Raw genomic sequence first — 72,089 nt, forward strand, 5'->3', positions numbered from 1 at the left:
CGCCGAGAGCCCCCAACCACAACAACAGCAACAACAACACCAACACCGCACCAAGGACCGGGAGCAATGCAATCCCCGTCGCGAACAAGCAGGACAAGACCACCATCACTTGCTATGAGTGTGGTGTAGTGGGGCATTACTCCAATGAGTGTCCCAAGAGGCTCGCCAAGCTCGCAGGCAACCCCGCACCACCAGCTCAGCAGCAACGCCGTGTCTCCACCGGCAAGAAGTTCGCCCCCAACAACCCGAACAACCGCGGAGGTCGCCTCTACCACATGAATGCCGAGGAAGCCCAGGAAGCACCTGACGTGGTGCTGGGTATGTTCTCTGTTAACTCAATACCAGCAAGAGTGCTGTTTGATTCTGGAGCATCGCATTCGTTTGTTACAGAAGATTTTCTGTGCACTAGTAAGATTCAACCAATCAGCTTGAAACATGTCATGATAGTTCAAATACCTGGATCAACAACTAAAGCTAGAAAATTTTGCAAAGATGTACCCATCAGAATCCATGAAATAGACTTTTATGCAAACTTGATTGTTCTGGGAACAAAAGGCTTGGAAGTAGTCCTGGGTATGGATTGGATGGCAAAACATCATGGATTGATAGACTGCGCCAAGAAGGCCATCACCATGACTAGTAGCACCAGAATAATAATAGAACACTTGTCTGAAAAGCTACCCAGAAATTTTGCCTGCAACCAAAGTGTAGCCAAGCCAACTCTGGATCAAATCAGGGTCGTTTGTCGATACCCTGATGTGTTTCCGGATGATCTAGCCGGTATTCCCCCGGATCGGGATATCGAGTTTATCATCGAGTTAATCCCTGGAACAGGACCTATAGCCCAGAGAGCCTATAGCATGAACCCCGCAGAGTTAGTGGAACTGAAGAAGCAACTGGATGATATGCTGTACAAAGGTCTGATTCGACCAAGTGCGTCGCCTTGGAGATCACCAGTTTTGTTTGTGGATAAAAAGGACGGTGCCACTCGTTTGGTTACGGATTATCGTAAGCTTAACGATGTCACCATCAAGAACAAATATCCCTTGCCGAAGATAGAAGATCTGTTTGACCAGCTAACCGGTGCCCAAGTATTCTCGAAGATTGATCTGAGGACAGGTTACCATCAACTGAAGATCCGAGCAACAGATATTCCCAAGACTGCCTTTACCACCAGATATGGATCAGATGAGTACAATGTCATGTCCTTTGGACTGACCAATGCCCCCGCTTACTTCATGAATCTCATGAATAAGATCTTTATGGAATTCCTGGATAAGTTTGTCGTTGTCTTCATCGACGACATTCTTATCTACTCCAAATCAGAAGAAGAACATGAGCAACATTTGGAAGTGGTCCTAGAAACCTTGAGGCAGCACAAGTTGTACGCCAAGTTTAGCAAATGTGAGTTTTGGTTGAAAGAAGTAGGATTCCTGGGACACATCTTGTCTGCAGGAGGAATTGTTGTAGATCCCGCAAAAATCAAAACCGTTGAGGAATGGAAAGCCCCAACCACCCAGACTGAAGTCCGAGCATTTCTGGGATTAGCGGGATATTACCGCCGATTCGTTGAAGGATTTTCAAGCATAGCAAGACCAATGACTCAACTGCTGAAGAAGGACCGGAAATTTGACTGGAATGACAAATGTGAAGAAAGCTTCCAGCTACTCAAACTCAGATTAACCACAGCCCCAATATTGATCATGCCCGATGTCACCAAGCCATTCGATGTCTATTGTGATGCATCCAAGACTGGTCTTGGATGTGTGTTGATGCAAGGAGGCAAAGTGATATCTTACCTATCAAGGCAACTGAAGCAACATGAACAGAACTATCCAACTCATGACTTGGAGTTAGCAGCCGTAGTGTTAGCCCTGAAGGTTTGGCGTCATTACCTCATGGGTAATCGATGCGAGATATATTCAGATCACAAGAGCCTGAAGTACATTTTCACCCAGAAGGAGCTGAACATGAGGCAGCGCAGATGGATTGAATTAATCAAAGATTACGACATGGAAATTCACTACCACCCCGGCAAGGCCAATGTGGTAGCGGATGCTTTGAGCAGACTGCCGTGTCAGTTGAACTCCATGATCGCAATAGAGCAACCAAGCCTGTACCAAGAGTTTGAACAATTCAGACTAGAGCTAGTGAGCGAAGGATTCCTCGCCAGCATTGAGCTCCAACCCACTTTGATGAGCCAGATAAAGGAAGCCCAGAAGGGAAATGCCAGCATTGACGGAATCAAGAACCAGATAGCTGCAGGAAAGGCACCAGGATTCACCGTAGATGAAGAAGGAGTTCTTTGGTACAATGAACGCCTGTGTGTACCGTCAGATTCAGAGTTGAAGCAAGTCATTTTGAAGGAAGCTCATGATACACTGTATTCCATTCATCCCGGAGGAACCAATATGTACCAAGACCTGAAGGAACAATTCTGGTGGCACGGAATGAAGCGAGAGATAGGAAGCTACATCGCCAAGTGTGATATCTGTCAACGAGTCAAGGCAGAACATCAACGCCCCGCAGGACTGTTGCAACCCTTACAGATTCCTGAGTGGAAATGGTATTCGATCGGTATGGACTTTATCACAGGATTGCCCAAATCTAGCCGAGGAAATGACTCCATTTGGGTAGTCATCGATAGGTTGACCAAAGTGGCACATTTCATCCCCGTCAAGACCACATACCAAGGCCCAAAGCTCGCGGAGTTACACATATCCAGAATAGTCAGCCTGCACGGAACCCCGAAGTCAATTGTGTCAGATAGAGGATCACAATTCACCTCAAGATTCTGGCAGAAAGTGCATGAAGGACTAGGAACCCGTCTGAATTTCAGCACAGCTTACCACCTGGCTGCATGACGGACAGACCGAGAGAGTCAACCAGATACTAGAGGATATGTTGAGAGCCTGTGTGCTAGAGTACGGATCCAAATGGGAAGACTGCCTACCATATGCAAAATTCTCCTACAACAACAGCTACCAAGCCAGCTTACAGATGGCCCCCTTTGAAGCCCTGTACGAAAGGAAATGCCGTACCCCTCTGAACTGGTCGGAAGTCGGAGATAGTCAAGTCTTCGGCCCCGATGTTCTCCGCGAAGCGGAAGAGAAGGTGCACAAGATCCGCGAGTACCTCAAGACCGCCCAGTCAAGACAGAAGAGCTACGCCGACAATAGACGCCGAGAGATGACATTCGAGATCGGAGATTTTGTGTATCTCAAAGTCTCACCCCTCAAAGGAATGCAGAGATTCCAACTCAAAGGAAAGCTCGCCCCCAGATATGTCGGACCATTCAAAATTCTGAGTCGCCGAGGAGAAGTCTCATATCAGCTGGAACTGCCGGAAGAGATGTCCGCCGTACACAATGTGTTTCACATCTCACTGCTTCGGAAGTGCCTAGAAGTGCCGGAGAAGACCGAAGTATTCAAGAACATCGACCACAGAGCCATTGATATCAACAAGGATCTAACCTACCGCGAAGTGCCGATTCGCATCCTTGAAGAAGCATTCAGACCACCCGCACTGAAGTATCAAGTTCCTGAAGATACAATGGAGTAATCACACCGAAGAAGAAGCAACTTGGGAACGCGAGGAAGACATGAAGAAGGAATACCCAGATCTCTTTAGTACCTAGTTTTCTCTAGATCTCGGGACGAGATCTTTTGTAAGGGGGAAGGGTTTGTAACATCCCAAGTTTCAATAAAAGGAAACAAGAGAGAGAATTCAAGAATCCCAAAAATCAGAGCCAACAAAAACTTTTTTCATCATATAGGACTACGCATATAGCTCACCTTGTTAATTTAATTTGAGTGTGCTTTTGCCATGATGCTTGTTTATGTGTTACTCTCACTCTAAAACCCTAGCCATGATCATTTGATCATCCCAAGTCAAATAAAATTAAAATAGAAAAGAAATTCTAAAAATCAACTTCACACTCACATATGGCCTATGCCATTTTTACAAATCTTGGATCTAGGTCACTTTGGTTTGCACCATTAGTTGTAAATGGATGCTAAACACTTATTAACACTTTTGGAATCAATCAAACTCAATTCAAATCAAATTTGTGATCACATGTGATTATGGTCATATGTGACAATTTCAGCACGATACCCACTTTGAGCCCCTGGTTTTCAACTTTCTATTTCTACACTTGGCCAACTCTTTGCACCTCTTCCAAGATCTCATCAAGGACTACAACTTTGCTCAAGGGACCCACCTCTAACTCTGTCTCAAATTCAAATGGCAAGCAAGCAAAGTCAGGACTTTGAAACATATGTAAGATCATGTGCCAAATGTGATTTTGCATCTCAACACCATTTTGACCACCACCACCTCCATTCTACTTCTCTAATTATATGTTTACACTCCACCAAAAATCTTTTCAAATTTCAAAAATCTTTTTCTTGCGGGCATTACAACAAACACCTTGCAGGCAGGATCAAATTTGGAGCCCATACTGATTTTCACCTTGGACTTGGTCCAACTCTGGCCACCTCTGCACTTCTGGAGCCTCCACTCACCTCACTGCATCCTCTCACTCACCTGCCCAGCACTGGAGAGGCTCAACTTGACCAGACCATGCCATGCCGTGGCATGGCATGCCACCATCGTGCCATCTCCCTCACCTCTCACCTCCAACTTGCTCCACCATGTCCTGGACGTTCTCTGTACTCTCCTGAGCCAGCCCGTGCCTTCCTTTGCTCACCACGACGCATGCACACGCGGGCATCGACGTGCCCAGACACGCCCAGGCATGCCCATGCACGCGCCAGAGCGCGCATGGCGCCAGAGCGTGACGACGCCCACCGCCTCGCGTCACCTCCGCCTTCGCTCTCAGCGCCAGTCGACGCGCGACACCACCCTGACGCTCCTGGACACGGTCACCTGCCCGCGGGAACGCCACAGGTGACGAGCGCATCCACGACCGACCGCCATGACCTGCGCGCTCCCGTCAAGCTCACCGCCGCTGTAGACCCTCGTCTTCACCGCCATCACGCGCGTCAGCCTCGCCAGGACACCAGCAGCCCGTAGCGCCCATGCCTTGCCCCTTCGCGACATTGGAACGACGACGACGACGACCTAGCTCCGCCCTTCGGCACTGCCTCGCCACTATAAAAGGAGAGCTCCTCCCGCTGATCTGAGCATGCCAACTCCTTCCCCTCCTCACCACAGCACTCCTCGCCACTCCAATTGCATCGATTAGCCCCTCCATCGCCCCAATCGCAAGCTCGCCACCGCCGCCGCCAGTACACGGAGCACCCCGGAGCAGGAGGCCACCCCAGGACGAGCTGCTGCTACCAGGGAGATCCTCGTCATCGACAACGTCCCTGCGCACATCTCCGACGACCGCCGGAGCTCCGACGCGCCCTCCGACCCCCTACTGCCGCCGCCCGTAAGTGACCATCCCGCCGGAGACGACGACCTCTCTGGGCCGTCGATCTGCTGCCTAATCGCACGGCCAGCTTTCCTCGTACCGTTTCGCTGGCCGAAACCCGCTGACAGGTGGCCCCCACCTTGTCAGCTAGCCCGCTGCAAAGCTGGGCCGGCCCAACTCCCTCTCTCTCTGCCTAGCCCGTTAAGATCTCCCGCCAGCCCAAGTTTTGAATTCAAACTTGAAAAATGGAGAAATACCTCAATCTGATGCAATCTTTGAAATTTAATAGGGAAAAATCCACTAGGCCAAAATTTGCAAACTTTATATTTTTGGAAACCTTAGGAAATTATCTACACAATGCCACTGGTTAGAACCCTAGATCTATTGTAGAATTAAAGTGACAAAATAAACAATGCAGGGACTTTTCTGCATTATAATAATTCTTAAAAATCAACCATAAATGCTTTTCAGTTAATTCCACCTCCAATAATTCACATTTCACTTATACTAATTTTTTCTACAAAAATATGCCATGCTTACTTTGAATGATCATGGCTTAGTTGATTTAAATGACTTTATGGCTATTTCTAGTCAAAGATATTGTCCAAAACTATTAAGAAATCTTATGAGAGAGTTTCTCTCATTTAAATCTTGTCACCACCAATTCCAAATGAAGTAGAGACTCTGGTCAATTAGGTCTCATAGGAATTGTTGGTGATATTAAATCTTTGCTATGCTAGAATTAAATTGTATGAGGTGCTCACCTCATTTAAATCATTTTCTCAAAATGATAAGTGTGAAGAGGTTGACTTGGGTCAACCTAGGTCACATATTATGCATAAGAGAAATTAAATCTTAATAAGATAATGAGAGGAAATTATTTCTCTGAATAATTCAAAGTAACATTTAAGATTAGTATGAGAGGAAATTATTTTTCTTAAATGATAAGAAGAACACACCCACCAACTCAATATTAATGTATGATGCTAGTTTAAAGTGTGTAGCTCATGAGTGTGCCTAGTTTAGTAATTTAGTTTGGTATGATGATTGTGTACCCCGTACTCGTATTTTAGACGCTAGTACCGAGGAGTACCAGGAGGAGGAGGAGGTCTACTTCCAAGGAGAAGAAGACCACTTTGACCAATTCCCCAACCAAGGCAAGATAATACTCTTGCAAAGTGCAAAGCTCACCATGAGCAAGGCATTACCCCATTTACTTTATGCTTATGATCCTATTTCCCAGTTTTACTTTACAAGCTTTATTTACTTTTGTTTTATCAAAGTACTTTTGATTTATGATTCACTTGATTAGTATTGGATTAGTACAAGAGTATCAAGGTTAGCCTAGAAGCAAAGCAAAGTACTTAGCACCCCTCATACCTAGATGCTAGTGCTAAATTAAAAATGACTACTCTAGATGGGAACATGTGTTTATGAAATGATGATGTTGAAAACCTTGTAATGATGAATCTTTTCCATTGAAAGATTTTGAAGGTGAACATGACATGAACTTGACTTGGGAGAAATGACTAAAACTGATGATTGAGTTGGATGTGATACCTTACCAATATTAAGTACCCCCACAACACCTGATTATGGGTAAGGCTTAGCTGGAAATTTATGTGTCTTAGTATGGGTTCCCTCTGAACACACGTCATAGGGGTTACGCTTGAGGCTGCCTCCGTTGTTGAGAAATGATGTGAATTGAGGTGAATTGTACGGCCAAGCCCTGTGCAGTTCCCGGGTTAACAGTTGGTTTTCACCGGGAGGCCAAGCTCATGGGGAGAGGTGCCTATACTAGGGTGCGTAAGTGAAAGGTTAACGGTTGATGATCCGCGTACTGAGCTACGATTATTCGGGGTTTTATCCCTGACGGATGTAATCAAATGTTGTGGCACAAGTGTGCAACCTCTGCAGAGTGTAGAACTATTCGAATAGCCGCGTCCGCGGATATGGACAATTGGAAAGGCCATACTGTTTCCGTCATCAGAATTTATATCCTTGTGACCGGTGTTTTTGAACTTGAACTTGAACAGTGACTTTGAAATTGCATCACAACAGAGTTGTGGGAATGACACTAATGTTCCCACGTGAGTTAGTTAGCACATGAGGAGTTGTTTACGAAAAGGTTTATCAACTAAAATTGGCTTTATGCAAATAAACTTAGAGCTTAGAACACTCTCAATAGTAATGTTAGTACTTACTTTAGTATTAGATTGCGAGTACTTAAAGTACTCACGGCTTTGTCCCTGGCTATTCAAATGGCCAGAATATGAAGCCGAGCAGCAGTACGAGGATGACGATCAGCAGGACGTCTACCACAACTAGGAGCTTCTAACGTCAAGCGTTGGCCTGTGGACTAGAGAGTCCTTGTATCTTACGCTTCCGCTATGAACTTGTGTTTGTTCGTTGATCATTAGATCAACTATTTGTGTAATATGGATCATGTGATTCCAATTTGTAAGACATTATGGTTTGTAATGAATGATGACTGTGATACTTAACTATTATGCCTCGCAACAACAATTTCCTGGGATTGCGATGTATGACATAATAGGCATCCGGACTTAAAAATCCGGGTGTTGACAGAGGGATTCGTGTTGTACAAGTTACAGAGTCCGGGAAGGTTTCTAACTCATCCCGCAAGATTACAAATAACACTTCCTATTACAACTCTAACTTTCCTTAATAATATCTTGGGCTTCCGAATCTTCTTATTCTTCGGGTAGTGGGCTTTCAGTAAACCCCGGGTACCATCTTCGGCAGGCCCATTTGGGATGCCTATGTCAGTAGCCCCCGAGATTTTGCTTGAATCGTAGAGTCGGGGAAAATCTCCACTGTTTATTTTTATTCGACAACTTTAACTTTTCTATATTTCTTCACGTAAACTTCTATAATGTACAGGGATAATGGTAGTTGGGGCTAGTTCATCTGACGGATCAGGTACTAGTTAACTGCTCTAGTGGCAATCCGCAAAAACCTACTTCAAGATCACGTCCCTGGACATGATCTCGGGATACTGGTGTAAACTTCAACAGGTGCCGCTTAAGGTCTTACCATTCTGTCGAGTCCCAGTCAAATTTATCGGGTACCTAACGCGTCCGTTAGGATTTTTCTTCGTATCTGTTGATACGGATAAAAGTAGCAAACCGACGTCAGAGACGGCGCCACGCCTCACAGAACGGATCTGGGGTCTTACCTTCGCAAAGTTTTGCGGCATTCAGAAATTGATCGCAACTTTGGCGTTCTGAGAATATATTGTCGAGTGCTTATTCGGCTGTTGGAATGGCACATTTTATTGAGTCAAAGATGACTTATATTGCTCTCCCGATGGGAGTATATGCAGAGTTATTTATAACTCGAAATATACTCTTTTGCTCTGCTATCTTTCTTTTTCTCTTTCTTTCTTTTCTTTTTTATGATTTCATCGGGCACGCGAGCAGTGTTCCCGATGGGAGTAGCCCCCGAGGCTACAGCCAAGGACTTGTACTTGGTTGTAGGCTCCACGCCTCATGCCGCTATATTTTCTTTTATCTCCCGAAGTTTTATAATTTCTCGGGTGCGCGAACAGCGCTCCCGATGGGAGTAGCCCCCGAGACTATGAACAAATATTTGTATTTGATCATAGGCTCACGCCATTTCTATTTTGTCTTTCTTGATCTTTTCATTTTTTCAAAGTAGCCCCCGAGCATTTGATCAAAAACTTGTATTTGATCAAAGGCTCACCAATATTTTTCCATGTCGCCTTTTATGAAGCTAGTGAGGCGAATTTTTCTTCTGCTAAAATGACGTTTTTGCTGACGATAGCCACGATTGCGAGTCTGAAAACCGCGAGAAGTTTTCTCCCGCTGCCATGCGGTCCCAATTTATCCACTATTTTGACACGTCGTGCAAGTGGGGGACACACGTCCTCCGCTTTTTCTGGCGCACGTACCGTAACTTCTCCGATGTTAAAATACTCTTTTACCCTTGTTTCCACGTGGCTATCATCTGCTGCACACTTTTCTTATCCAACGGTCCGCCGCTTCGCCGCACCTCTATATAAGTTCTCCTTCTTCCTCCTCGAGCACTTCCGCTCACGCCGCACCTCTGCTCTCCTCTGCAAAACCTCCTCCTGCGCTCCTCAATCCCCTAAGCTCATCTTCTCGAAGCTGCATTCCTGCGCCATTGTTGATGCCACCGCGTCGTTTGACCAGGCACAGCACGCCGGAATCATCAATGGCCTCCATGGATCTGGGAACCGCGGAGTGGGAAATGTCCAAGATTTCCACCCAGGACATCAATCTGCTGAAGAAGCTGGGGATCAGCAAGAAGCCCAAAGCGCTGAGCTTCCCTAGTGAGGAAAGCTACCCAACCCCTCCAATGGGGTATCGGGTAAGTTTTGTCGACCACCTCATCCGCGGTCTTTCCGCCCCCATTCATCCTTTTCTCCGCGGACTGCTCTTTATTTACGGTCTGCAACTTCACCACCTCACGCCCAATTCCATCCTCCATATTTCCATTTTCATCACTCTCTGCGAAGCCTTCCTTGGTGTCCAGCCTAACTGGGCACTATGGAAGCGCATTTTCTTCTGTCGCCGCAATGGCTCTCCAATTGTCGCCTATAATATAGGCGGCGTTGTAATTTCCGTTCGCCCCACCGTCGATTACTTCGATGTCAAACTCCCTGACTCAGTTCAAGGGTGGCGCAAGAAGTGGTTGTACCTTTAGGAGGAGAACCATGGATGTGCTGAAGACAACATCCCTCCTTTCGATGGCGCCGAAAAAATCCTTCGCCGCCGCTCCTGGGATGCAGAAGCTACCGAAGAAGAAAAGATATCGACAGAGGCCCTGATGACTCGCATCCATGAGTTGCAAAATACTCGCGGCAAGGAGCTGTCAGGTATTCAGATCACAGCATATTTTCTTAGAACTAGGGTGCAGCCTCTTCAAGCTCGCAAATACCCTCTCTGGAAGTATGCTGGTGACAAGGACGTAGATCGGTTGTCGGCGGATTTAGAGGTCAAGGACTTAGAGAAGCTTGTCCGAAAAATCTAGTCTCTCAGCAAAAAAGATCCTGTCCCGTCTTCTTGCCGCGTAAAACCATACAGCGCCGCCAATCCACTTCCCAAGGTAACCTTTGTCGATTGATTTGTTACTGCCTTGCTATTTTTTTGTAACTCCTTTTTTGACATCTTCCCCTGTTTTTTGTATAGAACCATCCAAATCTTGTCTCGCTTCCTCCCCTTCCTGAAGGTGGAGAAGTCGAGGAAAGGGCAGTTGTCACCGACGACAACCAAGATGCCCCCTCTTTTGTGAATGAACCCGTGGATTCTCTAAAATCTACGGGATCTTCTGAAAAGGAGGCTGCCTCCGAAGGCACTACATCGGCACAATCTCCTCCTCCTGCTGTTTCTCCAAGGAACAAGAGGAAGAGGAATGATGCCGAAGATTCCGGCACCTCCAAAGCAGAAGAAGTTGGTCCTTCACGTCAGAAGGCAACTTATGATCCATATATTGAATCCCTCATCAGCTCGTAAGTCTCCTTTATTTCCCTTTATTTTTGTACTCGAAGATTTTCGTCTATCTTGCTTTTCATGCTGTCGACTTTTAATCGTAGTGATGATGAGGAAGAAGTACCAACTCTTGATGTGGCTGCTCGAACGAGTACGTCACATACTTTAATTGTTTCGGAGACGCCTGTTGAAGGAGAGGAATCCTCGCCTCCTCAACAAAACGTTGGCGCTCCCACTCCTCCTTCAAGCCCTCTTGTCCCTTCACCAAAAAGACAAGGGTGGAAACGATCGTGGAGCCTACCCTCCAATTGGGTAGCTCCTCCAATCCTCTCTTGGATGATGTAAGTTCTTAATTTACTTGTCGCTATCTATATTTCCTCCGTTTGCTTCTTTATACCTTCATATATTTCCCATACCGACGTTTTCTTTCTTTGTCCTTCTTTGACAGCCTATGATCAAAGAGCTTGTTCGTATCGGTGCCCAATTCATTGGGTACCGTGAATATGCCAGCAAAGCTGAAGGTAATAACTTTTTTTGATGACCTTTGTTCACAACTTCTTGCTCCTGTTTTGTTGCAATTTTGACAATTCTTTACTATTTTGGCAGAGAAACTTGCAGAAGCTAACAAGCTTGTCGACACACTTGCTCAGAAACTAGAGCAAAGTGAAGCGGCTCGCAAGGCAGCTGAACTTGATGATAGCCAAGCTAAAGCAGAGGCTGAGAAGGCCAAGGCAAAAGCTGCTGGTGTCGAAGATCTGCAAAAAAGACTTGATGACGCCGAAACTGCTTTGAATGAGCACAAGGCCGCCCAGGCTACTCGTGAACAGGCGATCACCAAGCGCTTGAACACGCAGAATCGGCGCTTCGTTGGTAATTTTGTCGATCCCTTCTATCTTTCTTAGACTTGCTTTTCCTTGCCTGCTGTCGACCAACATATATTTTCTGTGGCAGGTAAAACAAACCAAGAATTTGAGCTTGAAGATCCCGACAATGATCCTCTCCTTGACGCACTATCTTTCCTGGAGTTTCATGGAACCGAAGTTCGCGAAGGCATGGAGCATGCTGACACAGGATTATCAAGGCTGTTCCCTTACTTCTTCCCGAAGAAAAAGGAGCCCAAGACTTTTCTAGCTCTTGCCAAGGACTTCAATCCACCAGAAGATCTTGGACTGAAGATGCGCCAGGAGAACATGAAGATTGCTGTCGAAAGCACTGTTGCCTTGGTCGCTGATAGCCAACAAACTATCGACTGGGCGAAAGTAGGCGACACGGACCAGATAGAGCAAACAAAATGGCGATCTTTGATCAAGGCAGCCAAGCCCAACACAAAGAAAATCTTGGCCTATCTCGGGATCAAGCCATCTGCAACTCCTAGCTCATCAAGGCCGGAGGTCTAGTTGAATGCCTCTTCTTTTTTATTTTTCTGTTTCTTTAGCTATTGTCGCCATATTAGCTTTGGCGACAATTACCTTAGTAGTCCTTTTGAAGAACTCCTTCTGTAATATCTATGTAAATTTCCTGAAGATCAATGGAATTCTATCTTGCGCGATCATTTGATATTGAAATTTTCTTTTCCAGTTGATTTTTGATAACTACTCTGCCAGTCCTCATGCTACCGATACTTCTCCTGCTTCCTCCTTCTTGAAGAAAACACTAGTCGATGATAATCTCATTGAAGGTTCTTCAAGCAAACATTTGTCGCAAGATTTGCAAGAACTTCGACAGCAACTTCAATCTATGAAAAAACAAACTCTGGCAATGATGGAACAATCTCGAAAAGCATCCGAGAGAGAGAAAATCGCTCTTCAACAAGCCAAAGAGGCCATAGCTGCCAAGGATGCTGCTGTGTCGGAAGCTGAGAAAGCCACTACTCGAGAAAATAGCATGCTCGAGCTAATGATTGAAGCTAGCGCAGATATGCTAGGTATGTTTTTCCAACTTCACACTGCTTCTTTCTTTTTGTCACTGTGCCTCCCCTTAGATTTCTTGTTTTGTCGCTTAATAGGCTCGGTTCTCGACGCTGCCGCTAAAGACGAAAGAGTGAATGTCAGGACGAATCTCCTCGTCAATCTTTCTCTTAACCATGGGTGTCTTTTCTGGGCCACTCCTAAGCAAACCCATCAAATTGTCAGGTTCCAAGATCGCGCTTGTCAGGTGCGCGAATTTCTCAATTTCTGCACGAGAACCTTGACCCTTGTTTACAAGACTTTATTTCCTCGAGATGAGGCTCCCGAAACTCTTCTTGGACTGATGGAGAAATTTAGAGATGCTCCTCGTATTCACAACTTTGTGCGAGCTCAACTGACTGCTGGCGCAAGGTTTGCCATGATTATGATACACATTTTCCATCCCAAGTTGGACCTGACGAAGATTGTTGCTGATTGCTTGGCCAAGAAATCGCGGCGGAAAAATAACATTGACTCAATCAATGAGATGGTTACTCCTGTGGCTGAGGCGATGATGGATGAACTTCTTCGGATGGATTCAGAATTCTTCATCAAGGGAACCTATGCTGAGCACAAGACAACCAGAGGTTTATCCATAGATAGTATACTAGGCCTGAACTGAACTGTACTATATTGCGAGAAATTATGTCTATATCTTGTCTATCTCTTTGGTTCCGAAGAATTTTTTTTATATTGTAAAGCAGCCTATATTGTTGGAGCCCCCGAGCCTCTGGCTAGAGTTTATACTATTTTGCTATCTCGAAAATTCTTCTTCTTGTTGCAAGAAGGTATATTTATTTTTCCATCGATGGGTTACAAGCCCCCGAGTGTTTTGGTGTCGAAGTTCTATATTTTTGTTGCGAGGTTTTCGGACCAAAGCAATAACATTTTGACGAGTATGCTATATTTATAGTTGTTAGCTTCCGATGTTCTATTTGGCGAGGTATTATTGTACCAAGGAGAAATATTTCGGTAAGTCTAGTTTATCTATATTGTATATATTTTGTAACTTGAAGGCGTTGAGCCCCCGAGCGTGTCGAAGAATAAGAAGTATATCTCCACTATCTTTATTATATTGCAGCACCGCGAGCCCGCCTCATTAAAAACCTTTCCGGCCCCACTCGGTGCCCCGAAAAGGAAAAGAGTGCGTCTGAAAACTCGCGGGCGTTTCAGTACATTGTATTTTTACAAAGGAGGACTATATTTCGACTCTAGGCATAGAACCGCCTGAACTGCGCCACGTTCCAGTGGTTTTTCTCGGGAGCCCCCGTCTTCTTGTCCTTGATCCTGTATGCTCCTCCGTCGATGACTTCCGTGACGACGTAAGGGCCTAGCCATGGTGATTCGAGCTTTTCAGTACTTTTTTGATTTAACCGTAAGACCAAATCTCCGACCTGGAAAGATCTTGGCCTTAACCGTCGACTGTGGTAGTTTTTGAGGTCCTGCTGGTATTTGGTGACTCATGAAAGTACTTCATCTCGAGCTTCATCGAGTGCGTCCATATCATCCTCTCGAGCTCTTCGTGATGTTTCCTCATCATACTCTGTTACTCTTGGAGAATCATGCTCTATCTCAATTGGTAGTTCTGCCTCAGCTCCGTGGACGAGGAAGAACGGAGTTTCTTGTGTCGCCGTATTTGGTGTTGTTCGGATGCTCCATAAAACACTTGGCAATTCCTCTGGCCAGGTATGTCGAGCTTTTTCAAGCGGTTCTAGCAGGCGCTTTTTGATGCCGTTGCAGATGATACCATTGGCTTTCTCGACTTGGCCATTGGTTTGCGGGTGCCCAACTGATGCAAAGTGCAATTTAATGCCTACTTCTGCGCAGTACTCCTTGAATTCCTTGTACGTAAAGTTTGTACCGTTATCTGTGACAATGCTATGAGGCACTCCAAACCGAAAAACGAGGCCTTTCACAAACTTTATTGCCGACGCTGCATCTGGTGAATTTATTGGCTTCGCTTCTACCCACTTGGTGAATTTGTCGACAGCAACCAGCAGGTACTCATATCCTCCAGGCGAAGCTTTGTGCAACTTGCCCACCATATCAAGTCCCCATTGGGCAAAGGGCCATGACAATGGTATTGGCATCAGTTCTGCCGCCGGAGAGTGAGGTTTTGCGGCAAATCTTTGGCACGCGTCGCAGGTTCATACTATTTCCTTGGCATCCTCAATAGCTGTCAACCAATAAAATCCTGCCCGAAAAACCTTGGCTGCAATAGCTCGACTACTCGCGTGGTGGCCACATATTCCTTCGTGTACATCCTTTAGGATTATTCTTCCTTCCTCGGGTGTGACGCACCTTTGCAAGACGCCTGAAATACTTCGCTTGTATAACTCCCCTTTGACCACTGTGAAAGCTTTGGATCGTCGAATAACTCGCCTTGCCTCAACTGGATCGTCGGGTATTTCTTTCCTGAGGATATACAATATGTACGCTTGCATCCAAGGAAATTCTACCATCATCACAAGCTCTTGGTCCTCTTCGTCCTTCATGGCTTCCTTGAGGGGCGCCGAAGTTTTTTCTTCTTTTGCTTTTTTCTGCACCTTTTTCGGCTTCGTGGATCTCTCCGCTATTTCTTCCCAAAATACACCTGGCGGGATTGGGAGGCACTGCGACCCGATGTTTGCGAGAACGTCAGCTTCATCATTGCTCAACCTACTGATGTGATTTACCTCGCATCCATCGAACAGCTTCTCAAGCTCATTGTACACCTCCTTGTATGCTATCATGCTTATCATTGACTGCATCACATTGGTTCATAACTTGCTGAGCTACCAATTGTGAGTCGCCAAAGATTTTTAGTCGAGTTGTGCCGCAAGCTTTCGCCATCTTCATCCCGTGTATGAGGGCTTCGTATTCTGCTTCATTGTTGGATGCGTTTGGGAACGTCATCCGTAGGACGTACTTTAACTTGTCGCCTTCAGGTGATATAAGTATTACTCCTACGCCAGCTCCTTCTACTCTCTTGGATCCATCAAAGTTCATAGTCCAAGTTCTCGACAAATCTGGAGGTCCCGTGTTTTGCAGTTCCATCCACTCTGCAATGAAATCTGGCAAAACTTGCGACTTGATTGCCTTTCTTTTTTCATACGTGATGTCCCGAGGGGAAAGTTCTATTCCCCAAAGGGAGACACGCCCTGTAGCTTCTGGATTGTTCAGTATATTTGAGAGAGGTGCTTCATTGACTACTATTATCGGGTGTGCCGAAAAATAGTGGCGCAACTTTCTTGCCGTTGTAATTACTCCATATGCTAGCTTCTGGTACTGCGGGTACCGCTGTTTGGAAGGCGATAAAACTTCACTGATGAAATATACCGGCCTTTGCACTCCATGGAGTTTCCCTTCTTCTTCTCTTTCGACAACTAGCACCGTGCTAACCACCTGGGGTGTGGCTGCAATGTACAGCAGGAGATGTTCCTTTTCCTTCGGCGCCACCAAGATTGGTGGTGTCGAGATTGTGCGTTTCAGATCCTCGAAAGCTCTATCGGCTTCTTCGTTCCACTGGAATTTCTCCCCCTGCTTTATCAAAGCGTAGAACGGTAACGCTTTTTCTCCCAGCCTGGCGACGAATCTGCTTAAAGCTGCGACTCGCCCAGTCAATTGTTGTATTTCTTTTAACTTTGTTGGCTTTCTCATTGTTACGATAGCTTGTATTTTTTCGAGGTTGTCGAAGGTTTCCTTGAGACCCTCGATCAGCGTCGTCCCCTTTTTTGATGTTATGACGACATCATCGATGTATACTTGCACATTTTTTCCAATCTGTGTCGCCAAACACTTCTGCATCATCCTCTGATATGTTGCTCCCGCGTTTTTCAGACCAAAGGGCATTGTTCTATAGTAAAACACGCCGTAAGGTGTGATGAACGCTGTTTTTACTTCATCTTCCTCTTTTAATCTGATCTGGTTGTAACCAGAATATGCGTCCAGGAAGGAAAGACGTTCACATCCTGCCGTGGAGTCGATAATTTGGTCGATCCTCGGGAGGGGAAAGTGATCCTTTGGACAATGTTTATTGAGACACGTAAAGTTGACGCACATGCGAAGGACCTTAGTGTTTTTCTTCGGCACCAACACTGGATTAGCTACCCATGTGGCCTCTGTATGCAGCTCCTTGATAAAACCAGCTTCTCTTAGTCGATCAATTTCTGACAGCATAGCCTTGCGGTTTGGTTCCGAAAAATGTCGCAAGGGTTGTTTGATTGGTCTCACTAGTGGATCCAAGTTTAGGTGGTGCTCGGCAAGTTCCCTGGGTACTCCTGGCATGTCAGCTGGACACCATGCGAAGATTTTCTAGTTCTCACGGAGGAACTCGACCAGCGCGCTTTCCTATGCGAGGTCCATGTCGTTTGCGATGGATGTCGTCTTTTTTGGATCTGTCGGGTGAATCTGCACCTCCTTAGAATTTTTCTCAGTGTTGAAAGTTGATTCTTTATTTGGCCTTCCAACGTCTGGCAGCACGTCGTAGTCAGTCATGAGCCTTGACGCCAAATACTCAGCTTGCATCCCGAAGGTTTCTGATATTCGATGAAAATCCTTATCACATTTATCGGCTAGGGCGAAGCTTCCTTTGACTGTGATTGGTCCCTTAGGTCCAAGCATCCTCCATAACAGGTACGTGTAATGTGGTACCGCCATAAATCTAGCATAAGCTGGTCGACCCAACAGAGCGTGGTACTGTGACGGAATATCGACGACTTCAAACTCCAACTTCTCGATTCTATAATTTTCTCGGGTTCCGAACTGAACATCGAGATTGATCTTCCCCAGTGGGTAACTTGGCTTCTCCGGTGTGATACCATGGAACCTCGTGTCCGTTGGTTTCAGGTTTGCTAAGGATATATTCATCTTCCTTAGTGTATCTGCATACATAAGGTTTAAGCTGATGCCGCCATCTATGAACACGCGAGAGACATCGAACCCTGCGATAACTGCTGGTAGGATAAGTGCTGACTGCCCTAGTCGAGGAACTTGCTGTGGATGATCTGCTATGGTGAAGCCGATGTCTTGCCCTGACCAATTGAGGTACTCAACTGTTGATGGAGGCATTTTTTCTGCCATGAACACTTGCCACGAAATTACTTTCTGAGTTCTATTGGATGGCCTTCCCTTCTGAATCATCGAGACCGCTCCGTTAGAGTTAGGATCAACGTAGGGCGGTGGTGGAGGTGCTGCCGCTATTCTGAGCTGATGTCGATTGTCGTCCGTAATCGCGGGAGGAGGTGGCAAGTGAATCTCACTCCTGGGTTCTCGAGGATTTCTCTGTGCTGCCTGAGCATTAGCATGCCCTGCCCACCTTAACATTGCCTGGAAATTGCGACAATCTTTCTGCAGATGTCCTGACTGTCTTTTTCCGTTGCTGTCGAGGAAAAAATGCATCTGACACGGCCCGTTCATCATTTCTTCGGGAGACACGAAAGGCCTCTGAAACCTTGGCCCACTATTTTGCCTATTGTTTCGAGAGTCATCTCTATTGTCGCCTCATTGCTCATTGCTTCTCTGATAATCATCTCTGTTGTTTCCTCCGGTGTTTGCTCGGAAGCCTGCCGAAATTTGACCTGGGGCGTCATAGCTCGGGTACTGCCGAGGAAATCGTCACCTTGGTTGATAGTTTCGACCGCGGTCTTCCTCTGGCGACCTATGCCGTTTGTTGTGAATAGCATCTTCTCCATCTGCCCATCTGTTTGCTATTTCCATTAAAGCAGATACTGTCTTTGGATTGGTCCTCCCCAAATCCTCAACAAAATCTCCACGCCTGATTCCTGCGACAAATGCATCAATCACTCTCTCGTCAGATATATTTTCTGCCGAGTTTTTGATGATGTTCCACCTTTGGATATATTTTCTCATTGGCTCGTCTAGCTTTTGTCGGCATGCTCGCAACTCCTCTAATGACGCAGGTTTTTTGCACGTGGACCGGAAGTTCTTGACGAACACGTCCTCGAAGCTTTCCCAGCTGTCGATAGATCCTGGAGGAAGTTTCTTTATCCACGATCGTGCGGCTCCACTCAAATGTACCTGGATGCTTTGCATAGCTGTTGCTCTGGTTCCTCTTGTGAGCTTCACTGTCTCGAGATAATCCACCAGCCAATCCTCTGGGTCTTGAAGGCCGTCGAATTTCTTGAAGTTATCAGGTAATTTGAATCCTGAAGGGACTCGAGTTTTTCGAACTCTCCTCGTAAAGCACGGCAAGCCACACATATCCTCGTCATTTAACTCTGGGGACTGTCGATGTTCCCTTCTGCTTTGTCGCGCTCTGTCGACCCTTGTTTGTGCTGCTGTGTTCCTTGCTCCACTTGGTCCTTCGGGAACTGCTGCTGTTGCTGCCGCAGGTCGTGGACTATTTTGCCTTGCTGTTCCTTCAGGAGGTGTCGACACAAACGCCGTTCCCATGGCTCCAACTCCTACCATTGCCATGTTGTACAATGCCTCCCTTGGATCTCCTGGGGGTGGTTTGGATGCAAGGATGAAAGCTTGTGTTGCCATATACCCAGCTTCTGGTGTCTTGGGTATGATGTTCCCTCTCGTGTCTATCGACATAAAAGACATGTCGAGGTTTTGCACCAAGTGCTCTCTTTCTCCTTCAGGTACGTTTTGTAACCTTGATCTTGCTCTGTTCCGAGCTTCTCTGTGGCTATCACCCGAAGTTCTAGATTGTCGACTCAGCTCTGCCCTTCGCCTACTTGATGCAGAGGCTGCCTCCTTTCTTCTGTTTAGCTCAGCTGCCTGTTTTTCCAATTCCCTTGCAGCTCGTGCAAGCCTATATTGATATGCTTGTAATTCTTCCGGCGTGGCTGTGGTAGCCATTGGTTCTGAGCCATCCATAGCTCTTGCGGCTCTATCCCATGCTGCTTGCGGGAGTCGAACTCTGTCTCGCGGCTGTGGCCCGATATATTTATTGCCCAGGCCTCGTCGCAAATCAGAGGGATCGACGTATGGATTTCCCAAATCGTCGAAAGCCTCAGATGTTTCCTCCTGATCATGACTTGGCTCTCCGATGACATAAATCTGATGATACTTCATATTCAGATCTATGTTGGGTTTGGTGACACCATCATGAAGATTGGCGAAGACCTTGCCCACTGTAGTAGATTTGTCGATGAAGTCGTAGCTATCGACACTGCTTGAGCCATCGCTTATATAGGAGTCCGCAGATGACTCAAACGACATGTCGCTGAAGATCTTGGCAAGTTTTTCTCTCGCCCTGGTGCTGATGAAGCGTGACGACGAAGTTTCTTCCTCTCCTGATTTGGTTGACGACGTATAGCTTGAAAAATCGGAATCGACCGCCGACGATCCCGATGAAATCGGAATTTCGACACGATACGATCCCTCTTTCTCGACACGAAAGTGGAATCTTCCGAACGTCATCTCCATAGGCTCCTCCAAATACGCATATGCATCCAAACGGGAGGGCGGGTGAGGAACAAAATCGACAAGACCAGTTGCGATATGTTTACCTCGATCCATTGCATTGCTTGCGGTTGATGAAGTCGACGATCTTGAACGTGCCATCGAAATCGTATCCTTGACGCCTCTAATTCCCACAGACGGCGCCAATTGACAAGGTATCAACTTGTCAATGCCTACAGGTTGTAGACTAGGGTTTAGTTGGAAGTAGAGGGCAAGTAGATCTCGAAGGTTTCAACCGAAAAGTACTCGACGATTATGAAAACTAGGGTTTGAGAGACAATGATTCGATGATTTTTCGTCCCTCGACTCCCCCTTATATAAGAGGCGGAGCCGAGGGATTCGTGTTGTACAAGTTACAGAGTCCGGGAAGGTTTCTAACTCATCCCGCAAGATTACAAATAACACTTCCTATTACAACTCTAACTTTCCTTAATAATATCTTGGGCTTCCGAATCTTCTTATTCTTCGGGTAGTGGGCTTTCAGTAAACCCCGGGTACCGTCTTCGGCAGGCCCATTTGGGATGCCTATGTCACTAAGGGATTCAAACAAAAAGAATTACAAAATGAAAAATGTGTATTTTGTACAATATAATCCATATTGGGCTACATCAAATTATTTGCAATTCAAATATACATGAGTGTGACAATTATGACATCATTTAGACAAACTATGTTTTTGGGGAAGATGTTTTGCAAAGGGGTTTGAGTGGAAAACCATGCATCTTCATAGCTACACTAGTGATTCTAAGAAGTGGCAATTTGGGGTAAAACTTGATTTATATATGTTTGTTAAGGTTTTCTAGGTGGCAGTTTGCGTAGGAAGACTCCATGAGTAGGTGCCACTATGTTTTTATTTTTTTGGATTTTTTTGCGCATGAAATGACACAATTAGATATGTTAATCTCATTTGTTGACTCTCTGTTGACCAGCTACTTGAGGGTAAAACTAAGTATATTGCACTTGCCAGTCTAAGTACTCGAGGGGAAAAATGAGTATAGATAAAATTTCTGTATAAGGCCCGAGGTTATAACTGAGTACACCAAACGTCCCAGGGTTAGACTCGTGTCGCGGTGCACGCTGTAGCCGTGCATAGCGGACGCGTGTTGCGGTACACGCCACCTTCATCTTTATAGAGCCCCTCATTCTCTCCCTCAACGCACGTTCTCACTGCAACCGCCTCTCCTTTCCCATCATCTTCTCCACAACCGAAGAAAAAACCCCGAAGAAAACCGCCGGCAATGGACAAGAATGAGATGCCCATTGCCGGCGCATCGGCCGCCGGCGCGTCGGCCGCCGGCGCATCGGCTGCCGGCGCATCGGCCGCTGCCCCCGTCCAGGCCCCTGTCGCTGCTTCCAACATAGAAGCCGGCGCATCAGCCGCCGGCGCATCGGCCGCCGCCACCGTCCAGGCCCCCGTCGGTTGGGACCCGCCAGTGTCGTACGTCGCGCCGGAGAACCCCTACGACACCAGCATCGTCGACGACGAGCCGGAGGTAACCTTTTTCTCCCTTGTTCTTATCCCATTTCAATCCTTTTGTGTTAGATCTAGCATTATTAGGGTTCGTCTGTTCCTAGTTCAATCCATTTGTGTTAGACCTTGCGTTATTAGGGTGCGTCTGTTCCTAGTTCAATCCTTTTGTGTTAGATCTTGCGTTATTGGTGCTTGTGATTTGCTTTTGTTTAAGATTTGTGCTGATGATGATGAATATTTGGGCACAAATTGATTCATGGTTTGGTCAGTAAACAATTGGTGTGTACAAATTTGTTGTGCATGATCTTTTGTTTACTCACTCAAATACTGGATATAAGTGTGTCCAATGTAACTGAGGCTACCTCTTTTTTTTCGAGCCCATATTATCATGCATGATCTTTGTTCACTCTCTGTTCCATCATCGTTGCAATTGACTCCGTGTTTTTTGCACGATCTTTGGTGCTACGTGACAGGTGCAGAGCAGCGACATCGACAGCGACGACGAGTCCTTCCACACCAAGACTCGTCGCGTCCTCAGGAGGCTGCAGTCTGGCCATTACGATGGCCCCTTTGCTTGAGGCATTTACAAGTGCCCCTTCTGCAACAGAAAGCTCCGCGCCACCGACTTCAACTGCCTGGTGAACCATGCTGAATCCAATGGCAGATGCGGCGCTAGAGTTGGAAGGACGGTGAACGTGCATGCGTTCATGGCCAAACACAAAACACTTGGGATTCACCTGCGCAACCTCCAGGCGAGTCATAGGCGCAACCTGGAGGCGTTGAACATGCCTACTGCACTCTCTGTATGTGACTGCTCTATCTGTAGAGCAGCTTAAATTCATGTAAAATGTAGCTTATGTTGTAGGGTTCTATCGGCACTACTGTTGGATCTGTCGTGAATATATCTATGCTATGTTGGCTGCTCTATGCAGCTTATCATATATTTTCTCTGGATTTCTGCCCTAGATTTTCTACCTGATTGGGTAAAAACGAAGGCATAAAGAAATGAATGGCGTTAAAAAACAGAAGGAGAAGCTGCTCTAGATTTGCTATCAATTTGGGCTATCAAATATGAATGAGATCGAGCGGGAGAGAGGAAAAAGGTACATTGAAAACTGCTAATCTGGGCGAAAGAGAAAGAAACCACTCGTGCCCACATCCCGGACCCACACGGCTCCACACGCTACGGCCCCACACGCTACGGCCACACAAACATGGTCTCGTCCTGTCCCACGCGGTTCCTTCCTACCAGCCCCACACGACGCGACCCCACAAACCACACGACCCCACTCGTCAGCACGGAATGGTCAACTTAACGGATTCCTGCCGTCTGAGCTGCTTCTGCGGGTTTCAAACAAGGACTTGGGGAAAACTGAGGAAAAACTAAGGAGCTGGGGAAAACTGAGCACAACTAAGGAACCGAGGGCACGAAAATAGAAATCCCATTTATATATGTTTTGTTTACACTTCGTTCCACTTTTATAAATTTTCCGGTACTAACCTATTGACAAGATGTCACAGTGCCAGTTCCATGTTTTCTGCTGTTGTATATTTGAGAAAATTGTACAGGAAATATTATCGGAATTGGACGAAACAAAAGACGAAGTTCCTATCTTACAGTAACAAAGACGGAGTCCAGAGGAGAGACGAAGAGGCGCCACAGGGCAGCCACACCAGACCATGGCGAGGCCCATGGCCTGGCCGCGCCATGGGGTGGTGTGGCCCCCCAGGCGTCCACCGACCTTGCCCTTCCGCTTATTTATTCATGATCTCGGGGAAAACCTAAATACCCGAGATTCCATCCACCAAAAGTTTTGTCGTGGCCGCCATCAGCGACCCTAGCTCGGGAGAGTTTTGAAGCTCTTCGCGGCACCCTGCTGGAGAGGGAGGTCATCACCGGAAGCATCCACATCGCCATGCCCGCCTCCTAAGTGATGTGTGAGTAGTTCATCTCTGGACTACGAGTCCATAGCAGTAGCTAGATGGTTGTCTTCTCCACTTTATGCTTCATGTTTCGATCTTGTGAGCTGCCTATCATGGTCAAGATCATCTTTATGTAATGCTACATGTTGTGTTTGCTGGGATCTGATGAATATTGAATACTATGTTGATATCGATTATATACTTGTCATATGTTATTTGTGATCTTGCATGCTCTTTGTTGCTAGTAGATGCTTTGGCCAAGTAAATGCTTGTAACTCCAAGAGGGAGTATTTATGCTCGCTAGTGGGTTCATGCCTCTAGTAATCTGGAAGAGTGACAATAACTTCTAAGATTGTAGATGCGATGTTTCTACTAGGGAGAAAACAATTATGTTTTGTCTAAGGATGATTCTATTGTTTACTTTACACACATTGCTTAATGCGATAATCTGTTGCTTGCAACTTAATACTGAAAAGGGTTCGGATGATAACCGGAAGGTGAATTATTAGTCATAGATGCAGTTGGATAACAGTCTATGTATTATGTTGTAATGCCCAAACGAATCTCATAGTAATCATCTTGTCATGTATGGTCTTTATTCTGTCAATTGTCCAGCTGTAATTTACCCAGCATGTTATTTATCTTTATGGAGAGACACCTCTAGTGAACTATGGATCTCGGTCCTTTCTTTTACACTGATATAATAATATTGTTCTGTTTGCTTACTGCAATCACTGTGCTCTTTAATTCCACTGCAAACAAACATTTCTTTCCACACTAAATTGTTAATCGTTTGTTTTCAACAAAACCGGTGAGTTTGACAACCTCACTGTAAGTTGGAGAAAAGTATTTTAGTTGTATTGTGTGTAGGTTCCACGTTGTTGCTGACGCCGGTAGTGCGTCCTGCCACAAGTCAGCTAGCAACACCTTCAGAAGTCACGTCTTTCTCCTACTGGTCGATTGAACCTTGATTTCTTACTGAGAGAAAACATGGTACTATGCTCATCATACCTTCCTCTCGGGGTTCCCCAATGATGTGCAATCTGTGCTCATCATGTACCTTCACACCGGCTAGAAGAAATTTGCTCGCGACCACAACATCAAGGTCGGCTGCTTGGTGAACTTCTATGAAGGTGATGATGAGATGAGATGAGCGTTAAGGTGTTTGACAAAGACTTGCCGTATCCACTACCACAACGACGACAAACCTCTAGTTTAGGTTTTATAACCTATCTTGGTATTTTCTAAGGTTTATTATGTTCTTCATAGTCCATTTCAATGTATGTTTTCATGTAAAAGCGATGAAGCATCTCCAAAATTATGAATAAAACGTTAATTTTAAATGTAAAATTTCTTTATCTCTCTTGTACAATTGATTTTCTTTCTCTTTGATCCTTGCCATTTAAATTGCAGAAACTCAATTCAGCACATGGAAGCATATGCTCCTGCTACCGAAAAAACATTGTGAAATGTTAGAAAAATTCGAACAAAAATATCGATATTATACGTACGTGCATCAAGTTTTGCAAAAAAAAACTAACATTTTTTATGACTTGTGTGAAAAAGACAAAAAAAAGTCACATGCACTACTTTTTTTGCACCAAAATTTGTCTTTTTTACACACGACAGTAAAAATGTTGGTTTTTCGTGGAACTAATTTGTGAATGTGTAGAGCTTTGAGATGTACCTATTAAATTTTATGTCCAAATTTTTCAGCATTTTAAAAATGTATTTAAAATAAAATTTAAAAACCGGGAGCATGCTCCCGGGTGCCAAAGCACCAATTGTTCTTTTATTGATTTGAAAGGCAACGTGTAAGTTTTATCTTCAGTTTATCTTTCCAATTTTCTTTGTGTTCACCAATCATTTAACCATATACAACCTTTTAGGTTCTTGCAAGTGGTAGGAAGAACATGGAGACTGCAGTGATAACAAAGAAGGCTGGTCTTGTTAATAAGTAGTACAAAGAATGGTCTTCGACGACTTGAGGAAACTGAAATTTGATGAATTAATTGCTGAGATTGAGGTAGAGTCTCCGAAAATCTCACTCTACATACACGTGGGGGTCACGGGCTTATCCCAGACGTCCAAATCAGCATTGAGATTCGTGCAACCAGTTGTGGCACATTACAGGAATCACCCTACTTTATGTTCATTCTGAATCTGTCAGTCCTTTATGTACACAACAACCCCTGTGTTTCTTCCCTATTTAATTCCGCACCACATCCACGGATGTAATAATTAATTGAATTATGGTGGAATATTGAGGATGAACACCTAGATCAATGATTCTGTTCAGAAATTTGTTACTGATTAGGAAAGAAAAAATTATGTTCTGAAAAACTTTGGGAGCGACTCAGATTCGGAAATTATGGTCGAATATTAAATATGAACGTCCACAGATCAATGGTTATGTTCGAAAAAACATGGAAGCGAATCAATCATGCAACAAAACATGGAAGCGAATCAATCATGAATATCCACAGATCAATGGTTAGCGTAGTTTTTTCGTTTCTAATTAGGTTAGACCAGATTTTGTTCAGGGAAGAGATAAAATCATACCAGACTTGAAAGAAGGAAACAAACGAGATATTATCAAAGATTTAGGTACCAATCATGCAACAAATCACTCGAAACTTTTGAGCATATAAGAGAGAACAACATCTTGATAGAAAAAATACACCGAATTCCATTTCTCTTCCACCAGCGTACATGCATGAATCAGGCAACAAATTGTGAGGTCCATTTCTAGGAGCTCGTCGTATTGCTGGGTCGCTCTTAATCTGTGCGAGCCTGGCGACATGTTTGCTGCTCTTGCTGATGGCTTAGCTCTACAAATTCTACTGGACTGCGCCAACAACCCATAGGTATAGAAGCTTTTGGCGAAAATCTTGGCGGGGCCATGGCCCAGGTAGGTGCCTACTAGCTCCGCTAGTTCATTTAGGGTTTTGGTGTTCAGCGAGTGTCTTTTAGTTTCCTGGGAGGTCTGATCTACATTGATGATGTCCCCGGCTAGCATTTCGGTGGCAGAGGATATGAGAGTGACGGAAATGCGACCTTAATTATCGCGTGCCTTGCAGAATCTTGAGCCCTCCCGAGGGGATTTGGATGATATGTTCATCATTGAGAACGACTTGATGGCGATGAATATGTAAAACAATACCACTAGTGGAAAACAGGGCTTCCGTGGGAGCCTTTTGTCGCGGGCGCGCCTGCACCCGCGACAAATGGCCTGGCCACGTCGCCCCGAAACCATGTGGAGCGCGCAGAGGCTTTTGTCGTGGCCTTTTGTCGCGGGCCGTATTACGACCCGCGACAAAAGGGGTAGGAGCGACGTGGCCACCCCTTTTGTCGCGGGTCGTAATACGGCCCGCGACAAAATGTCCATGCCTATATATATAGAAGCAGCCAGCCACCCCCCACCTCATGTTTTCCTTGGTGGTGAAGGTGGAGGTGTATGCTAGCTCATTTTTTCTACATGTGCACAAGAGGTGTTTGATGGAATGCTTGTGAGAGGGATGCCACTTGGTTTTATTTGATAAGATTTCTCCTCTTTTTGATCCTAAAAGGTTAGCAACTATTTTCTCGACTATATATATATGCATAGTCCGTACAATACTAATTTTAGCAAGGTGATTGCATCTGATACATATATAATTGTACTTATGATGCAGATGAGTCATCCATGGATGTACGGTAACCGATGTGCTCCCGCTTTCAGAGAGGGCGTGAATTCTTTCCTGCTTGTGGCCGAGGCCAACAAGTCGAAGCAAGGTTTTATGTGATGTCCATGTCTAAAATGTAAGAACGAGAAGGATTACTCTTGCTCAAGAGATATTAAGAGCCACCTGCTTCGGTTTGGGTTCATGTCCAGCTATAATGTTTGGACCAAGCACGGAGAAGAAGGGGTTATGATGGAAGACGGCGATGAGGAAGAAGATAATGATGACTAGTACCGATCTATGTTCTCTGAATGCTTTGATACCGCAATGGACGACAATGAAGAAGAAGGAGGTGAAGAACAGGCATCAGATGATCCTGTTGATGATGATCTTCGTCAGGCCATTTCTGATACAAGAAGAGACTGTGGCACGGATAAGGAGAGGTTGCAGTTCGACAAGATGTTAGAGGACCAACACAAATTGTTGTACCCAGGTTGTGAAGATGAGCATAGAAAGCTGGGTAGCATATTGGAATTGCTGAAATGGAAGGCAGAGGTCGGTGTGACTGACTCGGGATTTGAGAAATTGATGATAATATTAAAGAAGCTGTTTCCAAGAAATAATGAATTGCCCGTCAGTACATATGAAGCAAAGAAGCTTGTCTGCCCTCTAGGATTAGATGTGCAGAAGATACATGCATGCATTAATGACTGTATCCTCTACCGCGGTGAGAAGTACGAGAATTTGAATAAATGTCCGATATGTGGTGCATTGCGGTATAAGATCAGAAAAGATGACCCTGGTGATGTTGAGGGCGAGCCACCCAGGAAGAGGGTTCCTGCGAAGGTGATGTGGTATGCTCCAATAATACCACGGTTGAAACGTTTGTTCAGAAACAAAGAGCATGCCAAGTTGTTGCGATGGCACATGGAAGATCGTAAGAAAGACGCGATGTTGAGGCACCCCGCTGATGGTCGGCAGTGGAGAAACATCGGGAGAGAGTTTCCGGATTTTGCAGGTGAGGCAAGGAACTTATACTTTGGTCTAAGTACAGATGGCATGAATCCTTTTGGGGAGCAGAGCTGCACACAAAGACCTGGCCCGTGACTCTATGTATCTACAACCTTCCTCCTTGGTTGTGCATGAAGCGGAAGTTCATTATGATGCCAGTGCTTATCCAAGGCCCAAAGCAACCGGGCAACGACATTGATGTGTACCTAAGGACATTAGTCGATGAACTTTTGGAGTTGTGGGCCAAACCAGGTGTACGTGTGTGGGATGAGCACACGGAGCAAGAATTTGACCTACGAGCGTTGCTATTCGTAACCATCAATGATTGGCCTGCTCTCAGTAACATTTCAGGACAGACGAACAAAGGATACAATGCATGCACACACTGTTTAGATGAGACTGAAAGTAAATATTTGGGAAAAAGCAGAAAAGTTGTGTACCCGTTCAATCGTCGTTTCCTTCCGCGCAAGCATCCCTTAAGGAAAAAAGGCAAGCATTTCGATGGCGAGGCAGACCGCCGTCCGAAGCCTGTCCCCCGTAGTGGTGCTGATATATTTGACATGGTCAAGGATTTAAATGTTATCTTTGGAAAGGGTCCAGGCAGTCGACCTGTTCCGAAAGACGATGACGGACACGCGCCCATGTGGAAGAAGAAATCTATTTTCTGGGAGCTAGAATATTGGAAAGTCCTGGAAGTCCGCTCTGCAATCGACGTGATGCACCTGACCAAGAATCTTTGTGTGAATATTCTAGGTTTTCTGGGCGTGTATGGAAAGACAAAAGATACACCAGAAGCACGGGAGGACCAGGAACTTCATAAAGGACGAAACGACAATCATCCAGGGCAGTTTGTAGGGCCTGCCAGCTACGCTCTTACCAAACAAGAGAAGGAGATCTTTTTTGAAGCCCTATTCAGTATCAAGGTTCCGTCTGGTTTCTCGTCGAATATAAAGGGGATAGTAAATATGAAGGAGAAAAAATTCCAGAACCTGAAGTCCCATGACTGTCACGTGCTTATGACACAATTGCTTCCGATTGCATTGAGGGGACTTCTACCAGAAAATGTTCGACTAGCCATTGTGAAGATATGTGCATTCCTGAACGCAATTTCTCAGAAGGTAATGGATCCAGAAACTTTGTCAGGATTACAGGAAGATGTGGTCCAATGTCTTGTCAGCTTCGAGTTGTTGTTCCCACCATCCTTCTTCAATATTATGACGCACCTCCTCGTTCACCTAGTTGAAGAGATTAGAATTCTCGGTCCTGTATTTCTACACAATATGTTCCCCTTCGAGAGGTTCATGGGAGTCTTAATGAAATATGTTCATAACCGAGCTAGGCCGGAAGGAAGTATCTCAAAGGGCTACGGAACTGAGGAGGTCATTGAGTTTTGTGTTGACTTTCTTCCTGACCTTAAGCCGATTGGTGTTCCTGAATCTCGGTATGAGGGGAGGCTGACTGGAAAGGCACACTAGGAAGGAAAGCAACGGTGTGGAGGGACAAGATTTCTTTCAATCAAGCACACTACACAGTTCTATACAATTCCAGCTTGGTGGCTCCGTACATCGAGAAACATAAGAATGTTTTACGAGAAATAAACCCGGGCCAGCCCGAGTCCTTGATTACACGTCAACACATGAATACCTTCGGCAGTTGGTTGCAAAGACATCTCATTAATGACCCATCTGCGGTGGAGCAGCTGTACTTGTTGGCCAGGTTACCATCTTCAAACATATGTACATTCCAAGGGTACGAGATAAATGGGAATACATTTTACACGATCGACCAAGATAAAAAGAGCACCAACCAAAACAGCGGTGTCCGCTTCGATGCAAATGACGAGAATGGGCAGACCACCACATATTATGGATACATAGAGGAGATATGGGAACTTGACTATGGTCCCACTTTTAAGGTCCCTTTGTTTCGGTGCAAATGGGTGAAGCTCAGCGCTATACATATTGACGATAAGTACGGTATGATAATAGTGGATCCCAACAATCTTGCGTGCACTGACGAGCCTTTTGTCCTAGCCAGCGAGGTGGCTCAAGTTTTCTACGTGAAGGACATGTCTAGCAAATCAAGAAAAAGAAATCAACAAAAGAATACATCAACCGAGGAGCCAAAGCGCCACATAGTTCTTTCGGGGAAAAGAAACATCGTGGGAGTGGATGACAAGACAGACATGTCAGAAGATTATAATAAGTTTAAATAAATTCCGCCCTTCACGGTGAAAATTGACCCAAGCATCTTGCTAAATGATGAAGATTCTCCATGGCTACGGCGTAGAAGATCACAACACTAGATGGCGATGTAATAATGTATTCTTCATATATAGTTCCCAAGACAATCTCTACATTTATGTAATAATGAGAACCCTTTCCCCAACACTGTTAGAGGAGACGGAGTCTTTCACGGGCTTGCATGGAAATTTTTCCGAGGAGCAGCTTCCGAAGATGCCGTAGGGCGTGTGCACCAACGACATCTTCGAGAAGCTGCGCCACGGGAGATTTCCCAACCCTTTCCTTCATCCATGGGAATGAAACTGTGCTTGGCTTGTTGATCTGCTTGGCAAGGCGTATCGATGCTCCTTTTATAGGCACGGCACCGCTTCTACTTTGTCTTATTCCTTCGACAGGCCGTCGTGCGCTACATGCTTTATCTCATCGAGCAGTGCGTCCACCCACGCGTCCTTATCCTGCCGACAGCTTTAGTCGCGGTTGCAGCCACCAACCGTGACAAAAGGTTACCGACACATCGTTATCCTGCCGACAGCTTTAGTCGCGGTTGCAGCCACCAACCATGACAAAAGGTTACCGACACATCCTTATCCTGCCGACAGCTTTAGTCGCGGTTGCAGCCACCAACCGTGACAAAAGGCCCTCCTAGATAAGCCTCCCCCAGTCTTTTGTCGCGGTTTGAGCCTCCACCCGGGATGAAAGTTTCGCGCGCCACTTCGTTCCAGCCTATTTTCTTCCCGCATTCCCGCCATTTTTCCACTATATATATGTAGGCTTGGACTCATATCGGCAAACCTCATCACTCTCTCCCATGGCTTCCATCGTATGTCTAACACCCCGGGAGGCGGAGGCGCTTTGCGCCTCGAACTACCCCTGCCCGCCCGGCTACCGCGTCCCGACCGGCTGGTTGCTGAGCGTCGGAGGCGTACCGGTCCCTCCTATCCCTCTTGGTGTGCCACTCGAGATGGCCAACACGAACCACTACTATTTCGAGCTCACGCCTGAGCAGCAGAGGAATCCCCAGTGGCATCCCGACTACAGCCCGACTTGGGACAGCTTCTTCATCAATCGGCGTGAGAGGGCGGTTGCCAGGTACGAGGAGGACGGCCCGCCTCGTTCGAACTTCAACGAGGCCGGCCGTCGGATGTGGTGGCGCGGCCGGACTCTCCAGAGCGTCCTGGCCTATCGTGGCCCCTGCCTGCGCTACCCTCAATCCCAGCCCACGCGTGCTCACCCGCCGAGGTTGGACAACCGCGACCCCGATGCTAGCGACGATGACGTCGGCGACTATGATGACTACAGTGGCGAGTATTATAGGGCTAGGCACGACTATGATTGAATGGCTCCAACATTCGAATCTGGCCATGTATCTTAATTTTCAGTTGAGCTCTGTACTTTAATTTCAGTTCAGTCGTAGTAAATTTCGTGTCAACCACTTTATTGAACAAACAACCGTCAACGACTTTATAAACTAAATTTAAACTAATAGAACCGACAACGACTTTATTGAAATTACAATAAAATAGATAAATTACTAGTCTAGTCTCAGTTGTCGTCGGAGGTTGTCTCCGTCCAAATGTCATCCCACCGAGGGTCGTCTTCGTCCAAGTTGTATTCGGGTTCTCGAGCTCGAAGTTGGCGACGGCCCGACGGTGGCGCCTGTTGGACCTGCGTTGTGCCCTAAGGATAGCGAAGAACGCGTCGGTGTTGTCGACGTCGTTGGGGAACTGCGCCCTCCACTGGCGCATCAACTGCTCGTCGTGCTCGGCGATGGCGATCCTGCGCTGCACCTGGCGGTGTCGTCGACGGTCCTCGTCGTCGACGAGGCACGGCGGTGGCGCGAGGAACTCTGCCTCCTCTAGCGATTCAACATCCGGGAAGTTCATGTCGCGCCGTGGCCGCCGAAAACGCCACGCTCGGACGCTCCGGCGTGTTGTACGTGCCGAGGGTGAGGCGGAAGCCACCAGCGCGTATCTTGGCGTAGAACCTACCGCTCGGACGCACTCGAACGCCACGGAAACCGGACGCCCCTCGACGACGTGGAGGCATCCCGGAGATGAATGAGCGGAGGAGGCGGTGGCGACGTGTGGTTGCACCCGCACTCGTCGCTATATATAGCACACGCGGGGCATGGCACGTGTAAGCCACGGCTACACACGTCGCACGCCGGCGTCGACGAGTGAGGCACGTGGAAGCGGTGGCCACACGTCGCACGACGGCGTCGACGGGTGAGGCACGTGGAAGCGGTGGCCACACGTCGCACGACGGCGTCGACGGGACGCGACACGTGGCACAGGGACGCGACACGTGTGGCACGGCGGCGGTGCACAGGGGTGAAACATACCCGACTATTAACGTTTCATATGACGCGAGATGCAAATAGGTATATGGATGTCATATTCATGTTCATTACCTTTTTCTGATCAATATTCATATATAAAACATTTGTATTTGAGTTACCATTCAAAAGTTATTGAAATAATAGTTTTATTAATTTAAAATACAAAAAATAAAGGGTGAAAAGGTATAGATGGGCTGATCCGTGGCACAGCCCATCCAACGGCTCTAGGCCGTTGGATTCAAACGGCCAGAGCTGTTGGATGGGCTGTGCCGCGGATCAGCCCCAAAGGCCTTTTGTCGCGGGTGGGGGCTTGACCCGCGACAAAGACCCCCTTTTGTCGCGGGTGGGGGCTTGACCCGCGACAAAAGGGGCCTTTGTCGCGGGTCAAGCCCCCACCCGCGACAAAAGGGGGTGGGTATAAGTACGGGGCGTCGCGGGCGGAGCCGCCACCCGCGACACTACTGGAGGCCAAACCCTAGATGAAGCGCCACCAGGCTGCCTGAATTCGCCGCGCCGCCGCCGTCTTCCTCGCCTCCGGCCGCCGCCCTCTGCGCCGCCCCGCCTCTTCCTCTCGGGCCGCCGCCATGCTCGTCTGCCTGTCGGGCCGCGCCGCGCTCTGCCGCCTCTCGCGCCGCGCCTCGGCCGCCGCCGCCACGCGCGCGTGTCTTCCTCGCCTCGGCCGCCTCCGCCGACGCGCCGCCGCGCCTCGGGCCGCCGCCTCGCCCGCTGCGCAAGAAGGTAGCGCCGCCGCCTCGCCCGCTGCGCAAGAAGTTTTTTTTTTTAATTTCAGTAATTGTTTTAGTTTTTTTATTTCTGTAATTGTTTTAGTTTTTTAATTTCAGTAATTGTTTTAGTTTTTTAATTTCTGTAATTGTTTTAGTTTTTTAATTTTTGTAATTGTTTTAGTATGAATTAGTATGGTTGTAATTGTTTTAGTTATATGAATTAGTATATGTATTTGGTATATGTATTAAGTTAATTAGTATGAATTAGTTAGTTAGTTTAGGTTTAGTTAGTTAGTTTAACTAGGTTTAGTTAGTTTAGGTTTAGTTAGTTAATTGATTAGTTTTAGGTTGAAAAATGTTTAGTTTAGAAAAATGTTTAGTATATGTATTTACGGTTTTTTAGTATATGTATTTATGGTTTTTTAGAAAAATGTTTGTGCCGACACCCTCTCTCCACCGACACCGACACCCTCTCTCGCAAACTAGCGTCGCCGACACCCTCTCTCTCTTAAACACGCGTCCACCGACACCCTCTCTCTCTCTCTCGCAAACACGCGTCGCCGACACCCTCTCTCTCTCGCAAACACGCGTCACCGACACCCTCTCTCTCTCTCTCGCAAACACGCGTCGCCGACACCCTCTCCATCTCGTAAACACGCGTCGCCGACACCATCTTCCTCTCGCAAACACGCGTCGCCGACACACTCTCCCTCTCGCAAACACGCGTCGCTGACACCCTCTCCCTCTCGCAAACACGTGTCGCCGATTAGGGTTAGGGTTTGGTTTGTGTTTGATTAGGGTTAGGGTTTGGTTTGTGTTTGATTAGGGTTATGGTTAGAACATGTACTTATCGATTTAATTCTTTTGCAGAAACAATGGATCCATTCGAACGGGACTTGGAACAGGAAGACATGTTCGCGGACATAATCCGCGATGGTACAGAAGCCGACCGAGAAGACCGCGACTCCGGTGATGGAGAAGCCCGCGGCTCCGGTCATGGAGAAGCCGACGGCTCCGGTCATGGAGAAGCCGACGGCTCCGGTGACGGAGAAGCCGACGGCTCCGGTCATGACGAGGTATTAATGGAATTCTATATGTACATATGTGATACGTCTCCGACGTATCGATAATTTCTTATGTTCCATGCCATATTATTGATGTTATCTACATGTTTTATGCACACTTTATGTCATATTCGTGCATTTTCTGGAACTAACCTATTAACAAGATGCCGAAGTGCCAGTTGCTGTTTTTGGTTTCAGAAATCCTAGTAACGAAATATTCTCGGAATTGGACGAAATCAACGCCCAGGGTCCTATTTTGCCACGAAGCTTCCAGAAGTCCGAAGAAGAGACGAAGAGGGGCCACGAGGGGGCCACACCCTAGGGCGGCGCGGCCCCCCCCTTGGCCGCGCGGCCCTGTGGTGTGGGGCCCCCGTGCCGCCTCTTGACCTGCCCTTCCGCCTACAAATAACCTCCGTGACGAAACCCCCAGTACCGAGAGCCACGATACGGAAAACCTTCCAGAGACGCCGCCGCCGCCGATCCCATCTCGGGGGATCCAGGAGATCGCCTCCGGCACCCTGCCGGAGAGGGGAATCATCTCCCGGAGGACTCTACGCCGCCATGGTCGCCTCCGGTGTGATGTGTGAGTAGTCTACCCCTGGACTATGGGTCCATAGCAGTAGCTAGATGGTTGTCTTCTCCCCATTGTGCTATCATTGTCGGATCTTGTGAGCTGCCTAACATGATCAAGATCATCTATCTGTAATTCTATATGTTGCGTTTGTTGGGATCCGATGAATAGAGAATACTTGTTATGTTGATTATCAAAGTTATATCTATGTGTTGTTTATGATCTTGCATGCTCTCCGTTACTAGTAGATGCTCTGGCCAAGTAGATGCTTGTAACTCCAAGAGGGAGTATTTATGCTCGATAGTGGGTTCATACCTGCATTGACACCTGGGACAGTGACAGAAAGTTCTAAGGTTGTGTTGTGCTGTTGCCACTAGGGATAAAACATTGATGCTATGTCTAAGGATGTAGTTGTTGATTACATTACGCACCATACTTAATGCAATTGTCTGTTGCTTTGCAACTTAATACTGGAGGGGGTTCGGATGATAACCTGAAGGTGGACTTTTTAGGCATAGATGCAGTTGGATGGCGGTCTATATACTTTGTCGTAATGCCCAATTAAATCTCACTATACTCATCATGATATGTATGTGCATGGTCATGCCCTCTTTATTTGTCAATTGCCCAACTGTAATTTGTTCACCCAACATGCTGTTTATCTTATGGGAGAGACACCTCTAGTGAACTGTGGACCCCAGTCCAATTCTCTTTACTGAAATACAATCTACTGCAATATTGTTCTACTGTTTTCTGCAAACAATCATCTTCCACACAATACGGTTAATCCTTTGTTACAGCAAGCCGGTGAGATTGACAACCTCACTGTTTCGTTGGGGCAAAGTACTTTGGTTGTGTTGTGCAGGTTCCACGTTGGCGCCGGAATCCCTGGTGTTGCGCCGCACTACATCTCGCCGCCATCAACCTTCAACGTGCTTCTTGGCTCCTACTGGTTCGATAACCTTGGTTTCATACTGAGGGAAACTTGCCGCTGTACGCATCACACCTTCCTCTTGGGGTTCCCAACGGACGCGTGTTGAACGCGTATCAAGCAGCTTTTTCTGGCGCCGTTGCCGGGGAGATCAAGACACGCTGCAAGGGGAGTCTCCACTTCTCAATCTCTTTACTTTGTTTTTGTCTTGCTTAGTTTTATTTACTACTTTGTTTGCTGCACTAAATCAAAATACAAAAAAATTAGTTGCTAGTTTTACTTTATTTGCTATCTTGTTTGCTATATCAAAAACACAAAAAAATTAGTTACTTGCATTTACTTTACTTATTTCATCATGTTTCCTTTTAATTTTACCATGAAAGACATACCGGTAGGACGTGGGTCTATAGTTGGGAGGAATAATATAGAAGAATTCTTCAATCATGTTAGTACCATTGAAAATTTTGAAGATAGACACTTGGTAGACCTTGCGCCTACTTATGAAATTGCTGCTGCGCATTTAGTTCGCCTGTTGGAAACTAAATTTGTTAATCTTAATCCTATAATCCAACACATGTTTCTCACACTTGGCGATATGGAAGAAGGGGAAAAGAAAGATTTTGTTTTAGAAACCCTTCTTAGAGAATTTGGTGGTCTAGCAAGAGAAGCTAGAAAGGTCTTTGCTAAATTTAATATGCTTGGTTCTCATACTAATTTTGTTATTCTCCTTGAAAAGATGGACATGGATAGAATAAGATACACTAATAATATTGATGATGGTGGGGAGATCAAAGCACCAATACCATGTAAACTCTTAGCTATGAATGATGTACTAGAAAATAATTATGCTTGGCTTGTTCCGGAAAATTTGTTTGATGAGAGTAGCACGCCTAAGACCAATGAAAAGGGAGATGCTAAAACTTATGTATCTAATATACTATGCCTGGTTGAGAAAGCTCCACACCCCACTGAGAATGCACCACCCTTCGATAATACTTGATACACACTTTCTGCGCCTAGCTGAAAGGCGTTAAAGAAAAGCGCTTATGGGAGACAACCCATGTTTTTACCTACATTACTTTGTTTCTATTTTGTGTCTTGGAAGTTGTTTACTACTGTAGCAACCTCTCCTTATCTTAGTTTTGTGTTTTGTTGTGCCAAGTAAAGCCGTTGATAGAAAAGTTCATACTAGATTTGGATTACTGCGCAGAAACAGATTTTTTTGCTGTCACGAATCTGGGCTGTTTTCCCTGTAGGTAACTCAGAAAATTATGCCAATTTACGTGAGTGATCCTCAGATATGTACGCAACTTTCATTAAATTTGAGCATTTTCATTTGAGCAAGTCTGGTGCCATTTTAAAATTCGTCAATACGAACTGTTCTGTTTTGACAGATTCTGCCTTTTATTTCGCATTGCCTCTTTTGCTATGTTGGATGAATTTCTTTGATCCATTAATGTCCAGTAGCTTTATGCAATGTCCAGAAGTGTTAAGAATGATTGTGTCACCTCTGAATATGTTAATTTTTATTGTGCACTAACCCTCTAATGAGTTGTTCTAAGTTTGGTGTGGAGGAAGTTTTCAAGGATCAAGAGAGGAGTATGATGCAACATGATCAAGGAGAGTGAAAGCACTAAGCTTGGGGATGCCCCGGTGGTTCATCCCTGCATATATCAAGAAGACTCAAGCGTCTAAGCTTGGGGATACCCAAGGCATCCCCTTCTTCATCGACAACATTATCAGGTTCCTCCCCTGAAACTATATTTTTATTCCATCACATCTTATGTGCTTTTCTTGGAGCGTCGGTTTGTTTTTGTTTTTTGTTTTGTTTGAATAAAATGTATCCTAGCATTCACTTTATGGGAGAGAGACACGCTCCGCTGTAGCATATGGACAAGTATGTCCTTAGTTTCTACTCATAGTATTCATGGCGAAGTTTCTCCTTCGTTAAATTGTTATATGGTTGGAATTGGAAAATGATACATGTAGTAATTGCTATTAATGTCTTGGGTAATGTGATACTTGGCAATTGTTGTGCCCATGATTAAGCTCTTGCATCATATGCTTTGCACCCATTAATGAAGAAATACATAGAGCATGCTAAAATTTGGTTTGCATATTTGGTTTCTCTAAGGTCTAGATAATTTCTAGTATTGAGTTTGAACAACAAGGAAGACGGTGTAGAGTCTTATAATGTTTTCAATATGTCTTTTATGTGAGTTTTGCTGCACCGGTTCATCCTTGTGTTTGTTTCAAATAAGCCTTGCTAGCCTAAACCTTGTATCGAGAGGGAATACTTCTCATGCATCCAAAATACTTGAGCCAACCACTATGCCATTTGTGTCCACCATACCTACCTACTACATGGTATTTTCCGCCATTCCAAAGTAAATTGCTTGAGTGCTACCTTTAAAATTCCATCATCACCTTTGCAATATATAGCTCATGGGACAAATAGCTTAAAAACTATTGTGGTATTGAATATGTAATTATGCACTTTATCTCTTATTAAGTTGCTTGTTGTGCGATAACCATGTTTACTGGGGACGCCATCAACTATTCATTGTTGAATTTCATGTGAGTTGCTATGCATGTTCGTCTTGTCTGAAGTAAGAGCGATCTACCACCCTATGGTTAAGCATGCATATTGTTAGAGAAGAACATTGGGCCGCTAACTAAAGCCATGATCCATGGTGGAAGTTTCAGTTTTGGACATATATCTTCAATCTCAAATGAGAAAATTATTAATTGTTTTTACATGCTTATGCATAAAAGAGGAGTCCATTATCTGTTGTCTATGTTGTCCCGGTATGGATGTCTAAGTTGAAGAATAATCAATAGCGAGAAATCCAATGCGAGCTTTCTCCTTAGACCTTTGTACAGGCGGCATAGAGGTACCCCTTTGTGACACTTGGTTAAAACATGTGCATTGTGATGATCCGGTAGTCCAAGCTAATTAGGACAAGGTGCGGGCACTATTAGTACACTATGCATGAGGCTTGCAACTTGTAAGATATAATTTACATGATACATATGCTTTATTACTACCGTTGACAAAATTGTTTCATGTTTTCAAAATCAAAGCTCTAGCACAAATATAGCAATCGATGCTTTTCCTCTATGGAGGACAATTCTTTTACTTTCAATGTTGAGTCAGTTCACCTATTTCTCTCCACCTCAAGAAGCAAACACTTGTGTGAACTGTGCATTGATTCCTACATACTTGCTTATTGCACTTATTATATTACTCTATGTTGACAATTATCCATGAGATACACATGTTATGAGTTGAAAGCAACCGCTGAAACTTAATCTTCCTTTGTGTTGCTTCAATGCCTTTACTTTGAATTATTGCTTTATGAGTTAACTCTTATGCAAGACTTATTGATGCTTGTCTTGAAGTGCTATTCATGAAAAGTCTTTGCTTTATGATTCACTTGTTTACTCATGTCATATACATTGTTTTGATCGCTGCATTCACTACATATGCTTTACAAATAGTATGATCAAGGTTATGATGGCATGTCACTCCAGAAATTATCTGTGTTATCGTTTTACCTGCTCGGGACGAGCAGAACTAAGCTTGGGGATGCTGATACGTCTCCGACGTATCGATAATTTCTTATGTTCCATGCCACATTATTGATGTTATCTACATGTTTTATGCACACTTTATGTCATATTCGTGCATTTTCTGGAACTAACCTATTAACAAGATGCCAAAGTGCCAGTTGCTGTTTTCTGCTATTTTTGGTTTCAGAAATCCTAGTAACGAAATATTCTCAGAATTGGACGAAATCAACGCCCAGGGTCCTATTTTGCCACGAAGCTTCCAGAAGTCCGAAGAAGAGATGAAGAGGGGCCACGAGGGGGCCACACCCTAGGGCGGCGCGGCCCCCCCCTTGGCCGCGCGGCCCTGTGGTGTGGGGCCCCCGTGCCGCCTCTTGACCTGCCCTTCCGCCTACAAATAGCCTCCGTGACGAAACCCCCAGTACCGAGAGCCACGATACGGAAAACCTTCCAGAGACGCCGCCGCCGCCGATCCCATTTCGGGGGATCCAGGAGATCACCTCCGGCACCCTGCCGGAGAGGGGAATCATCTCCCGGAGGACTCTACGCCGCCATGGTCGCCTCCGGTGTGATGTGTGAGTAGTCTACCCCTGGACTATGGGTCCATAGCAGTAGCTAGATGGTTGTCTTCTCCCCATTGTGCTATCATTGTCGGATCTTGTGAGCTGCCTAACATGATCAAGATCATCTATCTGTAATTCTATATGTTGCGTTTGTTGGGATCCGATGAATAGAGAATACTTGTTATGTTGATTATCAAAGTTATATCTATGTGTTGTTTATGATCTTGCATGCTCTCCGTTACTAGTAGATGCTCTGGCCAAGTAGATGCTTGTAACTCCAAGAGGGAGTATTTATGCTCGATAGTGGGTTCATGCCTCGCATTGACACAGGACGATGTGAGAAAGTTCTAAGGTTGTGTTGTGCTGTTGCCACTAGGGATAAAACATTGATGCTATGTCTAAGGATGTAGTTGTTGATTACATTACGCACCATACTTAATGCAATTGTCTGTTGCTTTGCAACTTAATACTGGAGGGGGTTCGGATGATAACCTGAAGGTGGACTTTTTAGGCATAGATGCAGTTGGATGGCGGTCTATGTACTTTGTCGTAATGCCCAATTAAATCTCACTATACTCATCATGATATGTATGTGCATGGTCATGCCCTCTTTATTTGTCAATTGCCCAACTGTAATTTGTTCACCCAACATGCTGTTTATCTTATGGGAGAGACACCTCTAGTGAACTGTGGACCCCGGTCCAATTCTCTTTACTGAAATACAATCTACTGCAATATTGTTCTACTGTTTTCTGCAAACAATCATCTTCCACACAATACGGTTAATCCTTTGTTACAGCAAGCCGGTGAGATTGACAACCTCACTGTTTCGTTGGGGCAAAGTACTTTGGTTGTGTTGTGCAGGTTCCACGTTGGCGCCGGAATCCCTGGTGTTGCGCCGCACTACATCTCGCCGCCATCAACCTTCAACGTGCTTCTTGGCTCCTACTGGTTCGATAACCTTGGTTTCATACTGAGGGAAACTTGCCGCTGTACGCATCACACCTTCCTCTTGGGGTTCCCAACGGACGCGTGTTGAACGCGTATCAATATGTATTGAGGCATTAGTATAGAGGCATTAATGCAATTCTATATGTATTCTCTTAGGCCTCCGAAGATAAGATAGAGAAACGAGGCCCGGCAAATAAGTTGACCAAAAAAGACCACTTCACAATTGAAGCTATATCACCGGAAGGCCAACCGATGGTACCCGAGAATGTCGGAGTGAAGTTCAAAAATCAGTGCGGAGTTGTGGTTAGAGATCGTATCCCGATCACTGTCAGAGAATGGAACAAGACCAAGAATGTGTCCGAAAATCAGGTTGCCGATAGGTACAAAGACACACTTTTCAGAGACCTCATGGCACATTTCACTTTGCCAGATTTGGGATCGGAGTCTGAGAATGCTAAGCAGCGGGCGCTAGTGAAGAAATGGGCTATTAAGAAGATGGGGGAACTTTTCCGGGCGTATAAGAACCGGTTATGGAAAAATTATAAGAAAGACAAGAAGCCTCCATTATTCGAGAACTACCTAGCGAAGCAGGAGCATAACTGGGAAGAATTTGTGAGGTACAAAGAATCAGAGGAGGCTGTGAACCTGTCAACGAAAAACAAGAAGAATGCAAGCGAAAAGAAATATCACCATCATACGGGGCGAGGGGGCTACGGAGTAGCCATGCCTAAGTGGGATGCACAAGAGGCTGAGATGGAGCTGAACGGGATCACTCCAGAACCCACGCGAGAAGGATGGGACACTAGGGCTCGAAATTGGTTCCTCGCGCATGGCTGTGAGTATGACATGAAGACAGGGAACATTGTTGAAAGTGACACCAGGGTTAGGGTACCCAGGCAAAAATGGATTGAAGTGACGACAGATATAAAGGCGGGAAAACTAAAGTTTGCTCCCGATAGAGAGAAAGACTTGCTGACGCTTGTCCTCGGTAATCCTGAGAAGGGAGGACGAACAAGAGGCTTCGGCCCTAGTGTTCCGTGGTCGCTTGGGTTTCCGGCCGACGCGGAGACTTATAGAAGCCGAGCGAGAGCTAAACAACGCCAGCTGGAGGTGTAGAATGACCGGATGGCCGAGTTCCAACGCCGACTTGACCAGCAGCAGCGGGAGCTTCAGCAGCAGCAGCGGGAGATAAATGAACTAAAAGGACAGCGCCCGCCAGATAATACCGCTGACATATCTCAGCGACGAGACAGCAGCATGGCCGACTCGGAGGCCCCTCCTACACGGATGATGATAGATGCCGGTCCTGGCGACCCCTTGGATGGAATCAAGGAGCAAACACCTTGTGATCTCCATGAGGTGTTCAGGAAGGTTTCTGTTAAGGTGGCGGTCGGCTATGTCTTACCGGCATTTGGACCTGAAGGTGAGCCGGCAACATGGCATGGCAATCCGATTCCAGCTGGCTATGCTCGTGTCGGGGTGGATTCAGTTGTCCCGTCGTGGGAGACATTGGAGCTCGATATCCCTGGAGGTGATGGGGGCTTACACTCAGAGGTGCTGGGAGAAATCATTCTCTGGGAAAAGAAGAACATCAGGCTGCCAGGCTGGGTAGCACCTAGTACCAGTCGTCCCAGCAGGTCACCATCACCTCCTCCAGGTGATCGCAGGCCACCATCACCTCCTCCTACTGATCACATGTCGCCACCATCACCCCGTGGGTACGACGTCGACCACGACATCGGTAGTCCATCTCCATCTCCAGCGCCGCCGCCTCCGCCCACTAAGACTCGGAATGCACCCAGCCGGAAGCGTTTCAAGAGTCCTGTCCGCAAGATGTCGCCCCTCCCAAAAGTACCAAAGGTTCCTCCCCCCGTCCTTACGATCGTACCCCGGAGGAAAATGATGCCATTGTTAAGAAATACAATTATGATTTTTTTCATAAGCCAAAACCTCCTGCGCCAGAGCCATACACAGAGAAGCAAATAGAATATGCTACTAGTTTTCTGAACACACCATCGCAGTATGAGTTACACGAGAAGAAGGATGACTATACACGCACTCTTGCGAAGGTAATTGACCAAAAGAAGGATGAAAAGGCTAAGGAGAAGGACATTGCTGGCACGAGCAAATCATCAGCTAGAAGTGCAGCTGAGAAAAAGTCAAGTTCAACAAGTGCACCCCTCAAGGCCAAGCAAACGACAAAAGGCAAAAAGAGAAAGGAAGTTCCCCTCCTCGGTGCTCAGCCCAAACAATCGATCCCAGCACTCAAAGTGCTTAATGTTCCCAAGGTGTACCAGGAACATGGTGGTATCGATATGGAAGAAGCTGCAAGGCTAGCGGCTTCATGTTCAGTTACCGTGGAGGAATTGCTACTTGCAGCAGATGCTGCACTACCCATTGCTGATATAGCTCCTAAATTTGTCTACGGGGCCGACTTGGTCAGCAGAGAGCAGCTGCATAAACTGCCAACACATATGCGGAATTTGCATCAGTGGTACCTTGATGCATGCAAGGAGAACATAATGTACATCGTGGCGAGTATACCATGGGAATATTACTACCGAAAGGAGGAGATCCATATTGAGATGAATGAACTCTGGCAGTTATTCAATCTAGATGCCCTCGACAAATCTCTCATGAGTTGCTATTGCTTGTAAGTTGTTAACTACATATAAGTTCATTTTCATTCAGTTCATGTTCGTTTTCATTGCATATATATACTCATTATATCTTATGGGTTCTCTTATGCAGACTGAAGATCAGTGAATGCAAAAGTAATAATATTATCAATGTTGGGTTTATTGACCCAGATAAAATACATGTTGAAACGGTGAAGCATAAAAGCGAAGAAACGGGGGGAAACCTACTAAGGTTTTTGGGGGAGCAATATTTCTGTGATTCAATATTGTTTTCTTACAACTACGAGTGAGAGTCTTAATGATCTTTTATGCACATTCAATTTTTCTTACTCGATGTTAAGTGTAATTCCTGACGTATATGCATAACATGTGCAGCTTCCACTGGATTCTACTAGACATTCAACCGGATAAGGGAATAGTTGAAGTAAAAGACCCACTGAGTAGAGGCGTGGACGGGTTCCAGGACTTGCAGAAGTTGCTCCAAGTGTAATTTCCTTCATCGCCGCGCTTTATCTTTCGTGAGATATCAATTAATTATCCACTCATTCAATCATTCTTTTGCCTGGTAGGGCTTGGCAAGCTTTGAAGAATCATCATAAGGAGATTACCTTTGCAAAGAAGCTAACATTTACTCCTGTACCGTGCCCCCAGCAGCCACAAGGGACGAATCTATGTGGATACTACGTTTGCGAGTCCATTCGCATGTTAACCACTGAGAACCAGAACAAAAATAAATTCGACGTAAGCAATAACATTCACAACTTTATTTATTATCATCAATATTTCGTTATCAAGACTGATATAGTCATACTCATCTCATTTTCGTATATAGGTCGACTTCATGCGGGACAGACTCCAACCAAAGGAACACGCACTAGGAATCGCGGAGGAACTGGCGGGACTTTTGGTTAGAGAAGTAATAAACAACAAAGGCTTGTTTAGTCCAAATAGATGCTCTACCTCCAAATAGACAGCCGTTAGTACCGCTTGTCGATCGTGAGCTCCATGTATATATGTAGGGAATCTACGAATATGTGTAAGGGGAATCGACTTTTGCTTCCAATATTTGTTTGATCGATCTATATATATAACTACTATATTAATCCTTAACAAGCATCTTTTTTCTCCTAATTTTGGATTTTTTTTGAGATTAACTATGAGCTGACACGTATGGTATATTGTGAGTGAATTTCGGGGTGTTTTCTGGGTGTACAATTCCGGTGCTACATTGGAATTTAGACTGACATCTTTTTTTTCTGGTGTTTCAGTGGTTGGTTGTTTTGGTGCATCGTTTGGGTGGACTTAGCTAAAAGGTGGGCCAAGCAGTGGTGGGCCTGCATGTTGTTAGTCAAAGCGGTGCCGTGACACCCGTCCAACAATCGAGAAACCCATCCCTACTCACGATACAACAAAGAAAGAAACTGATTTCTCTCTCCCCAATCACTGGCCTGCAGTTCTTGCATTTGGGGCTGCCGCCTTCCTCTTCCTCCTTCCTCCTGGTCACCGGCGGCGGCCGCTACTGTTCATTATCTTGCATGAGCTTCCCGCTGTGATTTGCCGGTGCGGCCGGATCTGGTGGCGAGTCTGCGCCCCCGATCTCTCCCATCTCTCTCTTCCTCCACCACCGCTACCATCTTTACCAAGGGCTGGGATCCGATTCTCCCTCCTAGGTTGCTGCGGCGCCTACTGAAGCATCCGAGGACGCAACAAGCCCGCTCTCTCCCAAGGTGGCTAGCTGCGCGGCGGTGGAGCTCGGCGCAATCATATCGTTCAGGGGGAGGATGGCGATGCAGAGGAGGACCCCAGTGGCCAGGGCGCCCGCCTCTCCCTCCCGAGACGTTTTACAACGTCGGCGGCATCGCGCTCGCCCACGCGCTCGGTGACGAAAAGGAGGCGGAGGGATCAAACGACCACCAAGAAACCTTCTTCGTCCTCAGCAACGCCGTGCCTCGCGATGATGGCCACCATGGCTCGCCCCCGTATTCATCCCAGGCTATCCCATGGCCTAGGGTTCTCGGCCAACTACCCTGGCAGCTCCCGCCGCAGCTCTCCCGCACGCTGGTTCGATCCCGGTGGTTGGGGGCAGCAGCGAAAACCTGCTGACAGGAGGGTGGAGGCCAGCGAAGTAGAAAGCGCCCGCTGGGTTTTCTGCATCCTGTGGCGGCCCTGTTCACGTTCGGACTGCTGTTCCTGGGAGTTGCGTATGGTCCACGTTGCCACTCCGCTGTTCGACCTTGGGTTGGCCGCGATGCACGCTGGGATCGCATCCTGGCCCTGGCTTAACTCACTCCTCGCCGCGATTCACACGGTGAGTTACGTCTGCTTGCCCTGTTAGATTCGTTAAACGTCGGTCCTAATTTCCAGGTTTTTTCCTTTTGCCTTTTGGCCTCCCAATTTTACTAGATGCAGTTTGGTTAGTAGTACATGGATATATTATTGCCACTTCGCTGAATCTATATTTGTCTTCTGAGAGATCCAGGCATGTTGTCCAGAGAGTACTTTAATCTCAAGTTGGTTTCCTGGCTGATATTTATAATTTAATAAGAATCTAGGATGCATAGTTGGCAGTTGCACATCAACATCGTTCAGCTTAATTACTGCAACAAATGAATATTCTCTGATAATTGTTTGGTCCTGGCGAGGGAAGTGAATGCAGCTGTTAGCCAAATGGCACGAAACTGAAGGATGTGTTGTGATGGGTGACTTATGAAGCTGAAAACTTATTAAGTAGCTTTCCAACAAATCAAGAATCTCATGATAATGCATCTTTCAGTGCTCATCCATGAATTTCGAATAAGGTCCTACATCTAGATAGATAGTTGCTCGATTGTGCGGCTGCGGTTTGCTCTAACGCAGCGAAGGTTTGTCCTTCACTATTTTTCTTCCATTTTCACATCCTGTTTTTTGTTCAAATATCGCTTGGTACTGCTAACTACGGCCTGTTAGTTCTAAGTTTGTAGAATCAAATTGCTATCTGTTAATCATTGATATTTCGAGACGTTTTTTGTTTACAACATTCTTTTGACCTCACGATTGTAGATTTATTTTTATGTTGTGGTTGACTTCGTGCTGCTAATTAATTCTTTTGTATGAACTGATATGTTTTGAAAAATGAGATCACCCTCTTAAATGTAACGCACAATGAGTACAATGGAACCCGTAGAGCATGAGCTTCATTTTTACACGATTGATATTTTTACAGTTCTGTACATGAGTTATTACTCCAGAGAGGCTTCAAGAAGCAGGTGGGATTACCTTGAAGTGAACAAAGTCCAAGAACTGGATGGTGTTGATCACTTCCATCATTAGGTATTTTGTTGTTTGCAAAAAATAAAATTTTCAATGACGATTGCAATATTATGTAACTAAATGTTCTAATTAATAGAATTATAGGTATTTAGTAGCAAGGAACTGAATTTTCTCATCTGATATATGAGCAAAATTACTTCTGAATTAGTCACCATTTTTTGAATTTAACTCACTGGTGTACGGGTGTTATGGAGAATGTTCCTACATTTAATAAGATTATTGGTCTGTAGTAGTGAGAAACTCAATTTGCTTACCTGATTTATGAGATGAATTATTCCTGTATTGAACACCATTTTTTTAAGGATTTAACTCATTGTTGTAGTAGTTGTAGTGGTGCAGTAGGATCTATACAATTCACGATAATTATATATAAGTAAAATTCATCAGAAAATGTTGGTTTAATGGTTCCCATTTTTGTATCTCTGACTGCTTGATAAATGTAGTGGAATTCCTGAAGATGAATGGAGCTTTAAAGGAACTAAGAGCCTTACTGGTCTTTTTAGGATGTCTCCTCTCGATCTCGGCCACCATTTCTTGCCGTCTGTGATTAATTATGGTGATTCAGCGGCATACCTCGCTCTCGCATGCGCCCTACATCGCCTTTGGTGTCCAGGCTGAAGTTGGCCTCTCTGGTCACTCTAGCGGTCTATCATGAAGACCCTTGGATCTCACAATCTTTTTTCACTCTCTCGAGCAATAGTTTCAAGCTAAATATACTGATTCTGTATTTGCAAGAAGCTTGCGAAAGTCCATACTCTCAATTTGAAGGAACTGAACAAAAGAGACATAATTTTTCTAGCGAAGATGTATAACTTATATATTGGATAAATTGTTTTGATGATTCCATACGGTGAAATTATTGTTCTTATTCTACCTATCGAGCTTGCATACACTAGGTGGATCTCTCTTTTTATGACATGATGGTATTTCATAGGTTCGGTACGCTAGGAAATCTGATCTCCCTTTTTTAATATGTTCCTCTTGCTGCCAGATGGTGCCAACCATCAGAATAATTTCGTTGATTGAGTTAGGTTGTACTTCTGTACCTTCCACATGCTTCCTGGGCATTGGTTTTTGTGGATTTAGCCTGGACGTACCAAGAGATTTTGATGTGCTTAGTTTTTCTTTGGTAAAAATGAGAATGTCATCCAAAGGATTCTGTTAGAAAAAGATTACTAGAATAGAAGTGCTGCCTAATGGCAACGATTATTTGGCATGTAACAATAATGCTTAACCTGCCCTTCATGTTATTTTTCTAAACTGCTCTAGACATGATTCTTGAAAAATCAGCTGGTCTTTTCTCTTAGCCTACAAAATATTTTCCAAAGTAGGGAAGAGAATGCAATTCATCTTTGAGTGTTCTATTTTGCTCTCTCTGGCCCTCCTTTCCCACTGAACTAGGTGTCCAATCTTTTAGAATTATTCTGGAAAGGAATTTTGTAAGTACATTGTGAATATCATCTCGACTTTCCTATTATTTATTTCATTTATGGTGAATAAGTCTGCTGCATCAGTCCATCCACTTAAGTATTGGTTGTGTGTTTGACTGTTTGTGTTCTTCGTTTGCAGGTTGTTGCACGGAGCTTCTGGTGGATGATGCTTTTGCTCTGCTCTTGGGCGTTTGGGTCGTTCTCTTTTCTGCTTGTGTACGAGGTTTTTTTTTCCAGGTTTGATTCCTGGTGTATTCTATATTTTGCTGATTGTTGTGTGAATGTTGTGGTTTAGCTTCGTGGTTGTGTGTGATGAGTGATGCAGCTGGTGAGTCGGGTGTATGGTAGGAAATGGTGTGGTTTGGTTTGTTTGGGGTTGTGCTATTTTAGTTTGCTCGCTTGTTCGTGTGAGCCGCATGCACCCTTTGTGCAGCCGCCTGCTGGCCGCCGGCCTGGTAGACGTTCTTTTCTTTGATTTTTCTTTCGTGCATTTTGTTGTTGCCTTTTTAAATTTGTTTTCTGTTGTATGTGATTTGGTTTTTTTCTTTAATATGCATCATAGCATCGGTGAATCGTGCTAATATATGGTAATTTGCAATGAAGCATAACTGTAGGACAGAAAGTTGTAATCTTTCTTTTTTATCAATTTTCAGAACTGAATCATAGGAAGGTTAACTGAGACTATCTTCGCAGTATTTTTGTCGGTTTTCAGTAAACTCGTGCAAAAATGTAGTCTTGTGCAAATAATTGTACGGTTGAGAACTTGACATCCCAAACTTCACAGGTAGTTCATTATTATCTACTAATTGTCATTGGTTAGCTTCTGCATTGTAGCTGATAAAACGAAGAGAAACTTTGACTACTATTTTTTGGAGTTTAGCATGTCTGATTGCTTACTAGATCCCCTTTGATGTTCTTAGTGATTTCTATTCATGAGCATGTAGTGGCAAGACATACACAATGCACCCTTTTCGTCTTAGATTTGCACAAGACATGTGAAGCTGGTACTAGAAGGGAAATATAATTTTTACTCTGAATTGGGGTCTTCTATAATTATGTGTTCTGTTTGAGTAGATGTTTTTCTAGAGTTGTTGCATGCAGTCCCATGTATGGATATTCATAGCCACACATTTTCAGTATGTACTCTGCATCAGTTAATTGATGTTATTTTCTTGCTCCTTCACTTACAGGATATATTTTTGCGAACACGAGATCAGACGGCCCAATTCATCTTCCTCTATGTAGGAGTTCCCAATAGTGTGAAGTTCTCTATGATAACAACACACCGAGCCTGCATCTTACCAGGCACACATGCCTTATACAGAAAAGTCGGAAAACATTTTTTCACTATTACGAGAGTAGTTTCTGCATTGTTAGCCAGCTCCCTAACCACCTGTTTGCTGAACTTTTCTATCGTTAGCATGACATGGATGAGAGATCTGTCAGTCTGCTCCTGCTGCCTAGCCCAGCAAACTCCCAATTCCCTTTCGGTTGCAAAAAAAAGCATGTAAACCCCATGATATGCATTTCCCCAAGTGCATTCTCTGCATGAAGTATGTAACCAGATATGAGCAATTTTAGCATAACTAGCTTATTCCTTCTACCTCTGTGTAACAACCAGTTGGCCACTATATATGGCGCGGCGTGCCGCCGCGCCCATCATTGCTAGTATATATAATGAATGAACGTGTACAACTTCTAGTAGCGTACAAATATATGCAACTTTTATTTTCGAACGAAAAAAATGAAATAACAGGCGGTCGGTGGCGGGGGGGGGGGGGAGAGGGGTGCTGCACCCCTCAAACCCTAAAGCAGCAGCGTTGTGCGCGCGCCACGTAGAGGGCCTTTTGTCGCCCGCGACAAAAGGTCATGTGCCCTGCGCGCCCCGCGGCTGCCACGTGGTGGACCTTATGTCGCGGGTCGTAAGCGACCCGCGACAAAAGGCCTACCTTTTATCGCGCCTTGCTTGTCGCGGATGGCCGCCCGCAACAAAAGGCCCTTACCACCCGGGTCAAAAGGCCTGTTTTCCACTAGTGTACAATGCAATTGGGGAGATGCACAACACACACACACGGCATGGTATCATTTGACGCATATATAGGCATATTACAGATTCATACAATTATGGTTAGGAGCTATTCTAATCTACCTATTCCATGTACATCACGTTAGAATCAGAGTATGTGAGAATCAGAGTACATATTAATCACATATGTTATCCGCCTCCCTCCACGATAAACATGCTGAGATTGAGCTTACATTCTTCAAACAAAGGAAGTGGTCTTTGTGAAAATATCATCTAATTGATCTTTAGAAGACACAAATGGAACTTGGAGTAACTTCCGAGCAACTTTCTCACGAATAAAGTGAAAATCAATCTCCAGTCCTATGAAAATTAGGGTATAAATATTTGTTCAAGCAAACAACTTCCAGTCTTGTTTTAGGAAATTAACATGACTCTGCTATGGTACTTTATTAATTAGTTGTAAATAATAATTATATCATTTATAAGATTTTTTAAAAGAAAATTAGGGGAAACATTCTCACGGTTGTTAGCTCACAACAACTTTTCCACCGCAGATTACCCACCTTGATTTTCAAGAATATACAGCTGAACCAAACACATCATAACAATTCTTTATTTGTAGTGGTACCTTAAGTTTTCAAATGAAATTCTTGCGGAATTGATGGTTTGCATTACTCATGTCCAAATACATCGATTTTCGCAAAAAGGCCCTAGTAATATTTTCCAGTCTGAAGCTATCGAGTTCTTCAGATAGTTGGTGGAACATTAACCATTGAACCAAATGGAGCCATGTTGTTCAGTTGTCCCTAGTTAATGATCTTCTACAGGCAGTGCTTAGATGCATACTCCACATAAGAAGATGAATGGGAATCCACATTTGCATGACACATATATCAACATTTATTTGTGTCAAACTTGATTAATAACACGTGAATTGGTTTTCACTTAAAATATCCTTATAGAAACGAATTAGTTGTCCTTTTAATATACTTATATTTTCAAGTGTAATTTTTTTCCTTTACCACACCCTTACATAATTTTTTTAAACTATTACTCTTGAAATTACAGAATCATGTAATTTTTAACTATCTCTAGAATTATTAGTTGTGCTTTTAATATACTCATCGACCAGAATCAGCCCGTCCAATGGACGGGCACAAAGCATTATTTTCGGTAGAAACATATCACCAAGTATTTGACCCACCTAGATCAACAAATATAGATGTTCTTCAAGCTCGTATCACCCACTGAACCTTATACACAACCGCTTGAGCTCTCATCACTTAACTGACGCAGATGGTCCACAGTATGGTGATGCCTCTAAGCTCTAGCCGTCTAGCGATTGGCAGGGGCAGCAAGGTGGTTGATTTTTTCTTTGAATACCCATTATTAGTGTCCTGTGCCCGCCCATGCGTCCAAGCCACCCTGCTAAGCCTCAGTCCACATAATATGAACTTGATATGACATTATGATTTTATAAACAGAATTTTAGAACCAAAAAGATGTTACCTTTTAAAGCAACAAATATCTGTGCATTAGGTAATGTATGTATGCATATAAGAATGTGATCGTTAAATTTTTGTGTACAAATATAAGAATTCAAATCATTACATTATGCGCGTGTACGTGAGCGTCTGCGTTTGTACTATGTTTCTCAAAAAAAAAAATCATTACATTACATTATTAGAGGACTGCCCGCGCATACTGTGCTAGGCCAAAACAGTAAACACATGCGTATAATAACAGGTCCTACAACAAAACGAGGATACACGTACGAATTATGCATGCACGTTGCTGCTCATGAGTTGCTTCTTGACATACGGCCTGTTTTTGTGCAGGACTGCTTCCTCTTTCCACGCTTGTATTTTCTCCTCGCTTGCATCAGGATGAAGCATTACCTGGTTAAGCATGTGGAGATGTGTGATACCTTGGACGCCGAGCTCCTTTTCGGGCTCTGGGCAGACGAGATGAAGAGAGATGAGACAACGCATGCCTCCAGGTTCGATCTGCACACGTGGAAGCTTTGGGCCATGGAAGGATATTTGCAGTAGGCTTTGGAATTTATTGGGTTCCACAAGAAAAGTGTCATCATCCCAGGGACCTGGACGGTCCTCTGTAAGCCTCAGACAGACCAAGCAATCCAAGTTCTGCAGGCGTGACAACACTTTGGAACTCAAGCCGGTCTTGGAAAGGTGCAATTCTCTTAGATGAGTACGTAGATTACTCAAGGTAGCAGAGGTAGGCAGACTCTCCATTTTACCCCATATTTTGAGAGAACTCAGAGTGGAGGGAGCCGTGAGGACCGAATCCAGGAAGTTTGTGCAGATACCATTGAAATCAATTGATAATGACTCAAGTCTAGGAAAGCTAGCAGCAAGCGATGCGACGAAACTTTCGGTCAAGCTAGGAGTGGAAACTTCCTTTACCTTGAAGCAGCTAGCAAGTTTTATACGTGAACGGCGAGGAGGAGGAGGAGGAGGAATCTTGCACCATATTTTGACCTTCCTAAGTGTTCCGCAGTGAAGCAGAATCTGCTCGAAACCTGTGTTCTTGACTATTTTAAACCCAGCCAGAGTCTGCAGCCTACTGTTGTCAGAGAAAAAATTCGCGAGCTTGTCCTTCCGTTTGGCATCTCCAAGCTCGGCAGGCAGCTGAAACTCGCCAAACAGGTGCACAAGCTGCGGCAGCATCAGGACCTCCATGGGCAGCATTTCGACCCGTGTATCCCGTGCGTCCAGCGTCTCCAAACAGTGCAGGTCTTTCATTTTCCTGGGGAGCTTACTTACCCGTGTACTCCGGAGGCTCAGATACTTGAGATACAGCAATTTGCATATGGTGTCAAGATGGGCATCCTCAAGCCAGGTGCAGCCTTCCAGGTCAAGCACTCGAAGCAACTCACACTTGTCAAAGTCCATCTTGTTGCTGTCGCATATAGTCAGTGACCTGATGCGAGATAACTCTATCTTTCCTATTTCTTCTTGTGTTACGCCGGTTCCGTGGACAGAGAGCCGACGGGGATGACAGCCGGTGGCGTAGCTTCGCACGACCTTGCCGTGGTCAATCAGCGTGATGAAGTTCCACGAGACCGAGCGGTGCACGATGAACTCCAGCATCACACCATAGACCTTGTAGCGCTTCACCTTGGAATTGTCGCCGAGCAGCACCGGCTCAATGACTCCGAGGTCGACCAACTTGTCAAGGCAGCCTAAGGCCACATCGTGCTCGCTGAAATAGACATCTCCTACCAGCAGTCCTTCGGCTTTCCACCGCCTGACTAAGCTCTTCCTCCTGATCCGATGCCCCCTTGGGAACATGCCCACGGAGAGCATGCACGCCTTGTGGCATTGGTCATGGAGGCTGTCGTAGCACTGCAGAAGCGATCTCTTCATCTCCCGGAACGCGGGGTCGTCGCCTGCTATGTAGGCACCAAGTGCGCGGCCAACTTCTTCACATTTTTTTTCCGTTGCGCCCTCCTTGCTCAAGTACTCAGCTGCCTGGACCAGTGCCTCTGGTAAACCGTCGCACTTATCGAATAAGGTTCCCAATTCCTCCTCCAGTGAAGGTCGACGATTCTCTGGACCCAGCTTTCCCCAGAACAGATCCTCCGACTCATTCCGGTCAAGTGCTCGAATTTTGTAAAGGTAACTGCCACAGCTGCAGGCGGCGGCCACGGATTGAGTACGCGTGCTTACAACTACTCTGCTGCCTTCCTCGTTGCTGGGGAAAGCTGCTTTGATGTCACGCCAATCTTGTGGAAGCTCCACTCCATCGATGATCACAAGGTACCTGGCAAAAGCAACTTGATCAGAATACACAGTTTGCTTAAGGACAACACAGTTAGCTGTCTCATTGACCTTTTAATTAATGTATTTACAAATCACAACTACATAGGCAAAGGTAAAATGGTACTCCCTCTGTTTTTCATTTTTATTTACTCCGTACTTCATGTCTGGGTTTAATTATAGTTAATAAACTTTATAATGTTTGATCAAATATCAACCTCCATAATACCAAAATCATATAATATGAAAATATAATTTATGAAAAATCTAGCTTTTATATGGTAGATGTTGATTTTTTCATAAATATCTGAATTTAACTAAGGGATTTGCTAGCTCTAATTAATTCGTGCTCAATCAAGTCCAACACCATTTGATTTGCATCATGATTTGTGCTAGTCATAAGTTGTAACATGAGTTGCAAATGAGATTTGATGACATCATCTGATTAAGAACGAAGTTAGTTCTCCGTCGACTGAGAAATAGTCACACCCTTTAACTAAACCTAAAACGCGAAGTAAATATAAAGAGTTTCCTCGTTTCTCCTTTGCAGGGAAGCTTCTTCATTGACCTTAATGTTGTTGTGAGAACTTTCATAGTTGGCGTATACTACCGTAGTAATAAAAGCAAGTGCGTATGCGAGAAACTTCCATATATAGTTGACCGATCTATCTATACAGTTCTTTAGTTGGGAGGCCGGCCGGCCGGCAGCTTATTCTTCGGAAAATAAAGAAAATGCAGGCATTTAAACTAATCAATCATATGCATGATGAGATGTCATAGGTGTACATGTCGGCATGTGGCATGTAGCAACTGACGGCAACTTTTTTTTTTTTTTTAGCAAGCTAAGACCGTGGAAGAGCATTCTGTTTACCAAGCCTTGTGAGTGAGATATAAACCTACAGACTATTATTAGTTAGGTACAAGTGCCTCTATCAACCAGCGAAGCGTGGATTCGTTCTTAAAGTCAAATGACATTAGGTACAACTGCCTCTATCAATAAGCGAAGCGAACCCGTCTTCGTTCTGAATGTCAAATGTGATTTTTCATTATGGATGTTCTAGTGAGGTTTTAACTTGTTTTCATATATTGATGACATGCGATTCTAACCCGATGCCACACCAACTCTGCATCACCGGAGCAAGCGAGTCGGATGTTGCCAAGTGACACAGGAAGAGGAGGACACACTCAACATCCACACAAAAAGCGCTGTCGCGGGATCACATTGACCAGACCAAAAGCACCATCACGAACCAAGGCCGAAGCACCGTGGTTGAGACTAGACAGGTTGAATCTGGAACACCTCTAGTACAAAATAGGTCTTTTGTTCGCATTAGTCCCGGTTGTGTTTGTATCCGGAACTAATGTGCCCATTAGTTCCGGTTTAAACGGCCAGGACGTCGAAAAGTTTTAGTCCCGGTTTGTAACGAAACCTTTAGTCCAGGTTGAAGACACCAACCGGAACTAAAGGGGTTTCGGCATGCCCCGTCGGTGCAAAACCATTTAGTCCCGATTGGTGTCCCAAATCATGACTAAAATATAAAAGAAATTGATAAAAATTCAAAAAATAAAATCATTCGAGTTGTTCATATGTTACGTCATCTCGATGCAAGAGAAATTAACAAACATGAATTTCAACTTCATTTTTTGCAAAATTACATCATATTTCGGTAAAATGGGAATATCTTTTGCATACGAACTCGAAAAAAATGTATATACGCGAAAAGTTACATCCAAATTCACCAGGGTTTACCTGGTCAGCCAATTTTTAGATTCTCAAACTTTCAAAGGGAAGTATTAAAATTTCCAGGTTTTATGTTTTGCAAAAAAAAATTATTCAAGTTTATTATTACATTATTGCTTTTGTTTATTAAAACACTAAAGAAGTATGACATCGTGACCAACTTATTAATATGATTGATATGATAGTAATAACAATAACATGCGCACAAAGCACATGGAAGCAAGACGGGAGGAACTAGAAAGTTAAGCGTGCTAGTGTTGGATCAGTGTGAGAATACGTGACCAAGCGGAAAGTTTGACCACGAGTAAGTAATTGGACTAGAGATTAAATGTAGTTAGAGACTAAACTTGCCAAATAACTCAACTACTAGAAATTCTGAAAAAATAGAAAAAAGAGGGAGTGAAAAAAATTGAATAAAAAATGTAGCCTTTAGTCCCGTTTGGTGTTCAAACTGGGACTAAACGTACTTCGCCCTGACGCGCACCAGCAGCCTACGTGGAGGACCTTTAGTCCCAGTTTATAACACAACCGGGACTAAAGAATGGGGCTTTAGTCCCAATTTCATAGTTCAGGTTGAGAAATCGGGACTAATGGTTCTTCTAACGGGAACAATAGACTCGTTTTCTACTAGTGCACCAAGCCCTCATACACACCCTTGTGTCGGAAACATCACAATGGAGATGAAGATAAGACATCACAATGGGGATGAACGTTCCACTACGTTGTCTGACTGGATGAATGGCACGAGTGCACCAAAAACTTAACAAATTAGACCAAAAACCCCTCTGAGTATGATGATTTGTGGTCTCTCTAGTGTCCCGAGCCAGAGGAGACCTGGGAGAAAGAGGGAATTTGCCGGCGAGGATGAGGGATATGTGGCGGCTTGGGTTTTTCCCTTGACCAATGGTGGATCGTTTCCCTTATAGAGTCAATGTCAAAGTCAATGTCAAATGACAATGAGATAATTAAATTAATTTACCATATAGTCATGTGAAGTTATGTACTTGCATTATAGAATAACATGAACAAATGAGTATATATACAATACACAAACAAAAGTACTCGGACATAAACAAAAACAAGTATTAGACATGTATAAAGTTGTACAGATTCCATTGGTTGTTCAATGCATCCACTGTGATTCATGAATTCTAAACTGTGAATGATGAACTATGCAATAAAATGATGGTGTGGGGCGAACTTGAGGGATTTGTTCCCCAGTGCGTCTCAATCTGAGCCTGTGATTTTGCAAATGGTGGCTCCGAAATTTTCAGAAAAAAAAAAGAGGCAAAGTTGCCGGGGTCACAGAGGAGATTACCATGGCAACTTCCATGGGACGTCACCTTCAGGGATGAACGCGCAAAATTGATGTACTCCATCCGTTAATAGATGTTGAAAGGTTCGTCTAAATTCGGATGTATCTATGCACTAAAGAGTGTCTAGATACATTCGAATTTAGACAAACTTTGGACATCTAAAAATAGACAGAAGTAGTACAAACCTTAAATACATGTATATTATTATTATAATCCTTTATCGAAAAAATGTATACTATTATTAGAGGCCGGATATACCCCTTCTCGAAAAAATTGATTTACAGATCTTATATTGAGGCCCACTATGAAGGGAAGCTAGATTCGGTTGCGTGTCTGATACAATTTCACTAATCTCTACTCACAGTACCAATATCGTGTTTTTACCCCATGTAGCCGAGGGAAGAACCTTATCAATGCTGCTGGCACTGCCATTTTCAGTAGCAATGATAAAATTTTCTTATTGACATATTTAATGGAGTCGAATCATCGCCATCGTATTTTTTAACTTATTTGCTACTACATTAATCTCTAAAACTTTGTTGCTACAGCAGAATTTGCATATACGACGAGGATTTCATGACATCCAACATTGTAGAGGTTTGATCGTAGGCCAGAGTGTATATGCAGCGAAATCCAGACACAAAATAAAGTCCTGGTCCCCTTTTCGCTTTCATTGAATTGAATTAACTAATTCACTGAGAGAGTGCGAGAGGCAAACCTTTTGCGACCCAGGAATTCTTGGAGATATCCTGTCACCATGATGCTGGACGTGGTCTGCAACGGGACTGCTCCCGGACGAACTTGTTGGAGAATACTTTGTAGAATTCCGAACGCGTGCCTGAATACGGAGACGTCAATAAAGGCTCGGTGAGGGAATCGCTTAATAACAGATTCATCCTTGTACACTGCCCGTGCGAGGGTAGTCTTTCCAGAGCCGCTGAACCCCAAGATGGAGATCACCTTGAGCTCCTTCTGTTGGCCATCGTCTCCTAACAGCAGCTCCAGGATGTCACTTTTGCCAGTGCCTAGATGCTTATTATACTCGCAAGGAGTAAGACTAGCCGACGAAGATCCAGCAGCACCAGAGCAAGCAGAGGGGCCGGCAACTCCAGGGCCGTGCCCGCTTTTACCTTCAGCTTTCTTGGTTGACGTCGGTTGCGTCGTTGGATGGCTTTCATCTTTTTGCCTGGAGCTTTGTATCCTACTGATTTGATTCTTGAAGTGCTCAATGCGAGCGATGTGCTCGGGACGGGGATCCATTACCATGGCTACATGAAGAAGACGAACGGGCGCAGATGTTTGGGGATCCCGCCCACGACGCTCGATGAAATCCTCAATATCATAAGCCAGGTCTTGGAGTAAGAAGATCCATTCCTCCGGCTTCTCAGCTTTCTTCGACCAGATTTTTTTTACGTCAGAAGACATCATTGCCATCTCGCACTTGATACTTTCCAGGCCAATCCTGAGATCAACTCCTGCCTTCTTATCTTCCTTGATCATGTTCCTCACATTCTCCACCTTCTTTAGAACAGAGTCAACCAGGCGGACAACCTCCATAGGTCGTCGCCTCTCACTCTCTCCCTCTCCTCTACCCTCTCCCAGTCTCTCCTATCCCTCTCCCTCTCCTTCTCTATCTTCTGCACTTATGGGAGCTCTCACCTACTACCTTTCAATGCGTTTTGCACGCGTCTTAAACTAGGAAACACAAGCAACATATTCGGATATACCTTTATATATTGTGTAGACTTTTACTCGATAAATTCTTGTATCAGTACGATAACGACTATTGTCCATCCATTTAAAAAAAACAAGGATCAATTGATGTGTTTTTTTGATGAAAGTGTCCTAGTTCTCACCAATATTGTGGATGTGCCATTACGATTCGCTGAATTTGATGTATCTTCTTTACTATTGAACTCGCGGGGTGGTCCGTGCATACTGCACGGCTAGACTTGTTTCAAATTTATGTGATATATAAAAATAAAATTTCAACCAGTTTATGTTCACTGAATGCCTATTTTTTAAGTATTTATTTATTATAAAACTATGTGTTGTTGTTTAGAAATGATAACATTAATAGTAACAAAAATCCAAGACAATATATGAATATGTCATTAATCAATCTTCTACGTTTTTTACCAACTTTTGGGTCTTAGTGTCTGATACGTCTCCAACGTATCTATAATTTCTGATGTTCCATGCTTATATTATGACAATACCTACATGTTTTATTCACACTTTATATCATTTTTATGCATTTTCTGGAACTAACCTATTAACAACATACCGAAGCGCCAGTTCCTGTTTTCTGCTGTTTTTGGTTTCAGACATCTTACACAGCAAATATTCTCGAAATTGGACGAAACAAAAGTCAAACTATTTTCCTCGGAGGGTTCCATAACATCGAAGGAGAGTCGGAGGCCCCAGCAGGGGACCCACACCATTGGGGGGCGTGGGCCCACCCCTAGCCGCGCCGCCATGTGGTGTGGGCACCTCCTGGCTCCTCCGAGGCCGCCCTTCCGCCTATATATTCTCTCCGTCGTGAAAACCCTAAATAATCAAGTCATATTCCACGAAGAGTTCCGTAGCCGCCGCCATCGCGAAGACAAGTTTCGGGGGACAGAAGTCTCTGTTCCGGCACGTCGCCGGGACGGGGAATTGCCCCCGGAGTCATCTCCATCGACACCACCGCCATCTTCATCGCCATTGCTGTCTCCTATGATGAGGAGGGAGTAGTTCTCCCCCGAGGCTGAGGGCTCTACCGGTAGCTATGTGGTTCATCTCTCTCTCCCATGGTATGATCTTTATGAATATGTAGATGTTACTCTTGTCTATTATGCACTATAGAGGGTACTTTAAATATGAACTCCGGATTCACTCTCCATGGTGTAATGGTGACAGTGTGTGCATCGTGTGTGTTTCCTTTATGAAGTTGTGGAGCTTGTTTACTCCGGCTTGAGGGTGCTCTTGTAGCCCTACACAATGAATGGTGTTTGTTATCCAACAAGAGAGTGTTTGAGATTAGCATTTACTTGTTCATCTATGTGATCATAGGCTTTGCAATCTAGATGTCATATACTATTCAAGTGTATTATTATGTGAACTTTGGAGTTACTGTGACCTCGGCGTAATGTGCGCCGTGTGTAACTCCCTTATGAATTGTGGTGTGTTAGTACCTCCTATGAATGCTCACGGTGACAGTGTGGGATGTTTATTAGTACTTGGGAATACGTCTTTGAGGTGTGCTTTTGCACACTTGCCCAATGAATTTGAGTTCTTTATCCAACAGGAGAGTAGTATGATGAAGTGCTTATATTTATATTCAATTATGATTGCAATGTTGAGAGTGTCCACTAGTGAAAGTAGGATCCCTAGGCCTTGTTTCCAAATACTGCAAACATCGCTTATTTACTGTTTTACTGCATCTTTACTTCCTGCAATATTTACTTCAGATCGCAATTACCGTTTACCACCATCTATACCACCTGCGTTTTAATATCTCTTCGCCGAACTAGTGCACCTATACATCTGACAAGTGTATTAGGTGTGTTGGGGACACAAGAGACTTCTTGTATCTTAATTGCAGGATTGCTTGAGAGAAATATCTCTGACCTCTACCTCCCTGAGTTTGATAAACCTTGGGTGATTCACTTAAGGGAAACTTGCTGCTGTTCTACAAACCTCTGCTCTTGGAGGCCCAACATTGTCTACAAGAATAGAAGCACACGTAGACATCAAGCTATTTTCTGGCGCCGTTGCCGGGGAGGTAAGGTAAAAGGTATTCACATCCTCCGACTACTAAGCTATTTCCTAGCACTGTTGCCGGTGTATGAGTGCTCGAAGCTATCTCCTTTAGATTCTGCAATTTTATCTTTTTGTCTCTTGTTTTTATTTTCACTAGTTAGGTTTAATGGAAAACAACAAAAAAATTAGAGATCTTTATGAACTTTATCTTGAATTAGGACATGATGTGTTTGAAGAGAGAATTAAAAAACCTATGGAACTTTATATGCATGCTAATGGCAATGTTATTAGTATGAATGCTTTGAACACCATTGTTGCTAATGCTATGGAAAATTTTAAGCTTGGGGAAGCTGGTTTTGAGGAGCATGATATTTTTAGTCCCCCAAGTTTTGAGGAGAAAATTTACTTTGATGATACTCTGCCTCCCATTTATGATGATTATAATGATAGTGGTATTTTGGTGCCACCTACTATGGAGGATAAAGGTTATTATGATTATACCATGCCTGGAATTTATGATGATTACAATGATGAATATGATATTTTCAGTCCACCTACTATTGAGGAGAAAATTAATTATGATTACAATATGCCTCCTATATATGATGATTATGGTGATGAGAATAATGATAGCTATTTTATTGAATTTGCTCCCACTACAATTAATAGTAATGACTATGCTTATGAGGAGAGTAATAATTTTATGCATGGCTCATGATAAGAATGTTTCATGTGATAGTTATATTGTTGAGTTTGTTCATGATGCTACTGAAAGTTATTATGAGAGAGGGAAACATGGTTATATGCATCTTAATAATATTAAGTTTCCCTCTTTATGTTGAGAATTTTGAAGTTACTCGTGTTTTATCTTCTTATGCTTGTCACTTTGTCCTTCATGAATTTATTTGCGTATAAGATTTCTTTTCATAGGAAGTGGGTTAGGCTTAAATGTGTTTCGAATTTTCTTTTGATGCTCTCTTTTGCTTCAACTCTTATTTCTTGCGCGAGCATCATTAAAATTACTGAGCCCATCTTAATGGCTATAAAGAAAGCACTTCTTGGGAGATAACCCATGTTTTTATTTTGCTACTGTTTTGTTGTGTCTTGGAAGTTGTTACTACTGTAGCAACCTCTCCTTATCTTTATTTTATCGCATTGTTGTGCCAAGTAACGTCTCTAATAGAAAGTTGATGCTAGATTTGGATTTCTGCGCAGAAACAGATTTCTTTGCTGTCACGAATTCGCGTTTTTCTCTCTGTAGGAAACTCGTAAAATTCTGAAAAAATTCATGCGTGATCCTCAGATATGTACGCAACTTTCATTAGTGTTGAGTTTTCTGATCTGAGCAAGTTAAGTGCCTCGAAAAAAATCGTGTTTACGGACTGTTCTGTTTTGACAGATTCTGCCTTTTATTTCGCATTGCCTCTTTTACTGTGTTTGAGTGGATCTCTTTGCTCCATTAAATTTCAGTAGCCTTGGGTAATGTCCAGAAGTGTTAAGAATGATTGTGTCCTTGCCGAACATGTGAATTTTTGATTATGCACTAACCCTCTAATGAAGTTTATGAGAAGTTTGGTGTGGCGGAAGTTTTCAAGGGTCAAGAGAGAAGGATGATATAATGTGATCGAGAAGAGTGAAGAGCCTAAGCTTGGGGATGCCCCCGTGGGTCACCCAAGCATATTTCAAGAAGACTCAAGCGTCTAAGCTTGGGGATGCCCAAGGCATCCCCTTCTTCATCAACAACTTATCAGGTCATCTCTAGTGAAACTATATTTTAATTCTTTCACATCTTATGTGCTTTACTTGGAGCGTTTGTTTGCTTTTATTTTTGTTTATGTTTGAATAAATTTGGATCCTAGCAATCCATGTGTGGGAGAGAGACACGCTCCGCTTTTTCATATGAACACTAGTGTTCTTCGCTTTTACTTTTAATGTTCAATGGCAAAAGTTGATCGCTTCACTTATTGCTATTTGGTTGGAAAAACAAAATGCTTCATGTGGTAATTGGTATATTGTCTTGAATAATTTGATACTTGGCAATTGTTTTGAGCTCTCAGTAGATCATGTTTAAGCTCTTGCATCATGTAGTTTAAATCTATTAGTGGAGAACTACCGTAGAGCTTGTTGAAATTTGGTTTGCATGATTGGTCTCTCTAAGGTCTAGATATTTTCTGGCAAAGTGTTTGAACAACAAGGAAGACAGTGTAGAGTCTTATAATGCTTGCAATATGTTCTTATGTAAGTTTTGCTGTACCGGTTCATACTTGTGTTTGTTTCAAACAACCTTGCTAGCCAAAGCCTTGTACTGAGAGGGAATGCTTCTCGTGCATCCAAAACCTTGATCCAAAACCTATGCCATTTGTGTCCACCATATCTACCTACTATGTGGTATTTCCTGCCATTCCAAGTAAATACTTCATGTGCTACCTTTAAACAATTCAAAAGCTATTATCTCTTATTTGTGTCAATGTTTTATAGCTCATGAGGAAGTATGTGGTGTTTATCTTTCAACCCCGTCATTTACTTCTGACAGACTTTCACCAATGGACTAGTGGCATACACATCCGCTTATCCAATAATTTTGCAAAAAGAGCTGGCAACGGGGTGCCCAGCCCCAATTAATTAACTTGCATTAATAATTCTCTTCACATGTTTTGCCCTGATCTATCAGTAAGCAAATTAATTTTGCAAATAGACACTCCTCCATGGTATGTGAATGTTGGAAGGCACCCGAGGATTCGGTTAGCCATGGCTTGTGTAAGCAAAAAGTTGGGAGGAGTGTCATCAATAATGAAACTAAAATACATGTGTAAACAAAAGAGAAGAGGGATGATCTACCTTGCTAGTAGAGATAACGTCCTTCATGGGAGCCACTCTTGAAAGTCTGGTTGATAAGGTAGTTAGAGTGTCCACTACCATTCGTTGACAACAACAAACACCTCTCAAAGCTTTATTTTTATGCTCTCTATATGATTTCAAAACTTAAAAAGCTCTAGCACATGATTTAATCTCTGCTTCCCTCTGCGAAGGGCCTTTCTTTTACTTTATGTTGAGTCAGTTACCTACTTCTTTCTATCATAGAAGCAAACACTTGTGTCAACTGTGCGCATTGATTCTTACATACTTGCTTATTGCACTTAATGCATTTGCTAATTAGAGAAATAAAAAAAGTTCAATAAATTCTATAATTTTATTTAAAGATATCTTCTACTTAAGCATATCAAGCTAACTTTATCTGTAAGAAGTTTTAGTATTTTTTTATAAGTATTATTAAGTATAAGTCGAACTTTAAATTTCGAACTAGTTAATAGCTAAGATTAATAAATAAGATCTGATATTTTACGGATTTCCTATACTATACCTATTTCTATTTGTTACACTATTTCTGCTATGTAAGCCCACTTAGCTCAGAGGTTAGAGCATCGCATTTGTAATGCGAGAGTCATCGATTCAAATCCGATAGTCGGCTTTTTTCTTTATCGAGATTCTACGAACAAGAATCTTTTTTTTATATTGCTTTATGTTGACAACTATCCATGAGATATACATGTTACAAGTTGAAAGCAATTGCTGAAACTTAATCATCCTTTGTGTTGCTTCAATGCCTTTTACTTTGAATCTATTGCTTTATGAGTTAACTCTTATGCAAGACTTTTTGATACTTGTCTTGAAAGTACTATTCATGAAAAGTTTTTGCTATATGATTTAGTTGTTTAGTCATTACCTATTTCTTAGCAAACTATATACCATTGCTTGAATCACTTCATTAATCTCATATGCTTTACAATATTGTTGATCAAGATTATGTTGGTAGCATGTGTTATCACCAGAATTTGACCGCATTGGAGTTGGGCCGTGATGAAGATGGGCTTGGAAGATTTACATCTAAGAGGAGTTTCTGAATCGGCCTTGGGGCTAGAATTTGGGCCAGCGTGCCCGTGTATCTGTAAATAATAGTAGTGTACGTGTCGGTTAGGTTTAAGAAACAGAGTCTAGCTCGTACACGGTTGGGTTTATGCCCACGTTAGACAGTCTACGGACTGTAAATATGTATCTAGGGTTATTAAGAAAGGAGGACAATCACGTTCACAACAAACACAAACCAGGCGCATCGCCACCCCTTATTTCGAGGGTTTCTTCCGGGTAAACATCATGCTGCCTTGATCGCATCTTGCGATCTAGGCAGTACACGTTTATTCGATTACCTTGTGTTACTCGTGCTGAAGCGTTGTTGATGGCGAGTAGCACTATTTATCGTAGATGTCTTGGGGCCTGCATTGATGCTTTTCTTATGCATATTTGCTTAGCAATGCCGTCCCTCGATATCTAGCTGTCCATACACCTGAATAGGTGTAAGGGCAGCACCTTGCTTATTCGTTACTTAGTAGATCCAATCTGTTATAGTTGCTCCTTGTTTCAAGGATTAGTTTAATATCTGCATGATTAGGCCTTATGCTGGGGTTGGATGATCCGGTAGTGCGTGAGGTGTTGTTTTACCGTTCCTATAAGGGATGTTCCGGGAATTGACTTAACGTTGGTTTTTAGGCCTCTTTTAGGGATAGTTTCCATCATCTTTCGTATCTGCTAGGCCCAACTACGCGTAGGATGTTCCAATTATGCGGTGAAAACCCTAAACTGTCGTAGATTGGTTTAGCTTTGTTTTGATCAAGCAGGATCCCCATGTCATCGTAAATCCAACGTGAACCATGGGGCGATCGGCTCTTTCAGCCGATCCACAGGGCAACCTGAGAGCCGATCGGGCCCGTATTTAATGTTTACGTGTCTACCATGCAGGAGACTAGTTGAAGCAATCCAACACCTTCCTGATCAGGTATAGGTCAGGTGGCACGCCCTTGCAACCGCCAGGACATGTGCTGGGACTTTGCGGGATGACGCGAGGCGCCAGGGCCCATTAAGCGGTCTTGGGAGTCTCCCGGCTCTTCGTGTTGCTTAACCACTGCTCGCCGGTGAGTTTTGGCAGGCAACACATTCTGGCACGCCCGGTGGGACACTTTCTACAACAACCACGTCAACATCGGCAGCCAAGATATCGGACGAACTGATCAAGTACGAGGATCTACCTGCAGAGCATAAGAAGAAATACGATGAGCTGAAGGCCATCTTTGAAGCCGATCTCATCGGCTCTTTTTAGAAGACCCGTTCGCACGGCATCAGGTTCAAAGGATTCACACCCGAAGGCGCGTTCGAGGGATTAGATCTATCTCTCCCTTCGGAGGAACGTACTAGAGCCCTGCGCCAAGAAATTAACTATGATGTGGCTCATTCTCTACATCGGCATTCTGAGAGCCTGGTGAATACGCTTGAGCGAGTTGCGCTTCATGTGGTGCCAGAAATCATGAAACAACAGTATTCTCCGTCAGGACCTGCTTTAGGGACTTATCAGGGAGAGATACCATTCCACACCAGGCCACCACTGCCATTCGCGATGGCAGCTCTACAGCAACAAGGTTCACCGGCATACGTTGTCTACAAGGTTGGAGGTGATCCTGGCGACTACCAATTCTTGTATGAGCCTCCCAATGAGATCCCACATGGATACGTGTGCACATACGTGCCGGACTGCAACAACTGGACGCGCGCGATCCAAACTTCGGCAGGAGGAATTGCCGGAGCAGGAGCGATTGTTACAACAGGAGGGATTGCTGGAGCAGCGGGGAGTTCTGGAGCAGATGCTGAGAAACAGGCGTGGCTAACTAAATATGCCACTACAACGAGTCCGGACAGCTCAACCTCCACAGCTCCTACTGTGGATCAGATCAGCGCAATCTTGAGAGATCAGTTCGTTATCCTGCCGAAGAAGAAAACAATCGGCTATTCTAAGCCGTATCCCAATGAGTATGACCTGATCCCGCTGCCACCTAAGTATCGGCTCCCTGACTTCACAAAATTTAGTGGATCAGAAGGATCTAGCTCCATCGAGCACGTGAGCTGATACTTGGCACAGTTGGGCATGGTTTCAGCATCAGAACCACTACGTGTGAGGTTCTTTGCCCAATCTCTCACAGGTCCAGCCTTTGGGTGGTACACCTCGCTACCCCAGATTCGGCCGACATGGAAGCAGCTGGAAGAGCAGTTTCACATACAATATCATTCAGAAGCTACCGAAGCGGGCATTGCCGATCTGACGCAGGTTCGGCAAAGGCGAGGAGAGACGGTGTCTGAATACATTCAACGTTTCAGAACTGTCAGGAACCGATGTTATTCGGTTCATTTATCTGAGAAAGAAGCAGTCGAGCTGGCCGTGGCAGGCCTCGCAGCGCCACTCAAGGATCTGACGTTCCAAGTGGAGTACAATTCGTTAGCGCACATGGTCCAGAGACTAACTTCGTATGAACAGCGCCACCCAGAATTGTACCAAGACAACTTCAAGCGCACGATAGGCCTGGTCGACGCTGAGGGGGATGAAGACCCTGCGGAAGATCAGGAAGTCGCTGTGGCTGAATGGACTCGGACGGCAGTTCCCGTGTCCTGCAAATGGGTGAAACAACCAGGGCCTCCAAAAGGGTTTGACTTCGATTTAAGAAAAACTGAGCAAATTTTTGATTTGCTGCAGAAGGAGAAACAGCTGAAGTTACCCGAAGGCCACAAAATTCCTACGTCACAAGAGATGAACGGTAGGCCATACTGCAAATGGCATCACACGTTCACCCACGCCACCAACGACTGCAAAGTGTTGCGCGCACAGATTCAAATGGCGATAGAGTCAGGCCGATTAATCTTCGGACAATTTGCCATGAAAGTAGACACACATCCGTTTCCTGGCGTCAACATGGTGGATCTCAGTCACTCCCTAAGACGCGAGCCAGGTTTCTCTTTTGGTGTCAACATGGCAGGGCTTGGGACCCGCCATGGCAAAGATAAAGGTAGTGCTCACTCCCGTGGCAAGGAGAAAGAGGAGGCCGATCCACGCGACTGGCCCCAATATGATAACAGACGGTACCTGACAGAAGAAGAAGTGAGAAGCGTGCGGTATCAACGACCACTCTCCGCGCATCTCCTTAACAAATATGAGCAGCAGTATGACCGACGTCGGCGCTACGACGTGGATGACGAAAGATATCGTCGGTCTGATGCAGATGACAGGAGGTATCGTCGATATGATAGAGACGATGAAGGGTACGAGCGTCACGCTAGAGGGAAGTCAAGAGAGCAAGAAGACTTGGATAGGCATTGGAACTGTCCCTTCTTTAAACACTGTTGGGACTCAGGAATGAGCTGATTGCCTACAATCGAGAACTGCCTAGAATGTAGACCGCAGAGGAAGGGAACAAATGAAGTTTTAGTGTTCAAGCGTCTAGGGCCTCTCCCACCTCAGGACAAACGAGCTGAGTCGTCTCAAGATGAAGACTTCGAGGAGTCAGATGAAGAAGAGGATAGGTACCACCGGCCAAGGTGGTGCCCTGATGGACTCAGCCATTCGCAGAAGCGTAGGGTGCAGCGGCTACGAAACCTGGAGGAAGCCGAAGCACAGTACCTGTACACGTTGAGGAAGGCACGGCCCGATCTGGCCATGAAAATTCAGCAAACGCTGGAGACAGAGATGCGCCCGCCAAAGAAGGTGTGGCGCCCTAAACAGACAAAAGCCGATGCAGAGGCATCGGCTGATACAAACATGGTGTTTATACTCCCATCAGAGTTTTGTGCTCCAAAAGACGAGGAAGTATCGGTGGCTCAATTCGACTGCAGTCCACGGCCAGTGATCTTTGAGAAGCCACGAGAGAGGAGCTACAGGCACTTGAAAGCTCTATACCTAAAAGGTTATATCGATGGGCAGCCTGTCAGCAAGATGTTGGTTGACACGGGAGCGGCAGTCAACATAATGCCGTATTCCATGCTACGGCGTTTGGGACACTCCAATGATGATATGATCAAGACCAACGTCACGTTAAGCGATTTCAACGGCCAAGCATCAGAAGCAAAAGGTGTTCTGAATGTAGATCTGACCGTAGGCCGAAAAACCATACCTACCTCGTTCTTCATCGTCGACAGCAAAAGCAATTACGCCGTCCTGTTAGGAAGGGATTGGATTCACGCTAACTGTTGCATCCCATCCACAATGCACCAATGCATCATACAGTGGGATGGAGATGAAGTGGAGGTTGTTCAGGCAGATGACTCAATCATGATCTCACTAGCTGCCATGAATATTTGGGATGCAGACGAGCAAGAGCCGCTCTCTGGAATCAGTTTGGACGGCTGTGAGCGCATCGAAGCTTCAAAAAACGGGGTGAGGCTGGTCTTATCCACCGGCCTGACAGAGTAGCAAGATCCAAATCAGTAGGTGTACGTGGCAAGGCCGATCCCTGCGATCGGCCCCAAAAAATAAAAAGCACGAGTCTCATCTCGAGCGTGTCACGTAGCCATAGTGAAGCACCAAGAAGTTGTAAACCCTCATCAAGCATTGCAATGAAAAAGGGGGCCGATTCTGGCAATCGGCCAAAATCATCCTCGACATGCATTTTGCCTGTGTTCAGCATTGATCTAAGAAAGGATGCCTGAAGAGCCGATATCTTCAATCCATTTGAAAAAATCGGCTCGGGGGGCACTTAAACGGATAAGATACGAGGTTACGAAGTATGAAGTGGCTGTCAATGGCCAGCAGCTCAAGTTATATTCCTCGAGGACGATGGACATTGGAATATGGGCGCCGATGCATAAATAAATCGGCTGTAAAAAATATAACCACAATAAAGTTAGCCATCACTGCAGCAGCTCAAGTTATATTCCTCGAGGACGATGGACATTGGAATACGGGGGCCGATGCATAAATAAATCGGCTGTAAAAAATATAAATTTTTTAAGCACAGCCGATGTACAGACACCGACTCTAGAATAAAAAGCCGATGCACAGCCATTGACTCTAGAATTACAAGCACAAACTGCCACATGCGCAGGCCCTACTGAAGGAAAGTTTCTATGGCGCGGAGTGCACCAACACGGACGTGATCCACCTCTGCGATCTCGGCCTTGTCGTCATCATCCTTGCCTGTCACCAGTTGCCTGTTCAAGGCACGTATCTCTGCCAAGTCAGTTTTCAGTTCAGCCTTGAGGCCTTCTGCTTCCCGTTGGGAGCGAGCAATGGAAGCTTCCTTGTCACAGATGAGCTCTTTGGTGACCCGCACCTTTTCTTCGAGATCCTTCAGCTCCTTTCGCAAGATCTCAAGCTCAGCAGTGCTGACAAAGGTGTCAGTCTTGGCATCCAAAGCTGCCTTTTTCTCGTTAAGCCGTTGACATTTGTCTGCAATATCGGCTTTCAGCGGGAGTTGGGCGTGGCGTAAGTCGATTCTCTGACGAGCCAACTGCACCCTTGACCTGAAGGCAGACAACATCACGACTGGCCAGAGCTTCAACTGCAGTGTCACTGGGACGTGAGGCTGGATTTCTTCAAGAATGTTCTTCACCTCCTCAGAGTTTTCGACTAATGTCTCAATGGGTGAAGAAAGCAGAGCTTTGAGGCGTTGGAGTTGGTCAGCGATGACGCTGGGGCTCGGTTCATCACGTGCTGTGGAGTGGGCCGGCTCGATAGATTCAGGGTCGAACGACAAAGAAGCTCCGAGAGATCACAGCCCTGACAAACAACAAAAAGCAGCATAAGTCTGCAGATCAGGGTAAGGGTAAGCCCAACAAAGGGAGCATACCTCTCCTATGACCATGGGAACAGCCGATGACGAAGCAATCGGCTGTGGCGTCTCTGCCTGGGGTTTGGCCAAGGTGGCAACTTGGTCGATGTCACCTTTAGAGGTTGTTACCTCCAGAGTTGTGGAGGGCATCAGAACTTCCTCGACATCCCCACTGGAAGTTTCATCAGTCTGCAAAAAAGATGGTGAGCCGATATGGGCAGCAAAGTACAAGAACTAAGCTAGGAGGAGTTGGAGAGCCGTTACATTTGAAGCTTCTTGGTTCGAGGAAGGGGTTTGCTGATCCTTCCGAGCCCTCTTGGTGCATTGACTCTTTGTGCGTAAGCTTCCTTGCCCTGTTTTGATGGGAGCTTGAAGGGCAGCAGGTTCAGGGGCTGACCTTTTCTTGGAAGCCGATGGTGGCACATCTGGCTGTTTTTGCGTGGTGGTGTCCTCAGAGGTGCCCGAGCTTGAGCCTCGTCGGCTGGACTGCGCCTCCTCGCTGGTATTGTCTTCAGTAGAGGTCTACAAGAGCAGGATTAATGGACACTGACATGCTATAAAAGCCTAGAAGGATGAATGGAGCAAGATGGGATATAGGACAGCTTACATATAAGCTTTCTGGAGCTGGCGCAGGGTTTTTGCCTTTCAAAGTTTTCCTGGCGGATACTTTTCTCACTGCTGTTCTCGCCCTGACTGAGGCTCGGGGGGCAGCTGGCCCTGGAGAGTCTTTACTCTTGGGAGCCGATTTCATTGGAATCGGCTGGCTCTGCATCACAACCTTTTTAAAAGGTGGTGATTTCTTGCAGAAGAGGACCACTGGAGCTGGTGGGAGGAATTTGAAGGGGGGTTCATCATCATTGACAGGCTCTGGGCCATCTTGTTGCTGCAAAGAAACAGAGAGCGGGGTTATAAAGCATCACTGGAAACTATCGCAAGGAAATTTGCGAGCAAGTGGTACCTGTTCTGCAGAAGTATCAGCTTCAGCGTCAAGTTGTTTCAGCAACGGTCCTAGGGCTCTCCTGAAGGCATGGGTCTTCCACATTGTCCACCAGATCTCAAAGTCATCAGTCGAAGAGATGAAGGATAGATTGTGAGGGATTGGGATGACTAGAGCATCAAAAAAGGAGTAACATCTTTGACTGGTGATAACATCAGGCAAGTCAGCCCTGCTCTCAGTTAGATGGTGGAGAAAGAGGTGAGGAGA

General features: G+C 44.9%; 1 protein-coding gene and 1 long non-coding RNA gene across 2 annotated transcripts; one reads left to right on the forward strand and one right to left on the reverse strand.

The window, feature by feature from the left end:
* The first annotated feature begins 45,291 nt into the window (after nt 1–45,291).
* LOC127314563 (uncharacterized) lies at nt 45,292–49,814 on the forward strand. Its single transcript, XR_007859778.2, has 3 exons — nt 45,292–46,204; nt 47,099–47,205; nt 48,775–49,814. It is a non-coding gene; the product is annotated as an uncharacterized lncRNA (long non-coding RNA).
* Nucleotides 49,815–52,439: 2,625 nt separating this feature from the next.
* On the reverse strand, nt 52,440–59,057 carry LOC127315664 (disease resistance protein RGA4-like). Its single transcript, XM_051346134.1, has 2 exons — nt 58,219–59,057; nt 52,440–54,447 (listed from the first exon to the last, which is right to left on the reverse strand). The coding sequence occupies exons 1-2, from the start codon at nt 59,055–59,057 to the stop codon at nt 52,440–52,442; spliced, it is 2,847 nt and encodes a 948-aa protein (XP_051202094.1).
* Between the last annotated feature and the right edge of the window lie 13,032 nt (nt 59,058–72,089).

The sequence above is a fragment of the Lolium perenne genome, chromosome 7 (assembly GCF_019359855.2).
Source record: "Lolium perenne isolate Kyuss_39 chromosome 7, Kyuss_2.0, whole genome shotgun sequence".
Lineage (NCBI taxonomy): Eukaryota > Viridiplantae > Streptophyta > Magnoliopsida > Poales > Poaceae > Lolium > Lolium perenne.

Excerpts from the sequence above, each read along its gene's own strand:
- LOC127315664 (XM_051346134.1), bottom strand. The coding sequence starts at position 59,057 with ATGGAGGTTGTCCGCCTGGTTGACTCTGTTCTAAAGAAGGTGGAGAAT. Across the intron at positions 54,448-58,218 it reads GAATTCCTGGGTCGCAAAAG|GTACCTTGTGATCATCGATG; the intron begins GTTTGCCTCTCG and ends TGCTTTTGCCAG.